Genomic DNA, 70,027 nt, shown 5'->3' on the forward strand with positions numbered 1-70,027 from the left:
CCTCTGGGACCCCAAAAACGACCCCAAAACCCCAAAATGAGGCTGGGACACCCCAAAAATCCCCCTGAACCCCAAAAACGACCCTCCCCGAACCCCAAAATCCCTGAAAGACCCCAAACCTCGTAGGATCACGCCTTAGAAACCCCAAAATCCGCTCAGGACCCCCCAAAATCCGCTCAGGACCCCCCAAAATCCCCCCGGGACCCCAAAATCCCCCCGGGACCCCAAAACCCCCGGTGGGCCCCACCGTGACTCAGCTCGCGGCGTTGCCCTTTTAAGGCTCCGCCCACTCGGGGCGGGCTCGCGGTGACGTCACCGCAGCAAGCCCCGCCCACGCCCCGCGAGCGCCGCAGCGGAGCCCAGGTGGGGGCGGGGGGAGGGGGCGGAATTTTGGGGTGAAAAAGGGAGAATTTGGGGCCGGGCGGGAGCTGTGAGGGAAAAGGGGCTGAGTTTGGGGTGGGAAAGGCGGAATTTGGGGAAAAAAGGCGGAATTTGGGGGGAAAAGGCGAATTTTGGGGCGCTGAGGGGGACGTTTTTGAGCGGTTGGAGGAAGTCGTGAGGGGGAAAGTGCGGGTTTTGAGGGGAAAAAGTGGATTTTGGGGTGAAAAAGGCAGATTTTGGGGATTGGGGGAAAATCGTGAAGGGAAAATGTTCAGGTTTTGAGGTGAAAAGTGCAAATTTTGAGGTGAAAAGTGCAGATTTTGGGATCCGGGCAGATTTTGGGGTGAATGAGGAAATCATGAGGTAAAAAGTGGAGATTTTGAGGTAAAAAATCATATTTTGGGGTGAAAAAGTGAATTTTGGGGATTGGGAGAAAATCCTGAAGGGAAAAAAGTTCAGGTTTTGAGGTGAAAAGTGCAGATTTTAAGGTGAAAAGTGCAGATTTTGGGATCCGGGGCAGGTTTTGTGGTGTGGGATGAAATCGTGAGGCAAAAAGTGAAGATTTTGAAGTAAAAAACCAGATTTTGGGGTGAAAAAGTGAATTTTGGGGAGTGGGAGAAAATCCTGAGGGGAAAAAAAATTTCAGGTTTTGAGGTGAAAAGTGCAAATTTTGAGGTGAAAAGTGCAGATTTTGGGATCCGGGGCAGATTTTGGAGTGAATGAGGAAATTGTGAGGTAAAAAGTGGAGATTTTGAGGTAAAAAAGCAAAATTTAAGGTGAAAAAGTGCATATTTTGGGGTGGAAAAGGCAGATTTGAGAGATTGGGAGAAAATCCTGAAGGAAAAAGTTCAGTTTTTGAGGTGAAAATTGCAGATTTTGGGGTAAAAATGCAGATTTTGGGTTCTGAGGCAGTCTTTGGGCTCTGGGGCAGATTTTGTGGTGATTGAGGAAATCGTGAGGTAAAAAGTGGAAATTTTGCAGTTAAAAAAGTAGATTTTGGGGTTAAAATGGCAAATTTTGGGGATTGGGAGGAAATCCTGAAGTAAAAAGTGGAGATTTTGAGGTAAAAATGCAGATTTGGGGGTTAAAAAATGCAAATTTTTGGTGTTGGGAGGAACTCCTGAGGTAGAAGGAGCAGATTTTGAGGTAAAAAATGCAGATTTTGGGGGTAAAAATGCAGAGTTGTGGGTGAAAAGGCAAATATTGGGATACGGAGAGAAAATTGTGAGGTAAAAAAATCAGATTTTGGTGTCTGGCTGCAGATTTTGGGGTGAAAATGAAGATTTTGGTGCCTGAGAGGCAAATTTGGGACAAAAAAAGCTGATTTTGGGGCTTGGGGGGAGATTTTGAGGCAGAAATGGGGAAATTTGAGGCTGAAAGTGTCAAATTTGGGGTGGAAAAAGGAAATTGGGGATGAAATGGGGCTGGTTTGGGGTGAAAATGGCAAATTTGGGGGTGGAGGGGACAGATTTTGGGGTGAAAAAAGTGGATTTGGGGTGAAAAAGCCAAATTTAGGGGTCCAAAAGGGTGATTTTGGGGTGAAAAATTGAATTTTGGGGTGCAAAATGTGGATATGGGGGTGAAAAAGTCAGATTTTGGGGTACAAAAGGTGAATTTGGGGTGAAAAAAATCAAATTGTGAGTGAAAAATTCAAATTTGGGGGTGAAAAGTTGAATTTTGGGGTGCAACAGCCAAATGTTGGGGTGGAAAAGTTGAATTTGGGGGTGCAAAAGGCAGAATTTGGGGTAAAAATGCGGATTTGGGGGTGAAAAAAATCGAATTTTAGGGTGAAAAAGGCAAATTTGGGGTGAAAAAGCTGAATTTGGGAGTGCTAAAGCAGATTTTGGGGTGAAAAAGTCGAATTTTGGGGTACAGAAGGTGGATTTGGGGGTGATGAAGTTGAATTTGGGGTGAAAAGATTTAATTTTGGGGTGCAAAAGTAAAATTTTGGGGGGAAAAAATCAAATTTTGGGGTGAAAAAGTCAGATTTGGGGTGCAAAAATCAAATTTGGGGGTTCCAAAGGCATATTTTGGGGTGAAAAAATCAAATTTTGCTGTGAAAACTTGAATTTGAGGGCTCCAAAGGCAGGTTTGGGGTGCAAAGTGCAGATAATGAGGTAAAAAAGTTGATTTTATGGGGTGCAAAGTGCAGATATTGAGGCAAAAAACTCAATTTATGGGTTCCAAAGGCGGATTTTGGGTACAAAGTGCAGATATTGAGGTAAAAAAATCAAATTTATGGGTTCCAAAGGCAGATTTGGGGTGCAAAGTGCAGATATTGAGGTAAAAAAATCAAATTTATGAGGTACAAAGGCAGATTTTGGGTACAAAGTGCAGATTTGAGGTAAAAAAAAATCAAATTTATGGGGTACAAAGGCGGATTTGGGGTGCAAAGTGCAGATATTGAGGTAAAAAACTCAAATTTATGAGTTCCAAAGGCGGGTTTGGGGTGCAAAGTGCCGATTTTTGGGTTCCACAGGCGGAATTGGGGTGCAAAGTGCGGATTTTAGGGGTACAAAGTGCCGATTTTAGGGTTCCACAGGCGGATTTGGGGCGCAAAGTGCAGATTTTAGGGCTCCACAGGCGGATTTGGGGTGTAAAATGCGGATTTTAGGGCTCCTAAAGGCAGATTTTTAGGGCTCCCAAGGTGGATTTGGGGTGCAAAGTGCGGATTTTAGGGCTCCTAACTGCAGATTTTAGGGTCCCACATGCGGATTTGGGGTGATATGTGCAGATTTTAGGGGTGCAAAGTGCCGATTTTAGGGCTCCAAAGCGCGGATTTTAGGGCTCCACAGGCAGATTTGGGGTGCAAAGTGCCGATTTTAGGGCTCCTAAAGGCAGATTTTAGGGCTCCCAAGGTGGATTTGGGGTGCAAAGTGCCAATTTTAGGGCTCCACAAGCGAATTTGGGGTGCAAAATGGGGATATTAAGGCTCCTAACTGCGGATTTTAGGGTTCCACAGGCGGATTTGGGGTGCAAAGTGCGGATTTTAGGGCTCCCAACTGCAGATTTTAGGGTTCCACAGGCGGATTTTAGGGTCCCACAGGTGGATTTAGGGTGCAAAGTGCCGATTTTAGGGGTGCAAAGTGCCGATTTTAGGGGTGCAAAGTGCCGATTTTAGGGCTCCACAGGCGGATTTGGGGTGCAAAGTGCCGATTTTAGGGCTCTCAAGGTGGATTTGGGGTGCAAAGTGCCGATTTTAGGGCTCCTAAAGGCAGATTTTAGGGCTCTCAAGGTGGATTTGGGGTGCAAAGTGCCGATTTTAGGGCTCCTAAAGGCAGATTTTAGGGTTCCACAGGTGGATTTGGGGTGCAAAGTGCCGATTTTAGGGGTGATAAATGCGGATTTTAGGGCTCCACAGGCGGATTTGGGGTGCAAAGTGCCAATTTTAGGGTTCCACAGGCGGATTTGGGGTGCAAAGTGCGGATTTTAGGGGTGATAAATGCGGATTTTAGGGCTCCACAGGCGGATTTGGGGTGCAAAGTGCAGATTTTGGGGCTCCACAGGTGGATTTGGGGTGATAAGTGCAGATTTTAGGGGTGCAAAGTGCCGATTTTAGGGTTCCAAAGGCGGATTTAGGGTGCAAAGTGTGGATTTTTTAGGGTTCCACAGGCAGATTAGGGGTGCAAAGTGCCGATTTTAGGGCTCTGAAGGCAGATTTGGGGTGCAAAATGCGGATTTTAGGGGTGATAAATGCAGATTTTAGGCTTCCAAAGGCGGATTTGGGGTGCAAAGTGCAGATTTTAGGGCTCCTAACTGCAGATTTTAGGGTTCCACAGGCGGATTTGGGGTGCAAAATTCGGATTTTAGGGCTCCACAGGCGGCTTTGGGGTGCAAAGTGCCGATTTTAGGGCTCCACAGGCGGCTTTGGGGTGCAAAGTGCGGGGGGGGAGGGGAGCGGCCCCTGCCCGGTGCTTTCCCGTTCTCCTTCCTCCTCCTCCTCCTCCTCCTCCTCCTCCTCCTCCTCCCCTTGAAACGCCCCTTGGCGGGCGGGGCGGGCCCGGGGCTCTTGCCGGGCTCGGGGCTCCCCCGGCCATTCCCGGCTCGGCTCGCGCAGCTCCCGGACCCTCCGGACACTCCGGACCCCGCTGGTCACTCCCGGACACTCCGGACCCCGCTGGTCACTCCCGGACACTCCGGACCCCGCTGGTCACTCCCGGACACTCCGGACACTCCGGACCCCGCTGGTCACTCCCGGACACTCCGGACACTCCGGACCCCTCTGGTCACTCCCGGACACTCCGGACACTCGGTCAGTGCCCCCCCGGGACGGCCCGCGGTTCTTCCTGCGCTTCGGGCTGTGCCCGGCGCTCCCCGTCCCACGGATCCTGGGGTGCCCTGGGACGTTTTGGGGGTTCAGATCAAAATCCTGGGGTTTTTCCCTTAAAATCCTGGGGGTTCTCTTGAAGATTTTGGGGGCTTCTCCTCAAAATCCTGGGGTTTTACCCTTAAAATCCTGGGGTTCCCTTGCAGATTTTGGGGGTTTTACCCTTAAAATCCTGGGGTTTTTCCCTTGCAGATTTTGGGGTTTTCACCTCAGAATTTTGGGGTTTTACCCTTAAAATCTTGGGGTTCCCTTGCACATTTTGGGGTTTCAGCTCAAAATCCTGGGGTTGCCTTGCAGATTTTGGGGGTTTCAGATCAAAAACCTGGGGTTCCCTTGCAGATTTTGGGGTTTTCCCCTCAGAATTTGGGGTTTTTCCCTTTCAAATCTTGGGGTTCCCTTGCAGTTTTGGGGGGTTCAGATCAAAATCCTGGGGTTTTACCCTTAAAATCCTGGGGTTTTCCCTTGAAGATTTTGGGGGCTTCTCCTCAAAATCCTGGGGTTTTACCCCTAAAATCCTGGGGTTTTCCCTTGCAGATTTTGGGGGGTTTCAGATCAAAATCTTGGGGTTTTTTTACCCTTCAAATCCTGGGGTTCCCTTGAAGATTTTGGGGGTTTCAGCTCAAAATCCTGGGGTTCCCTTGAAGATTTTGGGGGTTTCAGCTCAAAATCTTGGGGTTCCCTTGAAGATTTTGGGGGTTTCAGCTCAAAATCTTGGGGTTCCCTTGGACATTTGGGGGTTCAGATCAAAATCCTGGGGTTCCACCCTTAAAATCCTGGGGTTCCCTTGGGCAGTTTGAAGGTTTCCCCTCAAAATTTTGGGGTTTTACCCTTAAAATCCTGGGGGTTCTCTTGCAGATTTTGGGGGTTTCAGCTCAAAATCCTGGGGTTCCCTTGGAGATTTTGGGGTTTCAGATCAAAATCCTGGGGTTCCCTTGGAGATTTTGGGGTTTCAGATCAAAATCCTGGGGTTCCCTTGGAGATTTTGGGGGTTTCAGCTCAAAATCCTGGGGTTCCCTTGGAGATTTTGGGGTTTCAGATCAAAATCCTGGGGTTCCCTTGGAGATTTTGGGGTTTCAGATCAAAATCCTGGGGGTTCCCTTGCAGATTTTGGGGTTTTCCCCTCAGAATTTTCTGGGTTTTCCCCTCAGAATTTTGGGGTTTTTCCCTTTCAAATCTTGGGGTTCCCTTGCAGTTTTGGGGGGTTCAGATCAAAATCCTGGGGTTTTACCCTTAAAATCCTGGGGTTTTCCCTTGCAGATTTTGGGGGTTTCAGATCAAAATCTTGGGGTTTTTTTACCCTTCAAATCCTGGGGTTCCCTTGAAGATTTTGGGATTTCAGCTCAAAATCCTGGGGTTCCCTTGAAGATTTTGGGGGTTTCAGCTCAAAATCCTGGGGTTCCCTTGAAGATTTTGGGGGTTTCAGATCAAAAACCTGGGGTTCCCTTGCAGATTTTGGGGTTTTCCCCTCAGAATTTGGGGTTTTTCCCTTTCAAATCTTGGGGTTCCCTTGCAGTTTTGGGGGGTTCAGATCAAAATCCTGGGGTTTTACCCTTAAAATCCTGGGGTTTTCCCTTGCAGATTTTGGGGTTTCAGATCAAAATCCTGGGGTTTTACCCTTCAAATCCTGGGGTTCCCTTGAAGATTTTGGGGGTTTCAGCTCAAAATCCTGGGGTTCCCTTGGAGATTTTGGGGGTTTCAGATCAAAATCCTGGGGTTCCCTTGAAGATTTTGGGGGTTTCAGCTCAAAATCCTGGGGTTCCCTTGGAGATTTTGGGGTTTTCCCCTCAGACTTTTGGGGTTTTTCCCTTTCAAATCTTGGGGTTCCCTTGCAGTTTTGGGGTTTCAGATCAAAATCCTGGGGTTCCCTTGGACATTTGGGGGTTCAGATCAAAATCCTGGGGTTCCACCCTTAAAATCCTGGGGTTCCCTTGGGCATTTTGAAGGTTTCCCCTCAAAATTTTGGGGTTTTACCCTTAAAATCCTGGGGGTTCTCTTGCAGATTTTGGGGGTTTCAGATCAAAATCCTGGGGTTCCCTTGGAGATTTTGGGGTTTCAGATCAAAATCCTGGGGTTCCCTTGAAGATTTTGGGGTTTCAGATCAAAATCCTGGGGTTCCCTTGGAGATTTTGGGGTTTCAGATCAAAATCCTGGGGGGTTCCCTTGCAGATTTTGGGGTTTTCCCCTCAGAATTTTCTGGGTTTTCCCTCAGAATTTTGGGGTTTTTCCCTTTCAAATCTTGGGGTTCCCTTGCAGTTTTGGGGGGTTCAGATCAAAATCCTGGGGTTCTCTTGGACATTTTGGGGGGTTCCGATCAAAATCCTGGGGTTTTACCCTTAAAATCCTGGGGTTTTCCCTTGCAGATTTTGGGGGTTTTACCCTTAAAATCCTGGGGTTCCACCCTTAAAATCCTGGGGTTCCCTTGCAGATTTTGGGGTTTCAGATCAAAATCCTGGGGTTTTACCCTTAAAATCCTGGGGTTCCCTTGGGCATTTTGAAGGTTTCCCCTCAAAAATTTGGGGTTTTACCCTTAAAATCCTGGGGGTTCCCTTGCAGATTTTGGGGGTTTCAGCTCAAAATCCTGGGGTTCTCTTGAAGATTTTGGGGGGGGTTCAGATTAAAATCCTGGGGTGCCCTTGGACGTTTCGGGGATTTCCCCTCAAAATTTTGGGGTTTTACCCTTAAAATCCTGGGAGTTCCCTTGCAGATTTTGGGGATTTCCTCTCAGAATTTTGGGGTTTTTCACTCAAAATCCTGGGGGTTCCCTTGCAGATTTTGGGGGTTTAATCTCAAAACCCTGGGGTGCCCTTGCAGATTTTGGGGTTTTCCCCTCAGAATTTTGGGGTTTTCCCCTCAAAATCCTGGGGTTTTTCCCTTGCAGATTTTGGGGTTTTCCCCTCAGGATTTTGAGGTTTTTCCCTTTCAGATCTTGGGGGTTTCCACTCAAAATCCTGGGGCTTTACCCTTAAAATCCTGGGGGTTTTTCCTTTAAAATTTTGGGGTTTTCCCCTCCAAATTCAGGGTTTTTTTCCTTTCAAATCCTGGGGTTTTCCTCTCAAAATCCTGGGGGTTCCCTTGCAGATTTTGGGGGTTTCACCTCAAAATCTTAGGGTTTTACCCTCAAAATCTTGGAGGTTTCCCCTCAAAATCCTGGGGTTGTACCCTTAAAATCCTGGGGGTTTCCTTGCAGATTTTGGGGTTTTCTCCTAAAAATCTTGGAGGTGTCCCCTTAAAATCCTGTGGGGGTTTCCCCTAAATTTTTGGGGTTTTCCCTAAAAATTCTGGAGTTTTCCCCTCAAAATCTTGGAGATTTCCCTTCAAAATCTTGGGATTTTCTCCTAAAATTTTGAAGTTTCCCCTAAAAATCTTGGAGGTTTCCTCTAAAAATCTTGGGGGTTTTTCCTTTAAAATTTTGGGGTTTTCCCCTCCAAAATCTTGGGAGTTTCCCTTTCAGATCTTGGGGGTTTTCCCTCAGAATTTTGGGGTGTTCCTCTCAAAATCTTGGGGTTTTAATCTCAAAATCCTGGGTTTTTTTCCCTCAAAATCCTGGGGTTTTTCCCTAAAAATGTTGGGGTTTTGCCCTCAAAATTCTGGGGATTTCCCCTCAAAATCTTGGGATTTTCCCCTCAAAAGCTGCAGGTTTCCCCCCCAAAAATTTGGGGGTTTCCCGTCAAAATCCTGGGGGTTTTCCCTCAAAATCCTGGGGTTTCCCTCTCAAATTTTTGGGGTTTTTGCCCTCACAATCCTGGGGGTTTTCCCTCAAAATCCTGGGGTTTTTCCCTCAAAAATTTTGGGCTTTTCCCTCAAAATTTTGGGGTTTTCACCTCAAAATCTTGGGGTTTTTCCCTCAAAATCCTGGGATTTCCCTTTCAAATCCCGGGGTTTCCCTCTGAAATTTTTGGGGGTTTTCCCTCAAAAATCCTGGGGTTTTCCCTCAAAATTTTTGGGGTTTTCTCTCAAAATTTTTGGGTTTTTCCCCTCAAATCCTGGGGCTTTCACCCTAAAAATTCCTGAGTTTCCCCCCCCTCAAATCCTGGGGTTCCTCCTCCCCAAATCCCGGGGTTCTTCCCCCAAAATCTTGGGGTTCTTCCCCGCCAGTGCCCCCAGTTCAGTCCCAGTGCTCCCAGTCCATTCCCAGTTCACTCCCAGTGCTCCCAGTCCATTCCCAGTCCCTCCCAGTTCACTCCCAGTGCCCCCAGTCCACTTCCCAGTCCCTCCCAGTCCACTCCCAGTGCCCCCAGTCCACTTCCCAGTCCCTCCCAGTTCACTCCCGTTATCCCCAGTCTCTTGCCAGTCCACTCCCAGTGTCCCCAGTCCCCTCCCAGTCCTTTCCAGTGCTCCAGTGCCCTCCCAGTCCACTCCCAGTTCCCTCCCAGTGTCCCGAGTCTCCTCCCAGTCCCTCCCAGTTCACTCCCAGTGCCCCCAGTCCACTTCCCAGTCCCTCCCAGTTCACTCCCAGTGCCCCCAGTCCACTTCCCAGTCCCTCCCAGTCCACTCCCAGTGCCCCCAGTCCACTTCCCAGTCCCTCCCAGTTCACTCCCGTTCTCCCCAGTCTCTTGCCATCCACTCCCAGTGTCCCCAGTCCCCTCCCAGTGCCTCCAGACCACTCCCAGTCCACTCCCAGTTCCCTCCCAGTGCTCCCAGTCTCCTCCCAGTCCCCTCCCAGTTCACTCCCAGTGTCTCCAGTCACCTCCCAGTGCCCTCGGTCCCCTCCCAGTTCACTCCCAGTGTCCCCAGTCCCCTCCCAGTCCCCTCCCAGTGCCTCCAGACCACTCCCAGTCCCCTCCCAGTTCCCTCCCAGTGTCCCGAGTCTCCTCCCAGTGCCCTCGGTCCCCTCCCAGTCTCCTCCCAGTGTCCCCAGTGCCCTCCCAGTTCACTCCCAGTGTCCCCAGTGCCCTCCCAGTCCACTCCCAGTGTCCCCAGTGCCCTCTCGTTCACTCCCGGTGCTCTCTGACCTTTTCCAGTCTCTCCCAGTCACTCCCAAGCTACTCCCAGTCTCTCCCAGTTCACCCCCAGTGCCCCCAGTCCCTCCCAGTTCACTCCCAGTCCCTTCCCAGTGCTCTGTGACCTTTTCCAGTCTCTCCCAGTCACTCCCAGTGCTCCCAGTCACCTCCCTGTCCCCTCCCAGTCTCCTCCCAGTGCTTCCAGTCACCTCCCTGTCACCTCCCAGTCACTCCCAGTGCCCCCAGTCACTCCCAGTTCATTCCCAGTCCCTTCCCAGTGTCCCAAGTCCATTCCCAGTGTCCCCAGTGCCCCCAGTCCACTCCCAGTTCACTCCCAGTCCACTCCCAGTGCCCCCAGTCCATTTCCCAGTCCCGCCCAGTTCACTCCCAGTCCCCTCCCAGTGCTTCCAGACCACTCCCAGTTCCCTCCCAGTGTCCCCAGTGCCCTCCCAGTCTCCTCCCAGTGCTCTCGGTCCTCTCCCAGTTCCCTCCCAGTTCACCCCCAGTGCTCCCAGTCACCTTCCTGTCACCTCCCAGTTCACTCCCAGTTCACTCCCAGTCCCTTCCCAGTGCTCTGTGACCTTTTCCAGTCTCTCCCAGTCACTCCCAGTGCTCCCAGTCACCTCCCTGTCCCCTCCCAGTGCCCCCAGTCACTCCCAGTTCATTCCCAGTCCCTTCCCAGTGCTCTCTGACCTTTTCCAGTCTCTCCCAGTCACTCTCAATCTACTCCCAGTCACTCCCAGTTCACCCCCAATGCTCCCAGTCACCTTCCTGTCACCTCCCAGTTCATTCCCAGTGCCCCCAGTCCCTGCCCGTTCACTCCCAGTGTCCCCAGTGCCCTCCCAGTTCACTCCCAGTTCACTCCCAGTCCCTTCCCAGTGCTCTGTGACCTTTTCCAGTCTCTCCCAGTCACTCCCAGTGCTCCCAGTCCCTCCCAGTCCACTCCCAGTGTCCCCAGTTCACTCCCAGTTCACTCCCAGTTCACTCCCAGTCCCTTCCCAGTGCTCTGTGACCTTTTCCAGTCTCTCCCAGTCACTCTCAATCTACTCCCTGTTCACCCCCAGTGCTCCCAGTCACGTTCCTGTCCCCTCCCAGTTCACTCCCAGTGTCCCTAGTTCCTCCCAGTTCACTCCCAGTCCCTTCCCAGTGCTCTGTGACCTTTTCCAGTCTCTCCCAGTCACTCCCAATCACTCCCAGTTCATTCCCAGTGCTCCCAGTCCCTCCCAGTCACTCCCAGTGCTCCCAGTCACCTCCCTGTCACCTCCCAGTTCATTCCCAGTGCTCCCAGTCCCTCCCAGTTCCCCTCCAGTCCCTCCCAGTCCCTCCCAGTTCATTCCCAGTGCCCCCAGTCACTTCCCAGTTCCCCTCCAGTCCCTCCCAGTCCCTCCCAGTTCATTCCCAGTGCCCCCAGTCACTTCCCAGTCACCTCCCAGTCCCCCCCCAGTTCCCCTCCAGTCCCTCCCAGTCCACTCCCAGTGCTCCCAGTCTCTCCCAGTCACTCCCAGTGCTCCCAGTCACCTCCCTGTCACCTCCCAGTTCATTCCCAGTGTCCCCAGTCACTTCCCAGTTCCCCTCCAGTCCCTCCCAGTTCATTCCCAGTGCTCCCAGTCCCTCCCAATTCACTCCCAGTCCCTTCCCAGTGCTCTGTGACCTTTTCCAGTCTCTCCCAGTCACTCCCAGTCCCTCCCAGTTCACTCCCAGTGCTCCCAGTCACCTCCCTGTCACCTCCCAGTTCATTCCCAGTGCCCCCAGTCACTTCCCAGTACCCCTCCAGTCCCTCCCAGTTCATTCCCAGTCCCTCCCAGTCCCTCCCAGTTCATTCCCAGTGCCCCCAGTCACTTCCCAGTCACCTCCCAGTCCCTCCCAGTTCATTCCCAGTGCCCCCAGTCACTTCCCAGTTCCCCTCCAGTCCCTCCCAGTCCCTCCCAGTTCATTCCCAGTGCCCCCAGTCACTTCCCAGTCACCTCCCAGTCCCCCCCCAGTTCCCCTCCAGTTCCTCCCAGTCCACTCCCAGTGCTCCCAGTCTCTCCCAGTCACTCCCAGTGCTCCCAGTCACCTCCCTGTCACCTCCCAGTTCATTCCCAGTGCCCCCAGTCACTTCCCAGTTCCCCTCCAGTCCCTCCCAGTCCCTCCCAGTTCATTCCCAGTGCTCCCAGTGACCTCCCTGTCATCTCCCAGTCCCCCCCCAGTTCCCCTCCAGTTCCTCCCAGTCACTCCCAGTGCTCCCAGTCACCTCCCTGTCACCTCCCAGTCACTCCCAGTGCTCCCAGTCCCTCCCAGTCACTCCCAGTGCTCCCAGTCACCTCCCTGTCACCTCCCAGTCACTCCCAGTGCTCCCAGTCACTTCCCTGTCACCTCCCAGTTCATTCCCAGTGCTCCCAGTCACTTCCCAGTACCCCTCCAGTCCCTCCCAGTTCATTCCCAGTCCCTCCCAGTTCATTCCCAGTGCCCCAGTCCCTCCCAGTCCCCCCCCAGTTCCCCTCCAGTCCCCCCAGTCTCCCCCAGTCCCTCCCAGTGCCCCCCACTCCCTTGCTGGGTCCCCCCCCGGGGTGCGGCCATGTCCCTGCCCCTCCCCGAGCCCAGCTGTGAGCGGTGACATCACCGTCGCCCTGTGACGTCACTGCCGCCATGTGACGTCACTGCTGACGTCACTGCTGACGTCACGGGTGTCCCGCAGTGCCGCCGGCAGGATGTCGCCCCCCGTGCCCGCGCTGAGCCCTGAGCAGAAGCAGGAGCTGGCGTCCATCGCCCAGCGCATCGTGGCGCCCGGCAAGGGCATCCTGGCCGCCGACGAGTCCACTGGTACGGACTGGTTATACTGGTTTGGACTGGGATGGACTGGGACACACTGGGACAGGCTGGGTTATACTGGGTTATACTGGGTTATACTGGGACAGGCTGGCGTCCATCGCCCAGCGCATCGTGGCGCCCGGCAAGGGCATCCTGGCCGCCGACGAGTCCACTGGTACGGACTGGTTATACTGGTTTGGACTGGGATGGACTGGGACACACTGGGACAGGCTGGGTTATACTGGGTTATACTGGGTTATACTGGGACAGGCCGGCGTCCATCGCCCAGCGCATCGTGGCGCCCGGCAAGGGCATCCTGGCCGCCGACGAGTCCACTGGTACGGACTGGTTATACTGGTTTGGACTGGGATGGACTGGGACACACTGGGACAGGCTGGGTTATACTGGGTTATACTGGGTTATACTGGGACAGGCTGGCGTCCATCGCCCAGCGCATCGTGGCGCCCGGCAAGGGCATCCTGGCTGCCGACGAGTCCACTGGTACGGACTGGTTTGTACTGGTTTGGACTGGGATGGACTGGGTTATACTGGTTTGTACTGGGAATGGACTGGGTTATACTGGGTTATACTGGGACAGGCTGGCGTCCATCGCCCAGCGCATCGTGGCGCCCGGCAAGGGCATCCTGGCCGCCGACGAGTCCACTGGTACGGACTGGTTATACTGGTTTGGACTGGGATGGACTGGGTTATACTGGTTTGTACTGGGAATGGACTGGGTTATACTGGGTTATACTGGGACAGGCTGGCGTCCATCGCCCAGCGCATCGTGGCGCCCGGCAAGGGCATCCTGGCTGCCGACGAGTCCACTGGTACGGACTGGTTTGTACTGGTTTGGACTGGGATGGACTGGGTTATACTGGTTTGTACTGGGAATGGACTGGGTTATACTGGGTTATACTGGGACAGGCCGGCGTCCATCGCCCAGCGCATCGTGGCGCCCGGCAAGGGCATCCTGGCCGCCGACGAGTCCACTGGTACGGACTGGTTTGTACTGGTTTGGACTGGGATGGACTGGGACACACTGGGACAGGCTGGGTTATACTGGGTTATACTGGGTTATACTGGGACAGGCCGGCGTCCATCGCCCAGCGCATCGTGGCGCCCGGCAAGGGCATCCTGGCCGCCGACGAGTCCACTGGTACGGACTGGTTATACTGGTTTGGACTGGGACACACTGGGACAGGCTGGGTTATACTGGGTTATACTGGGTTATACTGGGACAGGCCGGCGTCCATCGCCCAGCGCATCGTGGCGCCCGGCAAGGGCATCCTGGCCGCCGACGAGTCCACTGGTACGGACTGGTTTGTACTGGTTTGGACTGGGATGGACTGGGAATGGACTGGGACAGGCTGGGAGTGACTGGGAACGGACTGGGACGGACTGGGAGTGAACTGGGATGGACTGGGAATGGACTGGGAGTGACTGGGAATGGACTGGGAATGGACTGGGACAGACTGGGAATGGACTGGGATGGACTGGGAGTGACTGGGAATGGACTGGGAGTGACTGGGAATGGACTGGGATGGACTGGGAGTGACTGGGAGTGAACTGGGATGGACTGGGAATGGACTGGGATGGACTGGGACAGACTGGGAATGACTGGGATGGAATGTGAGTGACTGGGAATGACTGGGATGGACTGGGAGTGACTGGGATGGACTGGGAGTGACTGGGAGTGACTGGGATGGACTGGGAATGGACTGGGAGTGACTGGGATGGACTGAGAGTGACTGGGATGGACTGGGAGTGACTGGGATGGACTGGGAATGGACTGGGAGTGAACTGGGAATGGACTGGGAGTGACTGGGAATGGACTGGGATGGACTGGAATGGACTGGGAGTGACTGGGAGTGACTGGGAATGGACTGGGAGTGACTGGGAGTGAACTGGGAATGGACTGGGAGTGACTGGGAGTGACTGGGATGGACTGGGAGTGACTGGGATGGACTGGGAGTGACTGGGAGTGACTGGGAGTGACTGGGAATGGACTGGGAGTGACTGGGAGTGAACTGGGAATGGACTGGGAGTGACTGGGATGGACTGGGAGTGACTGGGATGGACTGGGATGGACTGGAATGGACTGGGATGGACTGGGAGTGACTGGGATGGACTGGGATGGACTGGGAGGGACTGGGAGTGACTGGGATGGACTGGGAGTGACTGGGAATGGACTGGGACGGACTGGGAATGGACTGGGAATGGACTGGGACGGACTGGGACGGACTGGGAATGGACTGGGACGGACTGGGACAGACTGGGAGTGAACTGGGGTAAACTGGGAGGGACTGGGGAGAGATAAGGAAGCGCTGGGAGCACTGGGGGTTACTGGTTTGCACTGGTTTATACTGGGAAGCCCCAAGGCACTGCCAGGGGCTGGCTGGGGTTCCTGGTTTGTACTGGTTTATACTGGTTTGTACTGGTTCGTACTGGTTTATACTGGGATGGTGACTGGGAGCTACCGGGAAGACCCCAAGTGCACCCACAGCACACGCTCCATACTGGTTTATACTGGTTTATACTGGTTCATATTGGTTTCTATTGGAAACCAACTGGTTTAGTTCTAATAGCTCTGTACTGGTCTGTACTGGTTTATACTGGTCTGTACTGGTCTGTACTGGTTGTGTCAGCTCTGCACCAGTCCATACTGGTTTGTACTGGTCTGTACTGGTTGTGTCAGCTCTGCACCAGTCCATACAGGTCTGTACTGGTCTGTACTGGTTGTGTCAGCTCTGCACCAGTCCATACTGGTTTGTACTGGTCTGTACTGGTTGTGTCAGCTCTGCACCAGTCCATACTGGTTTGTACTGGTCTGTACTGGTTGTGTCAGCTCTGCACCAGTCCATACTGGTTTGTACTGGTCTGTACTGGTTGTGTCAGCTCTGCACCAGTCCATACTGGTTTGTACTGGTCTGTACTGGTTCTCATGGCTCTGCACCAGTCCATACTGGTTTGTACTGGTCTGTACTGGTTGTGTCAGCTCTGCACCAGTCCATACTGGTTTGTACTGGTCTGTACTGGTTCTCATGGCTCTGCACCAGTCCATACTGGTTTGTACTGGTCTGTACTGGTTGTGTCAGCTCTGCACCAGTCCATACTGGTTTGTACTGGTCTGTACTGGTTGTGTCAGCTCTGCACCAGTCCATACTGGTTTGTACTGGTCTGTACTGGTTGTGTCAGCTCTGCACCAGTCCATACTGGTTTGTACTGGTCTGTACTGGTTGTGTCAGCTCTGCACCAGTCCATACTGGTCTGTACTGGTCTGTACTGGTTGTGTCAGCTCTGCACCAGTCCATACTGGTCTGTACTGGTCTGTACTGGTTCTCATGGCTCTGCACCAGTCCATACTGGTTTGTACTGGTCTGTACTGGTTGTGTCAGCTCTGCACCAGTCCATACTGGTTTGTACTGGTCTGTACTGGTTGTGTCAGCTCTGCACCAGTCCATACTGGTTTGTACTGGTCTGTACTGGTTCTGTCAGCTCTGCACCAGTCCATACTGGTTTGTACTGGTCTGTACTGGTTGTGTCAGCTCTGCACCAGTCCATACTGGTTTGTACTGGTCTGTACTGGTTCTCATGGCTCTGCACCAGTCCATACTGGTTTGTACTGGTCTGTACTGGTTGTGTCAGCTCTGCACCAGTCCATACTGGTTTGTACTGGTCTGTACTGGTTGTGTCAGCTCTGCACCAGTCCATACTGGTTTGTACTGGTCCATAGTAGTTCATATGGTTCCATACTGGTTTATACTGGTTCTAACTGGTCCATACTGGTCCGTACTGGTTTATACTGGTTTATACTGGTTCATACTGGTTTGTACTGGTCCGTGCCCCCACAGGCAGTATCCCAAATGGCTGAACCAGACTGGTTTATACTGGTCCATAGTGGTTTATACTGGTTCATAGGGTCCATAGTGGTTCATACTGGTTCTAACTGGTTTATACTGGTTCATACTGGTTCTGACTGGTTTATACTGGTTCTAACTGGGCCTAACTGGTCTGTACTGGTTCTAACTGGTTTATACTGGTTCTAACTGGTCTGTACTGGTCCATACTGGTCCATACTGGTCCGTACTGGTTCTGACCGTCCCGTGCCCCCGCAGGCAGCATCGCCAAGTGGCTGAGCCACACTGGTTCATACTGGTCCATAGTGGTTCATACTGGTTTTAGCCGGTTTATACTGGTTCATAGGGGTCCATAGTGGTTCATACTGGTTCTAACTGGTTTATACTGGTTCTAACTGGTCGGTGCCCCCGCAGGCAGCATCGCCAAGCGGCTGAGCTCGGTGGGCGCCGAGAACACGGAGGAGAACCGGCGCTGGTACCGGCAGCTGCTGTTCACGGCCGACAAGCGCGTGGAGCCGTGCATCGGCGGCGTCATCCTCTTCCACGAGACCATGTACCAGAAGGCCGACGACGGGCGCCCCTTCCCGCAGGTCATCCGCGACAAGGGCGCCCTCGTGGGCATCAAGGTGTGGCACCGGGGACACCGGGGACACTGAGGGGACATCGGGGACATTGGTGGCACTGAGGGGACATCGGGAACACCTTGAGGACAGTGGGGATGTTGAGGGGTGTTGGGTGGTCATTGACTTGGGTTGGCCATGGAGAGGGGGGAAAATGTCTGAGGTGGGTTCAGAGGGTGAGGTGGGGACGCTTTGGGGTCTTGGGGACACCTTGGGGACATCTCGGGGACATTGGTGGCACTGGGGACATTGAGGGACGTTGGGTGTTCCTTGAGTTGGGTCAACCATGGAGAGGTGGGAGCAGGGGAACCACATCTGAGGTGGGATCAGAGGGTGACGTGGGGACACTTAGGGGTCTTGGGGACCTTGGGGACACCATGGAGATATTGGGGACACCTCGGGGACACCTCGGGGACATTGGGGGTTCTTGGGGACGTTGGAGGGGACTTGGGGATACGAGGGACGTTGGGTGTTCCTTGAGTTGGGTCGGCCATGGAGAGGTGGGAGCAGGGGAACCACATCTGAGGTGGGATCAGAGGGTGACGTGGGGACACTTTGGGGACACTTTGGGGTCTTGGGGACCTTGGGGACACTTTGGGGACGTTGAAGGGACTTGGGGACTTTGAGGGCTGTTGGGTGTTCCTTGAGTTGGGTCGGCCATGGCTGTGGTGGGTCCAAGCCCAGCACATCTGAGGTGGCTTCAGAGTGAGGTGGGGACATCTGGGAGCTTCAGGACCTTGGGGACACCGAGGGGACACCTTGGGGACACTGAGGGGACCTGGGTTGGCTCAGCCATGGCCATGGTGGGACCAGGCCAGCGCATCTGAGGTGGCTTTAGGGAGCGAGGTGGGGACACCTTGGGGACATCAGGGGACCTTGGGGACATCAGGGGATGCTTGGGGACTTCAGGGGACCTTGGGGACCTCGGGGGACGCTCGGTGTCCTGCTGGTGTCCCCTGCTGTCCCCATGACCGTGTCCCTGTCCCCCAGGTGGACAAGGGCGTGGTGCCCCTGGCTGGCACCAACGGCGAGACCACGACCCAGGGTGAGTGACAGCCCTGTCCCCAAGGCCACCAGCGTGTCCCTGTCCTTGTCACCAGCGTGTCCCCAAGGCCACCACTGTCCCTGTCCTTGTCACCGCCGTGTCCCCAAGGCCACCAGCGTGTCCCTGTCCTTGTCACCGCCGTGTCCCCAAGGCCACCAGCGTGTCCCTGTCACAGCTCTGTCCCCAAGGCCATTGTGGTGTCCTTGTCCCTGTAACCTCTGTGTCCCCAAGGCCACCACTTTGTCCTCAATGCCACCACTGTGTCCCCATCCCTGTCACAGCCACGTCCCTAAGGCCACCACCGTGTCCCCAATGCCACCACCGTGTCCCCAATGCCACCACCGTGTCCCCAAGGGCACTGCCATGTTCCTGTCACCACTGCGTCCCTGATGTCACCCCAGTGTCCCCATCCCTGTGTCACCACCGTGTCCCCAGTGCCACCGCTGTGTCCCCATCCCTGTGTCACCACCGTGTCCCCAATGCCACCCCAGTGTCCCCATCCCTGTGTCACCACCGTGTCCCCAGTGCCACCGCTGTGTCCCCATCCCTGTGTCACCACCATGTCCCCAATGCCACCCCAGTGTCCCCATCCCTGTGTCACCACCGTGTCCCCAGTGCCACCGCTGTGTCCCCATCCCTGTGTCACCACCGTGTCCCCAGTGCCACCCCAGTGTCCCCAGCCCTGTGTCACCACCGTGTCCCTGATGTCCCCAGTGTCCCCAACATCCCCGATGTCCCCAGTGTCCCCAATGCCACCCCAGTGTCCCCATCCCTGTGTCACCACCGTGTCCCCAGTGCCACCCCAGTGTCCCCAGCCCTGTGTCACCACCGTGTCCCTGATGTCCCCAGTGTCCCCAACATCCCCGATGTCCCCAGTGTCCCCAATGCCACCCCAGTGTCCCCATCCCTGTGTCACCACCATGTCCCCAATGCCACCCCAGTGTCCCCAGCCCTGTGTCACCACCATGTCCCTGATGCCACCCCAGTGTCCCCATCCCTGTGTCACCACCATGTCCCTGATGCCTCCCCAGTGTCCCCATCCCTGTGTCACCACCATGTCCCTGATGCCACCCCAGTGTCCCCATCCCTGTGCCACCACCGTGTCCCCAATGCCACCCCAGTGTCCCTGTTCCTGTGTCACCACCGTGTCCCTGATGTCCCCAGTGTCCCCAACATCCCCGATGTCCCCAGTGTCCCCAATGTCCCCAATGTCCCCAGGGCAGGACAGGCTCATGGAGCCCCCTCAGTGCCCTGTGTCCCCTCTCCCACCAATGTCCCCAGTGTCCCCAACGTCTCCAATGTCCCCAACGTCTCCAATGTCCCCAATGTCCTCAACACTCCCCAGGTCCTCCATGACCACAACGTCCCCAATGTCCCCAATGCCCCCGATGTCCCCAATGTCCCTGATATCTCCAGTGTCCCCAGTGTCCCCAATGTCCCTGATATCTCCAGTGTCCCCAGTGTCCCCAATCCCCCAATGTTCTCAGTGTTCCCAATGTCCCCAACACTCTCCAGGTCCTCCATGACCACGATGTCCTCAATGTCCCCAATGTCTCCAATGCCCCAGTGTCCCCAGTGTCCCCAGGGCAGGACAGGCTCTTGGAGCTCCCTCAGTGCCCTGTGTCCCCTGTCCCACCAGTGTCCCCAATGTCCCCAACGTCCCAGTGTGTCCAACATCCCCAACGTCCCCAATGTCCCCCAGTGTCTCCAGTGTCCCCAGTGTCCCCAGGGCAGGACAGGCTCTTGGAGCTCCCTCAGTGCCCTGTGTCCCCTGTCCCACCAATGTCCCCAGTGTCCCCAACGTCCCCAATATCCCCAACGTCTCCAATGTCCCCAATGTCCCCAGTGTCCCCAATGTCCCCAATGTCCCCCAGTGTCCCCAATGCCCCTGATGTCCTCAACACTCCCCAGGTCCTCCATGACCACAACGTCCCCAATGTCCCCATTGCCCCAAATGTCCCCGATGTCCCCGCTGTCCCCAATGTCCCCAATGTCCCCATTGCCCCAAATGTCCCCAACGCCCCCGATGTCCCCGATGTCCCCAATGTCCCCGATGTCCCCAGGGCTGGACGGGCTCATGGAGCGCTGTGCCCAGTACAAGAAGGATGGCGCTGACTTTGCCAAGTGGCGCCGTGTCCCCAATGTCCCCAAACATCCCCAATGTCCCTGATGTCCCCAACGCCCCCAATGTCCCCATTGCCCCAAACATCCCCGATGTCCCCAGTGTCCCCAGTGTCCCCATTGCCCCAAACATCCCAGATGCCCCCAGTGTCCCCAATCCCCCAATGTCCCCAGTGTCCCCAATCCCCCAATGTCCCCAGTGTCCCCAGGGCAGGACAGGCTCTTGGAGCTCCCTCAGTGCCCTGTGTCCCCTGTCCCACCAATGTCCCCAATGTCCCCAATGTCCCTGTGTGCCCAACATCCCCAACGTCCCCAATGTCCCCCAGTGTCCCCAATGTCCCCAGGGCAGGACAGGCTCATGGAGCCCCCTCAGTGCCCTGTGTCCCCTGTCCCACCAGTGTCCCCAGTGTCCCCAACGTCCCCAATATCCCCAACGTCTCCAATGTCCCCAGTGTCCCCAATGTCCCTGATGTCCTCAACATTCCCCAGGTTCTCCATGACCACAACATCCCCAATGTCCCCAATGCCCCCGATGTCCCCGGTGTCCCCAATGTCCCTGATATCTCCAGTGTCCCCAATGTCCCCAATCCCCCAGTGTCCCCAGTGTCCCCAACGTCTCCAATGTCCCCAATGTCCCCAGTGTCCCCAATGTCCCCAGTGTCCCCAGGGCAGGACAGGCTCTTGGAGCTCCCTCAGTGCCCTGTGTCCCCTGTCCCACCAATGTCCCCAATGTCCCCAACGTCCCCAATATCCCCAACGTCTCCAATGTCCCCAGTGTCCCCAATGTCCCTGATGTCCTCAACACTCTCCAGGTCCTCCATGACCACAACGTCCCCAATGTCCCCAACGCCCCCAATGTCCCCAACGCCCCCGATGTCCCCCGCTGTCCCCAGGGCTCGATGGCCTCATGGAGCGCTGTGCCCAGTACAAGAAGGACGGCGCTGACTTTGCCAAGTGGCGCTGCGTGCTGAAGATCACGGCGCACACGCCCACGCGCCTCGCCGTCATGGAGAACGCCAACGTCCTGGCGCGCTACGCCAGCATCTGCCAGCAGGTCACCCGTGTCCCCTGCTGGCCCCAGATGTCCCCAGGCTGGCCCCAAGCTGGGCACGGGACCGGGGGATCGAAGGGTGGGGGCTGGTCGGGGGTGGTGGCACCTGGAGGGGGTTTGGTGGCACTTAGAGGGGGTTTGGTGGCACTTAGAGGGGGTTTGGTGGCACTTAGGGATGGTTGGGTGGCACTTAGAGAGGGTTTGGTGGCATCTAGACCATGTTTGGTGGCATCTAGAGAGGGTTTGGTGGCATCTAGACCACGTTTGGTAGCACTTAAGGATGGTTTGGTGGCATCTAGACCATGTTTGGTGGCCTCTGGAGAGGGTTTGGTGGCACTTAGGGATGGTCGGGTGGCACTTAGAGAGGGTTTGGGGGCATCTAGGGAGGATTTGGTGGCACTTAGACTGGGTTTGGTGACATCTAGAGAGGGTTTGGTGGCACCTAGACCAGGTTTGGTGGCATCTGGAGAGGGTTTGGTGGCATCTAGATCGGGTTTGGTGGCATCTGAAGAGTGTTTAATGGATCTAGAGAGGGTTTGGTGGCACTTAGAGAGGGTTTGGTGGCATCTAGAGAGGGTTTGGCGGCACCTGGAGGGGGTTGGTGGCACCTGGACCGGGTTTGGTGGCACTTGGAGGGGGTTAGGTGGCACTTAGAGGGGGTTTGGTGACACCTAGACCAGGTTTGGTGTCACCTCAGTGCCCTTGTGTCCCCTCCTGCTGTCCCCACCTGTCCCGCTGTCCCTTGGGGCTGGCCCCTGTCCCTTCCCTGTGTCCCCCCTGTCTGACATGTCCCCATGTCCCCTGTGTCCCCAGAACGGCATTGTCCCCATCGTGGAGCCCGAGATCCTGCCGGACGGTGACCACGACCTCAAGACGTGCCAGTACGTCACCGAGAAGGTCGGTGCCACCCCGCGTGTCCCCAAGTGTCCCCACATGTCCCCTGGGGTCCTGAGTCCTCGCTTCGGGGGGGTGACACCGGCGGGTGGCACCTGGGGAGGTTTAGTGACACCTGAGGGGGGGTTGGTGGCACCTGGTGTGTCCCCAGTGCTGTCACCAATGTCGCTGGCCTGTCCCCAAGTGCTGTGTACGAGGACACCACGATGTCCCCAAGGATGTCCCCAATGGTGTCCCCATGCTGTCCCCAGGTGCCGGCGGCCGTGTACAAGGCCCTCAGTGTCTCCAATGTCCCCATGATGTCCCCAGTGTCCCCACAATGTCCCCAACACTGTCCCCTGCTGTCCCCAGGTGCTGGCAGCCGTGTACAAAGCCCTCAGTGTCCCCAATGTCCCCAATGTCCCCATGATGTCCCCAATGTCCCCATGATGTCCCCATGATGTCCCCAATGTCCCCATGATGTCCCCAATGTCCCCATGATGTCCCCATGATGTCCCCAATGTCCCCATGATGTCCCCAATGTCCCCAATGTCCCAATGATGTCCCCAGGTGCTGGCGGCCGTGTACAAGGCGCTCAGTGACCACCACGTGTACCTGGAGGGGACACCACGATGTCCCCAATGTCCCCAATGTACAAAGCCCTCAGTGTCCCCATGTCCCCAATATCCCCAATGTCCCCACAATGTCCCCATGATGTCCCCAATGTCCCCATGATGTCCCCAATGTCCCCATGATGTCCCCATGATGTCCCCAGGTGCTGGCAGCCGTGTACAAGGCCCTCAGTGACACAATGATGTCCCCAATGTCCCCACTGTCCCCTGCTGTCCCCAGGTGCTGGCGGCCGTGTACAAGGCGCTCAGTGACCACCACGTGTACCTGGAGGGGACACCACGATGTCCCCAATGTCCCCAGTGGTGTACAAGGCCCTCAGTGTCCCCAATGTCCCCAATGTCCCCATGATGTCCCCAATGTCCCCATGATGTCCCCAATGTCCCCAATGTCCCCAATGGTGTACAAAGCCCTCAGTGTCCCCATGTCCCCAATGTCCCCAATGTCCCCAATGTCCCCACTGTCCCCAGGTGCTGGCGGCCGTGTACAAGGCGCTCAGTGACCACCACGTGTACCTGGAGGGGACACCACGATGTCCCCAATGTCCCCAATGTCCCCAGTGATGTCCCCTGCTGTCCCCAGGTGCTGGCGGCCGTGTACAAGGCGCTCAGTGACCACCACGTGTACCTGGAGGGGACACCACGATGTCCCCAATGTCCCCAATGTCCCCAATGGTGTACAAAGCCCTCAGTGACACAATGTCCCCAATGTCCCCACGATGTCCCCAATGTCCCCACTGTCCCCAGGTGCTGGCGGCCGTGTACAAGGCGCTCAGTGACCACCACGTGTACCTGGAGGGGACGCTGCTGAAGCCCAACATGGTGACAGCGGGACACGCCTGTGCCACCAAGTACAGCCCCGAGGAGATCGCCATGGCAACGGTCACCGCGCTGCGCCGCACCGTGCCGCCCGCCGTGCCAGGTCAGTGTCATTGTCACCTGTGTGTCACTGTGTGTCACTGTCACTGTGTGCCATGGCAACGGTCACCGCGCTGCGCCGCACCGTGCCGCCCGCCGTGCCAGGTCAGTGTCATTGTCACCTGTGTGTCACTGTGTGTCACTGTCACTGTGTGCCATGGCAACGGTCACCGCGCTGCGCCGCACCGTGCCACCCGCCGTGCCAGGTCAGTGTCATTGTCACCTGTGTGTCACTGTCACCTGTGTGTCACTGTCACTGTGCCATGGCAACGGTCACGACGAACCTGCCACCCGCCGTGCCAGGTCATTGTCACCTCATTGTCATTGTCACTGTCACTGTGTGCCATGGCCACCGTGACTATCCCGCTGTCCCCTGTCTGTCCCAGTGTTCCCAGGCTGTGTCACAGTGTCACCTCGGTGTCCCCTGCAGGGATCACGTTCCTGTCAGGGGCAGAGCGAGGAGGAGCCTCCCTGAGCCTGAACGCCATCAGCGCTGTCCCTCTGTCCCTGTGTCCCTGTGCCATCCCCGTGTCCCTGTGCCATCCCCGTGTCCCTGAGCCATCTCAGTGTCCCCAGGGTGGTATCACACTGATGTCCCCGTGTCCCCTGCAGGGATCACGTTCCTGTCGGGCGGGCAGAGCGAGGAGGAGGCCTCCCTGAACCTGAACGCCATCAACCGCTGCCCGCTGCCGCGGCCCTGGGCGCTGACCTTCTCGTACGGGCGCGCGCTGCAGGCCTCGGCCCTCAAGGCCTGGGGCGGCAAGAAGGACAACACCAAGGCGGCCCAGGAGGAGTACGTCAAGAGAGCCCTGGTAGGTGACACCGGGGACACCGGGGACACCGCGGGGACACCGCGGGGACATGGGGACATTGGGGGGGCTTGGGGACGTTGGGTGTTCCTTGAGTTGGGTTGGTCATGGAGAGGTGGGAACACGTCTGAGGGGGGTTCAGAGGGTGAGGTGGGGATGGTTTGGGGATATATGGGGTCTTGGGGACATTGGGGACATTGGTGGCACTGGGGACATTGGGGACGTTGAGGGCTGTTGGGTGTTCCTTGAGTTGGGTGGGAGCAGAGGAGCCACATCTGAGGTGGGTTCAGAGGGTGAGGTGGGGATGTTTGGGGACATTTTGGGGTCTTGGGGACATTGGGGACACCTTGGGGACATTGGTGGCACTGGGGACATTGGGGACACCTCGGGGACATCGGGGACATTGAGGGGTGTTGGGTGTTCCTTGAGTTGGGTCAGCCATGGAGAGGTGGGAGCAGAGGAACCACATCTGAGGTGGGATCAGAGGGTGACGTGGGGACAGTTCGGGGATGTTTGGGGTCTTGGGGACACCTCGGGGACCTTGGGGACATTGAGGGGTCTTGGGGACACTGGGGACGTTGAGGGGTGTTGGGTGTTCCTTGAGTTGGGTCGGCCATGGAGTGGTGGGAACACGTCTGAGGTGGGTTCAGAGGGTGAGGTGGGGACACTTTGGGGTCTTGGGGACACCTCGGGGACACCTTGGGGACATTGGGGTGGGCAGTGGGGTTGTCAGGAGGAAGTTTGGGGGTGACACGTGGGGGACACGGGGACAGGGTGGCCCAGGAGGTCACCGGGGACCTTGGGGACAGCGGCAACCCCGGTGTCCCCAAGAGCCCTGGGGTGCCCAATGTCCCCAAGGTCCTGAATGTCCCCAATGCCCCCAAGTGTCCCAAATATCCCCAAATGTCCCCAATGCTCCCAATGTCCTGAATGTCTCCAATGTCCCCAATGTCCCCTCTGTCCCCAATGTCCCCAATGTCCCCTCTGTCCCCAATGCCCCCAAATGTTTCCAATGTCCCCAGGCCCCCAATGTCCCCACTGTCCCCAATGCCCCCAGTGTCCCCAATGCCCCCAATGTCCCCAATGTCCCCTAACTGTCCCTGATGTCCCCAATGTCCCCAACACCCCCAGTGTCCCCAATCCCCACAATGCCCTGGGGTCCCCGATGTCCCCAATGTCCTGAGTGTCCCCAACACCCCTGGGGTCCCCAAATGTCCCAAATATCCCCAGACCCCCAATGTCCCCTGAGTGTCCCCAATGTCCCCAGTGTCCCCAATACTCCTAATGTCCCCAAATCTCCCTAATGCCCCTGACACCCCTGATGCCCCCAATGTCCCCAATGCCCCCAATGTCCCCTGAGTGTCCCTGATGTCCCCACTGTCCCCAATGTCCCCTGAGTGTCCCTGATGTCCCCAATGTCCCCAACACCCTGGGATGTCCCCAGTGTCCCCACTGTCCCAAGGCCCTCAGTGTCCCCACTGTCCCCAATTCCCTGAGTGTCCCCAATGTCCCCAATGTCCCCACTGCCCCCAATGTCCCCACTGCCCCCAATGCCCCCAATGCCCCCAATGTCCCCAGACCCCCAATGTCCCCACTGCCCCCAATGCCCCCAGTGTCCCCAATGTCCCCAGTGTCCCCAATGTCCCCTCTGTCCCCAATGTCCCCTCTGTCCCCAATGTCCCCAATGCCCCCAATGCCCCCTCTGTCCCCAATGTCCCCAATGCCCCCTCTGTCCCCAATGTCCCCTGATGTCCCCTCTGTCCCCAGGCCAACTCCCTGGCGTGCCAGGGCAAGTACACCCCGAGTGGCACCGCGGGGGCGGCGGCCAGCGAGTCGCTGTTCGTGTCCAACCACGCCTACTGACCGCTGACCGCTGACCGCTGGTCACTGACCACCACTGGTCACTGCTGGGCATCCACGGACCACCCACGGACATCCACTGACCACTGCTGACCATCTCCTGTTTGTGTCCAACCACGCCTACTGACCGCTGACCGCTGACCGCTGGTCACTGACCACCACTGGTCACTGCTGGGCATCCACTGACCACCCACGGACATCCTGCTGACCACTGCTGACCATCCGCTGACTGCTGACCACCTGCTGACCATGCGTGGGTCGCTGGCCACCCGTGGATGCTGACCATCTTCTGGCCACCCTCTGGCCACCCGCTGACCACCTGCTGGCCACCTGATGACCACTGACCACCTGCTGACCATCCATGGACTGCTGACCACCCGCTGACCACCCCCTGACCACCCACTGACCCCTGCCCACCCTCTGGCCACTGACCACCCATGGACCTCCTGCTGACCACCCCCTGACCCTTGACCACCCCCTGACCAGCCCCTGACCGCTGCCCACCCTGTGCCCACCCTGTGCCCACCCTGTGCCCACCCTGTGCCCACCCTGTGTCCACCCTGTGTCCACCCTGTGTCCACCCTCCGGCCGCGCTCCGGCCGCGCTGTCGCTGCCCCTGCAATAAAAGGTCCTGGATGAGCCCCAAACGCTGCCGCAGATTTTTGGCCGAAATTTGGGGGTTTGACCCCAAATTTGGGGGGGTTTGGGATTGACTGATCCCAAATTTGGGGGATTTGGGGTGATTTGACCCCAAATTTTGGGGTCCTGGGGAGGTTTTGGGGAGGTTTCACCCCAAAATTTGGGTTTCTGGGGGGGTTTGGGTCACTTTAACCCCAAATTTGGGGTTCCTGGGGACGTTTTTGGGGGTTCACCCCAAAATTTGAGAGTTTGGGGACGGTTTGGGGATGGTTGGACCCCAAATTTGGGGTTTTGGGGGTCATTTTAGCCCAAATTTGGGGGGTCTGGGGAGGTTTGGGGTGGTTTGATCCCAAATTTGGGGTCTGGGGTGGTTTGACCCCAAATTTGGGTGGTCTGGAATGATTTGGGGTGGTGTCATCCCAAAATTTGGGAGATTTGGGGTGGTTTGGGATTGATTGATCCCAGATTTGGGGGGTTTTGGGGTGGTTTGGTCCCAGATTTGGGGAGGTTCTGGGGGGGTTGGACCCCAAACTTTGGGAGTGTTCTGAGTTCCTGGAGTTGGGGACCGTGGAGAGGTGGGGCCACATCTGGGGTGGGTTCAGAGGGGGAGGGGGGGACATTTGGGGACATTTGGGGACACTTGGGGGTCTTGGGGACATTGGGGACACCTCGGGGACACCTCGGGGACATTGGGGTGGGCAGTGGCGTTGTCAGGAGGAAGTTTGGGGGTGACACGTGGGGGACACGGGGACAGGGTGGCCCAGGAGGTCACCGGGGACCTTGGGGACAGCGGCAACCCCGGTGTCCCCAAGAGCCCTGGGGTGCCCAATGTCCCCAAGGTCCTGAATGTCCCCAATGCCCCCAAATGTCCCCAATGTCCCCAGGCCCCTAATGTCCCCAAATGTCCCCAAAGTCCTGAGTGTCCCCAAATGTCCCTAATGCCCCCAATGTCCCCAAATGTCCCAAATATCCCCAAATGTCCCCAATGCTCCCAATGTCCTGAATGTCTCCAATGTCCCCAATGTCCCCTGAGTGTCCCTGATGTCCCCAATGTCCCCAACACCCCCAGTGTCCCCAATCCCCACAATGCCCTGGGGTCCCCAATGTCCCCAATGTCCTGAGTGTCCCCAACACCCCTGGGGTCCCCAAATGTCCCAAATATCCCCAGACCCCCAATGTCCCCTGAGTGTCCCCAATGTCCCCAATGCCCCCAATGTCCCCAGTGTCCCCAATACTCCTAATGTCCCCAAAACTCCCTAATGCCCCTGACACCCCCGATGTCCCCAACACCCCGTGATGTCCCCAATGTCCCCAATGTCCCCAATGCCCCCAATGTCCCCTGAGTGTCCCTGATGTCCCCAATGTCCCCAACACCCTGGGATGTCCCCAGTGTCCCCACTGTCCCAAGGCCCTCAGTGTCCCCAGTGTCCCCAAATCCCTGAGTGTCCCCAGCCCCCCTGATGTCCCCCCAATGTCCCCTCTGTCCCCAATGTCCCCAATGTCCCCTCTGTCCCCAATGTCCCCAATGTCCCCACTGTCCCCAATGTCCCCAATGTCCCCTCTGTCCCCAATGTCCCCACTGTCCCCAATGTCCCCACTGTCCCCAATGCCCCCAATGCCCCCAATGTCCCCGTGTCCCCTCTGTCCCCAATGTCCCCAATGTCCCCACTGTCCCCAATGTCCCCAATGTCCCCACTGTCCCCAATGTCCCCTCTGTCCCCAATGTCCCCAATGCCCTGGGATGTCCCCAATGCCCCCAATGCCCCCAATGTCCCCAATGTCCCCAATGTCCCCACTGTCCCCAATGTCCCCAATGCCCCCAATGTCCCCAATGTCCCCTCTGTCCCCAATGTCCCCGTGTCCCCTCTGTCCCCAATGTCCCCAATGCCCCCAATGTCCCCAATGTCCCCTCTGTCCCCAATGTCCCCGTGTCCCCTCTGTCCCCAGGCCAACTCCCTGGCGTGCCAGGGCAAGTACACCCCGAGTGGCACCGCGGGGGCGGCGGCCAGCGAGTCGCTGTTCGTGTCCAACCACGCCTACTGACCGCTGACCGCTGACCGCTGGTCACTGACCACCACTGGTCACTGCTGGGCATCCACTGACCACTGCTGGGCATCTGCTGACCACCCACGGACATCCACTGACCACCCACGGACATCCACTGACCACTGCTGACCATCTCCTGTTCGTGTCCAACCACGCCTACTGACCGCTGACCGCTGACCGCTGACTGCTGACCGCTGGTCACTGACCACCACTGGTCACTGCTGGGCATCCACTGACCACTGCTGGGCATCTGCTGACCACTGCTGGACATCCACTGACCACTGCTGACCATCTCCTGTTCGTGTCCAACCACGCCTACTGACCGCTGACCGCTGACCGCTGACCACCACTGGTCACTTCTGGGCATCCACTGACCACCCACGGACATCCTGCTGACCACTGCTGACCATCCGCTGACTGCTGACCACCTGCTGACCATGCGTGGGTCGCTGGCCACCCGTGGATGCTGACCATCTTCTGGCCACCCTCTGGCCACCCGCTGACCACCTGCTGGCCACCTGATGACCACTTCCTGCTGACCATCCATGGACTGCTGACCACCCGCTGACCACTGACCATCTGCTGACCATCCACTGACCGCTGACCACCCTCTGGCCACTGACCACCCATGGACCTCCTGCTGACCACCCGCTGACCACCCCCTGACCCTTGACCACCCCCTGACCAGCCCCTGACCGCTGCCCACCCTGTGTCCACCCTGTGTCCACCCTGTGTCCACCCTCCGGCCGCGCTCCGGCCGCGCTGTCGCTGCCCCTGCAATAAAAGGTCCTGGATGAGCCCCAAACGCTGCCGCAGATTTTTGGCCGAAATTTGGGGGTTTGGGGCGGTTTGACCCCAAATTTGGGGGGGTTTGGGATCGACTGATCCCAAATTTGGGGGATTTGGGGTGATTTGACCCCAAATTTTGGGGGTCCTGGGGAGGTTTTGGGGAGGTTTCACCCCAAAATTTGGGTTTCTGGGGGGGTTTGGGTCACTTTAACCCCAAATTTGGGGTTCCTGGGGATGTTTTGGGGGTTCACCCCAAAATTTGAGAGTTTGGGGCCGGTTTGGGGGGGGTTGGACCCCAAATTTGGGGTTTTGGGGGTCATTTTAGCCCAAATTTGGGGGGTCTGGGGAGGTTTGGGGAGGTTTGATCCCAAATTTGGGGTCTGGGGTGGTTTGACCCCAAATTTGGGTGGTCTGGAATGATTTGGGGTGGTGTCATCCCAAAATTTGGGAGATTTGGGGTGGTTTGGGATTGATTGATCCCAGATTTGGGGGGTTTTGGGGTGGTTTGGTCCCAAATTTGGGGGGTTTTGGGGTGGTTTGGTCCCAAATTTGGGGAGGTTCTGGGGGGGTTGGACCCCAAACTTTGGGAGTGTTCTGAGTTCCTGGAGTTGGGGACCATGGAGAGGTGGGGCCACATCTGAGGGGGGTTCAGAGGGGGAGGGGGGGACATTTGGGGACATTTGGGGACACTTGGGGGTGTTGGGGACATTGGGGACACCTCGGGGACACCTCGGGGACATTGGGGTGGGCAGTGGCGTTGTCAGGAGGAAGTTTGGGGGTGACACGTGGGGGACACGGGGACAGGGTGGCCCAGGAGGTCACCGGGGACCTTGGGGACAGCGGCAACCCCGGTGTCCCCAAGAGCCCTGGGGTGCCCAATGTCCCCAAGGTCCTGAATGTCCCCAATGCCCCCAAGTGTCCCAAATATCCCCAAATGTCCCCAATGCTCCCAATGTCCTGAATGTCTCCAATGTCCCCAATGTCCCCAATGTCCCCTCTGTCCCCAATGCCCCCAAATGTTTCCAATGTCCCCAGGCCCCCAATGTCCCCACTGTCCCCAATGCCCCCAGTGTCCCCAATGCCCCCAATGTCCCCGTGTCCCCTCTGTCCCCAGGCCAACTCCCTGGCGTGCCAGGGCAAGTACACCCCGAGTGGCACCGCGGGGGCGGCGGCCAGCGAGTCGCTGTTCGTGTCCAACCACGCCTACTGACCACTGACCGCTGACCGCTGACCGCTGGTCACTGACCACCACTGGTCACTGCTGGGCATCCACGGCCACTGCTGGGCATCTGCTGACCACCCATGGACATCCTGCTGACCACCCATGGACATCCACTGACCACCCATGGACATCCTGCTGACCACCCATGGACATCCTGCTGACCACTGCTGGGCATCCACTGACCACCCATGGACATCCTGCTGACCACCCATGGACATCCTGCTGACCACCCACTGACCCCTGACCACCCATGGACCGCTGACCACCTGCTGACCACTGCTGACCACCCATGGACATCCTGCTGACCACCTGCTGGCCACCTGATGACCACCGCCTGCTGACCACCCGTGGGCTGCTGACCATCCACTGACCACTGACCACTCTGTGGCCACTCTCTGGCCACCCACTGACCACCCACTGACCACTGACCACTCTCTGGCCACTCTCTGGCCACCCACTGACCAGTGACCACCTGCTGACCCTCACTGACTGCTGCCCACCCGGTGGCCACTCTCTGGCCACCCACTGACCACTGACCACCTGCTGACCCTCACTGACCCCTGCCCACCCTGTGCCCACCCTGTGTCCACCCTGTGTCCACCCTCCGGCCGCGCTCCGGCCGCGCTGTCGCTGCCCCTGCAATAAAAGGTCCTGGATGAGCCCCAAACGCTGCCGCAGATTTTTGGCCGAAATTTGGGGGTTTGGGGCGGCGTCACCCCAAATTTGGGGGGGTTTGGGATCGACTGATCCCAAATTTGGGGGATTTGGGGTGATTTGGCCCCAAATTTGGGGGTCCTGGGGAGGTTTTGGGGAGGTTTCACCCCAAAATTTGGGGTTTCTGGGAGGGTTTGGGTCACTTTAACCCCAAATTTGGGGTTCCTGGGGATGTTTTTGGGGGTTCACCCCAAAATTTGAGAGTAGGGGGCGGTTTGGGGGTTGTTGGACCCCAAATTTGGGGTTTTTGAGGACATTTTAGCCCAAATTTGGGGGGATCTGGGGTGGTTAGACCCCAAATTTGGGTGGCCTGGAATGATGGGGGGCGGTGTCATCCCAAAATTTGGGGGTTTTGGGGGAGTTTGAGATCGATTGATCCCAAATTTGGGGGATTTGGGGTGATTGGGGGTGGTGTGACCCCAAATTTGGGCTGGTTTGGGATTGATGGATCCCAAATTTGGGGGGTTCAGGGGTGGTGTCACCCCAAAAATTTGGGGGTTTTGAGGGGGTTTGGGATCGGTTGATCCCAAATTTGGGGGTTTTGGGGTGGTTTGATCCCAAATTTGGGGGTTCTGGAATGATTTTGGTGTGGTTTGACCCCAAATTTGGAGGATTTGGGGGGCTTGATCCCAATTTTGGGGGGTTTGGGGGAGTTTGGCCCCAAATTTGGGGGATTTGACCCAAAATTTACGGGGTTTGGGGTGGTTTGGCACCAAATTTGGGTGGTCTGGCATGATTGGGGGTGGTGTCATCCCAAAATTTGGGGGTTTGGGGTGGTTTGATCCCAAATTTGGGGGTTTGGGGTGGTTTGATCCCAAATTTGGCGTTTCTGGATGGTTTTGTGGGGGTATGACCCCAAAATTTGGGGGTTTTGGGGTGGTTTGGGATCAATTGATTCCGGATTTGGGGGTTCGGGGGGGGTTTGACCCCAAATTTTGGGGGCTTGGTGTTATTTTGGGGTGCTTTGATCCCAATTTGGGGGTTCTGGAGGGATTTGACCCCAAAATTTGGGAGATTCTGGGAGGGTTTGGGACATGTTAACCCCAAATTTGGGACTCCTGCGGTGGTTTGGGGTGGTTTGACCCCAAATTTGGGGTTTTGGGGTGATTTGAGGCAGAATTTCAGCCTCAATTTGGGGGGTTTGGGGTGAATTTGGGGTGGTCTGACCCCAAATCTGGGGAGTTTGGGGTGGTTTGACCCCAAGTTTTGGGGGTTCTGGGGAGTTCCACCCCAAAATTTGGGGTTTCTGGGAGGGTTTGGGTCACTTTACCCCCAAATTTGGGGTTCCTGGGGATGTTTTTGGGGGTTCACCCCAAAATTTGAGAGTTTGGGGGCGGTTTGGGGGTGGTTGGACCCCAAATTTTGGGGGATTTGGGGTGGTTTGACCCCAAAATTTGGGAGTTTTGGGGTGATTTGGGGCAGGATTTCAGCCTCAGTTCGGGAGTTTGGGGTGATCGTGGGGGGCTTCGACCCCAGATTTGGGGGGTCTGGGCTGCCTTGGGGTGGTTTGACCTAAAATTTGGAGGGTTTGGGGTGGTTTGGGGTGATTTGACCCCAAATTTGGATGTTTGGAGTGGTGTGACCCCAAAACTTGGGAGTTTTGTGGGAATTTGACCCCAAATTTGGGGGATTTGGGGTAATTTGGGGGGGTTTCACCCCAATATTTGGGGATTCTGGGAGGGTTTGGGACATTTTGATGCCGAATTTGGGACACCTGGGGTGTTTTGGGGGGGTTGACCCCAAATTCGGGGGTTCTGGGCTGGTTTGACCCTATAATTTGGGGGGGCAAGGGTGGTTTGGGGCAGGATTTCAGTCTCAATTTGGGGGGTTTGGGGTGATTTTGGGGTGGTTTGACCCCAAATTTTGGGGGTTTTGGGATCGATTGATCCCAAATTTGGGGGTTCTGGAGTGATTGGGGGTGGTTTGACTCCAAAATTTTGGGGTTTTGTGGCGGTTTGACCCAATAATTTGGGGCTTCTGGGGTGATTTGGGATCGACTGATCCCAAATTTGGGGCTTCTGGGGTGGTTTGACCCCAAATTTTGGGGGTTCTGGGGAGGTTCTGGGGAGTTTCACCCCAAAATCTGGGGAGGTTCTGGGAGGATTTGGGACATTTTGATCCCAAATTTGGGGGATTTGAGGTGATTTTGGGGAGCTTTGACTCTAAATTTGGGGTTTTGGGGTGATTTGACCCCAAATTTTTGGGATTTTGGAGCAATTTTTGGGGATTCAGCCCAAATTCCGGGGCTTGGGGTGCTTTGATCCCAAATTTTGGGATTCTGGGGAGGTTGTGGGGAGTTTCACCCCAAAATTTGGGGTTTCTGGGAGGGTTTGGGACATGTTAACCCCAAATTTGGGGTTTTGGGGTGATTTGAGCCCAGAATTTGGGGGCTTTGGGAGAGTTTGGGGTGAATCAGCCCAAATTTGGGGGTTCTGGGTTTGGGGTGGGCTCAAATTTGGGGGTTCTGGGATGATTTGGGGGGCTTTGAGTCCAAATTTGGGGTTTTGGGATGGTTTTGGGACATTGTCACCCCAAATTTGGGGGTTTTGGGATGGTTTTGGGACATTTTCACCCCAAATTTGGGGGTTCTGGGGTTTATTTTGGGGACATTTTCTCTCCAAATTTGGAGCTTTTGGGGTTTCCAGCCCAAATTTGGAGTTTTGGGGTGATTTGGGGCGGGATTTCAGCCTCAGTTTGGGGGGTTTGGGAGATTTTGGGGTGGTTTGACCCCAAATTTGGGGGTTCTGGGAGGATTTGGGACATTTTGATCCCAAATTTGGGACTCCTGGGGTGGTGTGACCCCAAATTTGGGGGTTTGGGGTGATTTTGGGGAGCTTTGACTCTAAATTTGGATATTTTGGGGTGATTTGACCCCAAATTTTTGGGATTTTGGAGCCATTTTTGGGGATTCAGTCCAAATTCAGGGAGTTTGGGGTGATTTGACCCCAAATTTGGGGGTTCTGGGGAGGTTTTGGGGGGCTTGACTCAAATTTTGGGGTTCTGGGGAGTTTCACGGGTCCAAAATTTGGGGATCTTGGGGTTTTTTTGGGATTTTTGACCCCCAAAATTGGGGTTTGTGGGGGGATTTGGGGGTGATTTGACCCCAAATTTGGATGTTTGGAGTGGTTTGACCCCAAAACTTGGGAGTTTTGTGGGAATTTGACCCCAAATTTGGGGGATTTGGGGTAATTTGGGGGGGTTTCACCCCAATATTTGGGGATTCTGGGAGGGTTTGGGACATTTTGATGCCGAATTTGGGACACCTGGGGCGTTTTGGGGGGGTTGACCCCAAATTCGGGGGTTCTGGGCTGGTTTGACCCTATAATTTGGGGGGGCAAGGGTGGTTTGGGGCAGGATTTCAGTCTCAATTTGGGGGGTTTGGGGTGATTTTGGGGTGGTTTGACCCCAAATTTTGGGGGTTTTGGGATCGATTGATCCCAAATTTGGGGGTTCTGGAGTGATTGGGGGTGGTTTGACTCCAAAATTTTGGGGTTTTGTGGCGGTTTGACCCAATAAATTGGGGGTTCTGGGGTGATTTGGGATCGACTGATCCCAAATTTGGGGCTTCTGGGGTGGTTTGACCCCAAATTTTGGGGGTTCTGGGGAGGTTCTGGGGTGTTTCACCCCAAAATCTGGGGGGGTTCTGGGAGGATTTGGGACAATTTGATCCCAAATTTGGGGGATTTGAGGTGATTTTGGGCAGCTTTGACTCTAAATTTGGAGTTTTGGGGTGATTTGACCCCAAATTTTTGGGATTTTGGAGCAATTTTTGGGGATTCAGCCCAAATTCCGGGGCTTGGGGTGATTTGATCCCAAATTTTGGGATTCTGGGGAGGTTGTGGGGAGTTTCACCCCAAAATTTGGGGTTTCTGGGAGGGTTTGGGACATGTTAACCCCAAATTTGGCGGTTTTGGGGTGATTTGAGCCCAGAGTTTGGGGGGTCTGGGAGAGTTTGGGGTGAATCAGCCCAAATTTGGGGTTCTGGGTTTGGGGTGGGCTCAAATTTGGGGGTTCTGGGATGATTTTGGGGGCTTTGAGTCCAAATTTGGGGGTTCTGGGGTGGTTTTGGGACATTTTCACCCCAAATTTGGGGGTTCTGGGGTTTATTTTGGGATGTTTTCACTCCAAATTTGGAGCTTTTGGGGTTTCCAGCCCAAATTTGGGGTTTTGGGGTGATTTGGGGCGGGATTTCAGCCTCAGTTTGGGGGGTTTGGGAGATTTTGGGGTGATGTCACCCAAAATTTGGGGGTTCTGGGGAGTTTCACCCCAAAATTTGGAAGTTCTGGGAGGATTTGGGACATTTTGACCCCAAATTTGGGACTCCAGGGGTGGTTTGACCCCAAATTTGGGGGTTTGGGGTGATTTTGGGGAGCTTTGACTCTAAATTTGGAGTTTTGGGGTGATTTGACCCCAAATTTTTGGGATTTTGGAGCAATTTTTGGGGATTCATCCCAAATTCCGGGGCTTGGGGTGATTTGACCCCAAATTTGGGATTTTTGGGGACATTTTACCCCAAATTTTGAGGTTCTGGAGTTATTTGGGGTGGTTTGATCCCAAATTTGGGGGGTTCTGGGGAGTTTCACCCCAAAATTTGGGGTTTCTGGGAACGTTTGGGTCACTTTAACCCCAAATTTGGGGTTCCTGGGGATGTTTTGGGGGGTTCACCCCAAAATTTGAGAGTTTGGGGGCGGTTTGGGGGTAGTTGGACCCCAAATTTTGGGGGATTTGGGGTGGTTTGACCCCAAAATTTGGGGTTTTGGGGTGATTTGGGGCAGGATTTCAGCCTCAGTTTGGGAGTTTGGGGTGATTTTGGGGTGGTTTGACCCCAAATTTTGGGGGTTTTGGGATCGATTGATCCCAAATTTGGGGGTTCTGGGATGATTGGGGGTGGTTTGACTCCAAAATTTTGGGGTTTTGTGGTGGTTTGACCCAATAATTTGGGGGTTTTGTGGTGGTTTGACCCCAAATTTTGGGGGTTCTGGGGAGGTTCTGGGGAGTTTCACCCCAAAATCTGGGGGGTTCTGGGAGGATTTGGGACATTTTGATCCCAAATTTGGGGGTTTGGGGTGATTTTGGGGAACTTTGACTCTAAATTTGGGGTTTTGGGGTGATTTGACCCCAATTTTTTGGGATTTTGGAGGAATTTTTGGGGATTCAGCCCAAATTCAGGGGGTTTGGGGTAATTTGATCCCAAATTTGGGGGTTCTGGGGAGGTTTTGGGGGGCTTGACTCAAATTTTGGGGTTCTGGGGAGGTTTCACCCCAAAATTTGGGACTCCTGGGGTGGTTTTGGGGGGTTTGGCTCAAATTTGGGATTCCCGGGGGTTTGAGGGGTCCAAAATTTGGGGATCTTGGGGTTTTTTTGGGATGTTTGACCCCCAAAATTGGGGTTTGTGGAGGGATTTGGGGGGATTTTACCCCAAATTTGGGATTTTGGGGGGATTTTATCCCAAATTTTGGTGTTCACGAAGATTTTGGGGAGCTTGACTCCAAATTTTGAGGTTTTTTGGATGTTTTATCCCCTAATTTTGGGGTTCTGGGGTGGTTTTGGGGAGTTCGATCCCAAATTTGGGGCTCCCCGGAGGTTTTTGGGTCCCTTTTGCCCCCAATTTTGGGATTTTGGGGAATTTTGGGTCCCTTTTCCTCTCAAAATTTTGGGTGGTTTTTTTCATTTTTGGCTCCTTTTCTCCTCGATTTTGGGATTTTGGTGAATTTTGGGTCCCTTTTACCCTCAAATTTTAGGATTTTGGGTGGTTTGGGGTCCATTTTCACCACAAATTTCAGGATTTTGGGGAATTTTGGGTCCCTTTTCCATCAAATTTGGGGTTTTCGACAATTTTGGGTCACTTTTTCCGTCAAAATTTTGGGATTTTTGTCATTTTTGGCTCCTTTTCCCCCCAATTTTGGGATTTTGGGGAATTTTGGGTCCCTTTTACCCTCAAATTTTAGGATTTTGGGTGGTTTTGGGTCCATTTTCAGCCCAAATTTCAGGATTTTGGATAATTTTGGGTCCCTTTTCCATCCGATTTGGGGTATTTTTGGGTCATTTTCCCCACAAATTTCGGGATTTTGGGTATTTCTGGTTCACTTTTCCCCTCAGATTTTGGGATTTCGGGTGGTTTTGGCCCCATTTCCACACAAATTCTGCAATTTTGGGTGTCTTTTCCTCACAAATTTTGGGATTTCAGGGAATTTCGGGTCCCTCTTCCCCACAAATTTGGGATTTTGGTTCCATTTTCCCCAGAAATTTTGGGATTATGAGTCACTTTTCCGCTCAGAATTTGGGATTTCCGGTGCTTTTGGCTCCTACTTCCTCACAAATTTTGGGATTTCGGGTCCATTTCCCCCCAAATTTTGGGATTTTCAGCATTTTGGGTCCCTTTTCCCCTCAGAATTTGGGATTTTGGGCGTTTTTGGCTCCTTTTCCACACAAATTTTTGGGATTTTGGGTCCCTTTTCCCCTCAGAATTTGGGATTTTGGGCATTTTTGGCTCCTTTTCTGCACAAATTTTTGGGATTTTGGGTCCCTTTCCCCTCAGAATTTGGGATTTTGGGTGGTTTTGGCTCCTTTTCCTCACAAATTTCAGGATTTTGGGGATTTTTGGGTCCCTTTTCCTCCAATTTTGGGATTTCAGGGAATTTTTGGTCCCTTTTCACCACAAATTTGGGGATTTTGGATGATTTTGGGTCCCTTTTCCCCAGAAATTTTGGGACTGTGAATAATTTTGGGTCCCTTTTCCCTCAGAATTTGGAATTTTGGGCGTTTTTGGCTCATTCCCCCCCCCACATTTCAGGATTTTGGGGGTTTTTGGGTCCCTTTTCCTTCACTTTTGGGATTTCTGGGAATTTTGGGTCCCTTTTCCCCACAAATTTCAAGTTTTTTGGACTTTTTTCCTCTCAGTTTCAGAATTTTGGGTGTTTTTGGCTCATTTCCCCCACAAATTTCGGGTCATTTTGGGTCCCTTTTCCCCACAAATTTCGGGTAATTTTGGGTCCATTTCCCTCCAAATTTCAATTTTTTTGGTCGTTTTCCCTCAATTTTGGCATTTTGGGTCATTTTGGGTCCCTTTTCCCACAAATTTTGGGATTTTGGGTCCCTTTTCCCCTCAGAATTTGGGATTTTGGGTGGTTTTGGCTCCTTTTCCTCACAAGTTTCAGGATTCTGGGCATTTTTGGGTCCCTTTTCCTTCAATTTCAGGATTTGGAGAATTTTTGGGTCCCTTTTTCTTTAACTTTGGCATTTCGGGTCATTTTGGGTTCCTTTTCCCCACAATTTTCAAGTTTTTTGGGTTTTTTTTCCGCTCAATTTTGGAATTTCAGGTGATTTTGGCTCATTTCCCCACAAATTTTGCGACTTTGGGTCCCTTTCCCCTCCAAATTTTGCCATTTTCGGTCATTTTGAGTCCATTTTCCCCACAAATCTCGGGTAATTTTGGGTCCTTTCCCTCCAAATTTCGAGATTTTTGGTCGTTTCCCCTCAATTTTGGCATTTCGGGTCATTTTGGGTCAATTTTCGCCTCAAATTTTGGCATTTTGGGTCATTTTGGGTCCCTTTTCCCCACAAATTTCAAGTTTTTTGGGTTCATTTTCTCTCAATTTCAGAATTTCGGGTGTTTTTGGCTCATTTCCCCACAAATTTCGGGACTTTGGGTCCCTTTTCCCTCAAATTTTGGCATTTTGGGTCATTTTGGGTCCCTTTCCCCCACAAATTTCAAGTTTTTTTCGTTTTTTTTTTCCACTCAAGTTTGGAATTTTGGCTGTTTTTGGCTCATTTCCCCACAAATTTCAGGATTTTGGGCATTTTTGGGTCGCTTTTCCTTCACTTTTGGGATTTCACGGAATTTTTGATCCATTTCCCCCACAAATTTTGGGATTTCAGGGAATTTCGGGTCCCTCTTCCCCACAAATTTGGGATTTTGGGTCCATTTTCCCCAGAAATTTTGGGATTTTGAGTCACTTTTCCGCTCAGAATTTGGGATTTCCGGTGCTTTTGGCTCCTACTTCCTCACAAATTTTGGGATTTCGGGTCCATTTCCCCCCAAATTTTGGGATTTTCAGCATTTTGGGTTCCTTTCCCCTCAGAATTTGGGATTTTGGTTCCATTTTGCCCCCAAATTTTGGGATTTTGGGTCCCTTTTCCCTCAGAATTTGGGATTTTGGGTATTTTTCGCTCCTTTTCCCCACACATTTCAGGATTTTGGGTATTTTTGGGTGCCTTTTCCTTCAATTTTGGAATTTCAGGGAATTTTAAGTCCCTTTCTCCCCCAAAATCTGGGATTTTGGGCATTTTTGGCTCCTTTTCCACACAAATTTTTGGGATTTTGGGTCCCTTTCCCCTCAGAATTTGGGATTTTGGGTGGTTTTGGGTCCCTCTTCCCCATAAATTTGGGGATTTCGGGTCCATTTTGCCCCCAAATTTTGGGATTTTCAGTATTTTGGTGTCCCTTTCCCCTCAGAATTTGGGATTTTGGGTGTTTTTCGCTCATTTTCCCCCAAAATTTCAGGATTTTGGGGATTTTTGGGTCCCTTTTCCTCCAATTTTGGAATTTCAAGGAATTTTTGGTCCCTTTTCACCACAAATTTGGGGATTTTGGCTGATTTTGGGTCCCTTTTCCCAAGAAATTTTGGGACTGTGAAAAATTTTGGGTTCCTTTTCCCTCAAATTTTGGAATTTTGGGCGTTTTTGGCTCATTTACCCCCTCACATTTCGGGATTTTGGGGTTTTTTTTGGGTCCCTTTTCCTTCAGTTTTGGGATTTTGGGTTGACTTTACCCACAAATTTCAGGATTTTGGATATTTTTGGGTCCATTTTCCCTGCAAATTTTGGGGATTTCGTGTCATTTTCTATCCTTTTTCCCCTCAATTTCAGGATTTTGAGCAATTTGGGTCCCTTTTCCTTTAATTTTGGCATTTCGGATCATTTCGGGTCCATTTTCCCCACAAATGTCAAGTTTTTTGGGGTTTTTTTCCTCTCAATTTTGGAATTTTGGGTGTTTTTCGCTCCTTTCCCCCACAAATTTCATCATTTTGGGCACATTTGGGTCCCTTTTCCTTCAATTTCAGGATTTGGAGAATTTTTGGGTCCCTTTTCTTTTAACTTTGGGATTTTGGGTCATTTTGGGTCCCTTTCCCCATAAATTTCAAGGTTTTGGGGTTCATTTTCTCTCCATTTTGGAATTTCGGGTGTTTTCGGTTCATTTTCCCCACAAATTTTGGGACTTTGGGTCCCTTTTCCCCACAAATTTTGGGATTTTTGTCATTTTTGGGTCCCTTTTCCCCTCGATTTTGGGATTTTGGGGAATTTTGGGTCCCTTTTCCTCTCAAATTTTAGGATTTTGGGTGGTTTGGGGTCCATTTTCACCCCGAATTTCAGGATTTTGGATAATTTTGGGTCCCTTTTCCATCCGATTTGGGGTATTTTTGGGTCATTTTCCCCACAAATTTCAGGATTTTGGGTATTTCTGGTTCACTTTTCCCCTCAGATTTTGGGATTTCGGGAATTTTGGGTCCCTTTTCCCTCAGAATTTGGGATTTCGGGTGGTTTTGGCCCCATTTCCACACAAATTCTGCAATTGTGGGTCTCTTTTCCTCACAAATTTTGGGATTTTGAGTCACTTTTCCGCTCAAAATTTGGGATTTCCGGTGGTTTTGGCTCCCACTTCCTCACAAATTTTGGGATTTCGGGTCCATTTCCCTCCAAATTTTGGGATTTTCAGCATTTTGGGTTCCTTTCCCCTCAGAATTTGGGATTTTGGGTGGTTTTGGCTCCTTTTCCCCACAAATTTCAGGATTTTGGTATTTTTGGGTCCCTTTTCCTTCAATTTTGGGATTTCAGGGAATTTTAAGTCCCTTTCTCCCCCAAAATCTGGGATTTTGGGCATTTTTGGCTCCTTTTCCACACAAATTTTTGGGATTTTGGGTCCCTTTTCCCTCAGAATTTGGGATTTTGGGTGGTTTTGGCTCCTTTTCCCCACAAATTTCAGGATTTTGGTATTTTTGGGTCCCTTTTTCTTCAATTTTGGGATTTCAGGGAATTTTGGGCCCCTTTAACTTTGAGATTTTGGGTCATTTCGGGTCCCTTTTCCCCACAAATTTCAAGTTTTTTGGGTTTTTTTCCTCTCAATTTCAGAATTTCGGGTGTTTTTGGCTCATTTCCCCCAAAAATTCCGTGACTTTGGGTCCCTTTTCCCTCAAATTTTGCCATTTTGGGTCATTTTGGGTCCCTTTTCCCCACAAATTTCAGGTAATTTTGGTCCCTTTCAGTCCAAATTTTGAGATTTTTGGTCCTTTTTTCTCAATTTTGGCAATTTAGATCATTTCGGGTCCCTTTTCCCCACTAATTTCAAGTTTTTTTGTGTTTTTTTCCACTCAATTTTGGAATTTTGGTTGTTTTTGGCTCATTTCCCCACAAATTTCAGGATTTTGGGCATTTTTGGGTCACTTTTCCTTCACTTTTGGGATTTCACGGAATTCTGGATCCATTTCCCCCACAAATTTTGGGATTTCTGGGTGATTTTGGGTCCCTTTCCCCACAAATTTGGGGATTTTGGGTCCCTTTTCCCCTCAGAATTTGGGATTTTGGGTGGTTTTGGCCCCATTTCCACACAAATTCTGCAATTTTGGGTCTCTTTTCCTCACAAATTTTGGGATTTCAGGGAATTTCGGGTCCCTCTTCCCCACAAATTTGGGATTTTGGTTCCATTTTCCCCAGAAATTTTGGGATTTTGAGTCACTTTTCCGCTCAGAATTTGGGATTTCCGGTGCTTTTGGCTCCCACTTCCTCACAAATTTTGGGATTTCGGGTCCCTTTCCCCCCAAATTTTGGGATTTTCAGCATTTTGGGTTCCTTTCCCCTCAGAATTTGGGATTTTGGTTCCATTTTCACCCCAAATTTTGGGATTTTGGGTCCCTTTCCCCTCAGAATTTGGGATTTTGGGTGTTTTTGGCTCCTTTTCCTCACAAATTTCAGGATTTTGGGGATTTTTGGGTCGCTTTTCCTCCAATTTTGGGATTTCAGGGAATTTTTGGACCCTTTTCACCACAAATTTGGGGATTTTGGCTGATTTTGGGTCCCTTTTCCCCAGAAATTTTGGGACTGTGAATAATTTTGGGTCCCTTTTCCCTCAGAATTTGGAATTTTGGGCTTTTTTGGCTCATTTCCCCCCCACATTTCAGGATTTTGGGGTTTTTTTGGGTCCCTTTTCCTTCAATTTTGGGATTTCTGGGAATTTTGGGTCCCTTTTCCCCACAAATTTCAAGTTTTTTGGACTTTTTTTCCTCTCAATTTTAGAATTTTGGGTGGTTTTGGCTCATTTCCCACAAATTTCGGGATTTTTGGTCCCTTTCCCCTCAAATTTTGGGTCATTTTGGGTCCCTTTCCCCACAAATTTCAAGTTTTTTGGGTTCATTTCCTCTCAATTTCAGAATTTCGGGTGCTTTTGGCTCATTTTCCCCCAAAATTTTGGGACTTTGGGTCAATTTTCCCCTCAAATTTTGGCATTTCGGGTCATTTTGGGTCAATTTTCCCCTCAAATTTTGGCATTTTGGGTTATTTTGGGTCCCTTTTTCCCACAAATCTCGGCTAATTTTGGGTCCGTTTCCCTCCAAATTTTGATTTTTTTGGTCGTTTTCCCTCAATTTTGGCTCATTTTGGGTCATTTTGGGTCCCTTTCCCCCACAAATTTCAAGTTTTTTGGGTTTTTTTCCTCTCAAAATCAGAATTTCGGGTGTTTTTGGCTCATTTCCCCACAAATTTCGGGACTTTGGGTCCCTTTTCCCCTCAAATTTTGGCATTTTGGGTCATTTTGAGTCCATTTTCCCCACAAATCTCGGGTAATTTTGGCTCCCTTTCCCTCCAAATTTTGGTATTTTTGGTCCCTTTTCCCTCAATTTTGGCATTTTGGGTCATTTTGGGTCCCTTTTCCCCTCAAATTTTGGCATTTTGGGTCATTCTGGGTCATTTTGGGTCATTTTTCCCCACAAATTTCGGATTAAATTTGGGTCCCTTTCCCCCGCAAATTTTTGGCATTTTGGGTCATTTTGGGTCCCTTTTCCCCACAAATTTCAAGTTTTTTGGGTTCATTTCCTCTCAAAATCAGAATTTCGGGTGTTTTTGGCTCATTTCCCCACAAATTCCGTGACTTTGGGTCCCTTTTCCCCACAAAGTTTGGCATTTTGGGTAATTTTGGGTCCATTTCCCCTCAATTTTGGTAGTTTGGGTCATTTTGGGTCATTTTTCCCCACAAATTTTGGGTAATTTTGGGTCCCTTTCCCTCCAAATTTTGATTTTTTTGTCCATTTTCCCTCAATTTTGGCTCATTTTGGGTCATTTTGGGTCCCTTTTCCCCACTAATTTCAAAATTTTTTGGGTTTTATTTCTCTCAAAATCAGAATTTCGGGTGTTTTTGGCTCATTTCCCCACAAATTTCGGGACTTTGGGTCCCTTTTCCCCTCAAATTTTGGCATTTTGGGTCATTTTGAGTCCATTTTCCCCACAAATCTCGGGTAATTTTGGGTCCTTTCCCTCCAAATTTTGAGATTTTTGGTCGTTTTCCCTCAATTTTGGCATTCTGGGTCATTCTGGGTCATTTTGGGTCATTTTTCCCCACAAATTTCGGATTAAATTTGGGTCCCCTTCCCTCCAAATTTTGATATTTTTGGTCGTTTTCCTTCAATTTTGGCACTTTGGGTCCCTTTCCCCCGCAAATTTTGGCATTTTGGGTCATTTTGGGTCCCTTTCCCCATAAATTTCAAGGTTTTGGGGTTCATTTTCTCTCCATTTTGGAATTTCGGGTGTTTTCGGTTCATTTTCCCCACAAATTTCGTGACTTTGGGTCCCTTTTCCCCACAAATTTTGGCATTTTGGGCCTTTTTGGGTCCCTTTTCCCCACAAGTTTCGGGTAATTTTGGCTCCCTTTCCCTCCAAATTTCGCGATTTTTGGTCGTTTTCCCTCAATTTTGGCACTTTGGGTCCCTTTCCCCCTCAAATTTCACCGATTTTGGGCAATTTTGGGTCATTTCCCTTTAAACTCCGCGACTTTTTTCGCGCTCCATTTTTTCGGCACTTTTTTGGCGCCTGGCGGGCGCCATTTTAGCTCCTCCTTCCCCTTCACTTCCGGCGTGGCGCTTCCGGGTTGGGCGTGGCCGGAAGTGACGCCATCGGCGGCGGCGGTGGGTCCGGGCCGGGATTTTTGGGGCGATTTCGGGGAATTTTGGGATTTTTGGAGAATTTTGGGGGTTTTTTGGAGCTTCTGGAAAGTTCGGCGGGGGCTCCGAGGGCTCCGAGCGCCTTCGGGCGATGCCGGGCGCGCCCGGGGGGTCCCGGGCGGGATTGTGGGGCCTTTTGGGGCAAATTCGGGGGAATTTGGGATTTTGGGGGAATTTGGGGGATTTTGGGAAAATTCTGAGGGGATTTGGGGCATTTTAGGGGATTTGGGGGGAATTTGGGGCTTTTGGGGGGATTTTGGGGAATTTTTGAGGAATTTTGGGGTGAATTTTTGGGGGATTTTGGGGCTTTTTAGGGGAATTTTTTTGGGGGATTTGGGGGAATTTTGAGAAGATTTTTTTTGGAATTTGGGGGCAATTTTGGGGCATTTTTGGGGGGATTTTTGGGGCCATTTTGGGGCTTTTTGGGGCCATTTTGGGGAATTTTTAAGGAAATTTTGGGGCATTTTTGGACCAATTTGGGAGAATTTTTGGGGCATTTTGGGGGAATTTTGGGGGAATTTTGGGGCATTTTAGGGCAAAGTTTGGGGAAATTTTGGGAAATTTCTGGGGAGATTTTGGGGAATTTTTTGAGGAATTTGGGGGGAATTTTTGGAGGATTTTGGGACCATTTTGTGGGAATTTTTGGGGGAATTTTGGGGATTTTTGGGGCATTTTAGGGCAAATTTTGGGGAATTTTTGGGAAATTTCTGGGGAGATTTTGGGGGAATTTTTGGGGGATTTTTCTTTGAATTTTGGGGAGATTTGGGGGAATTTTGGGGCCTTTTTGGGGGAATTTTTGGAGGATTTGGGGCAATTTTGAGGCTTTTTGGGGCCAATTTTGGGGAATTTTGGGGGAATTTTGGGAAATTTTGGGAAATTTTGGGGCCAATTTGGGGGAATTTTGGCGGGAAATTTTGGGGGATTTTTTGAGGAATTTTGGGGGAAATTTGGAGGATTTTGGGGGAATTTTGGGGGGGAATTTGGGGAATTTTGGGGCCTTTTTGGGGAAATTTTGGGGGGGGTTGGGGGAAATTTTTTGGGACATTTTGGGCCAAATTTGGGGGGATTTGGGGCATTTTTGGCAGAATTTTTGGGGCAAATTTGGGGCAAATTTGGGGGATTTTGTGGGGACATTTTGGGGCTTTTTTGGGACCATTTTAGGGGAATTTTGGGGAGATTTGGGGGAATTTTGGGGGAAGATTTGAGGAAATTTTGGGGCATTTTGGGGGAATTTTTAGGGGAATTTCGGGGCCAATTTTGGGGAATTTTTGTGGAATTTTGGGGCAGATTTGGGGGAATTTTGAGGGATTTTTTGGAGGAAGTTTGGGGGAAATTTGGAGCATTTTGGGGGGAATTTTGGGGGATTTTGGGGCTTTTTAGGGGAATTTTTTGGGGGGATTTGGGGGAATTTTGGGGAGATTTTTTTTTAATTTGGGCGGAATTTTGGGGCATTTTTGGGGCAATTTTGGGGAATTTTTGGGGGAATTTTTAGGGAAATTTGGGGCATTTTTAGGACCATTTTAGGGCAAATTTGGGGGAATTTTGGGGGAATTTTTTGAGGGGGATTTGGGGCAATTTTGGGGCTTTTTGGGGCCAATTTTGGGGGATTTTTTGGGGGGATCTGGGGGAATTTTTGGGGAAATTTTGGAGCATTTTGGGGGGAATTTTGGGGCAAATTCAGAGGAATTTGGGGAGAATTTTGGGGGGATTTGGGGCATTTTTGGCAGAATTTTTGGGGCAATTTTGGGGCCAATTTGGGGGAGTTTTGGGAGAATTTTTGGGGGCGATTTGGAGGAATTTTTGGGAAATTTTGGGGCCAATTTGGGAGGAATTTTGGGGGAAATTTTGGAACAATTTTGGGGGGATTTGGGGCTTTGGGGGGGAATTTTTGGGGCGAATTTTTTTTTTTTTTTTGGGGAAATTTTGGGGGAATTTTGGGGGGGGGGTGGGGGAATTTTTGGGGCCATTTTGGGGGATTTTTGGGGAATTTTTTTGGGAATTTTTGCAGCCAATTTTGGGGGGAATTTTGGGGAAGTTTTTTGGGATTTCCAGGAAATTCGGGGCCATTTTGGGGGAATTTTTGGGGTCTCAAGAATTTTCAGGGGGATTTTGGGGCCTTTTTTGGATTTTTGGTTTCTTTTGGGGTGTTTTGGTTGGATTTTGGGGCATTTTCGGTGGATTTGGGGGTTTTGGGGCATTTTTAGGCGATTTTTGTTTCATTTTTGGGTTTTTTCTCTCGGGGTTTTGGGGGGATTTTGTTTGGATTTGGGGAATTTTTTTGGATTTTGGGATTTTGGGAGCATTTTGGGGGAATTTTGGGGCAAATTTGGGGGAATTTTTGGGGAATGTTTCGGAATTTCAAAAATTTCTTTGGGATTTTTAGGGAAATTTGGGGAATTTTTGAGTGGTGTTGGGGATTTTTTGGGGAATTTTTGGGAATTTTCAAAAATTTTGGGGATCTTTTAGGGAAACTTTGGTGGTTTTTTTGTTTTTAGGGCAATTTTGGGGGTTTTTTGGGGGATTTTTGGGATTTTAGAAAAAAATCGGATTTTTTTGGGAAAATTTGAGGGAAATTTTGGGGTTTTTTTGGAATTTTTGGGGGATTTTGGGGGAAATTTTGGGAATTTTTGGGAAAAATTTGGGAAATTTTGGGGGATTTTGAGATTTTTTTGTTCGTTTGGGAATTTTGGGGATTTTTGGGGAATTTTTTTTCCTGAATTTCTTTTGAAATTTGGGGAAATTTTGGGAATTTTTTTTGGGAATTGTTGGGGGGATTTTTTAGGAATTTTGGGGGGATTTTTTTGGGGAATTTTCCTCAACTTTTGGGGATTTTTTTTTGTTTTTTTTTTTTTTTATTTTTTTTTTTTTTTTGGAATTTTTGGGAAAATTTTTGGGAATTTTGGGGAAAAATTTTGGGAAATTTGGGGAAAATTTTGGGGAAATTTTGGGATTTTTTTTGTTTTTTGGGATTTTTTTTTTTTAATTTTTGGGAAAATTTTTGGGAATTTTTGGGAAAATTTTTGGGAATTTTGGGGAAAATTTTGGGGAATTTTGGGGAAAATTTGGGAATTTTTTTGTTTTTTGGGATTTTTTTTGGAATTTTTGGGAAAATTTTTGGGAATTTTGGGGAAATTTTGGGATTTTTTTTTGTTTTTTGGGATTTTTTTTGGAATTTTTGGGAAAATTTTTGGGAATTTTGGGGAAAATTTTTGGGAATTTTGGGGAAAAATTTGGGGAATTTTGGGGAATTTTTGGGTTTTTTTTTGTTTTTTGGGATTTTTTTTGGAATTTTTGGGGAATTTTTGGGAAAATTTTGGGAATTTTGGGGAAAATTTTGGGAATTTTGGGGAAATTTTGGGATTTTTTTTGTTTTTTGGGATTTTTTTTAATTTTTGGGAAAATTTTGGGGAATTTTGGGGAAAATTTTGGGATTTTTTGGGGGAATTTTTGGGGAATTTTTGGGAATTTTTGGGGAATTTTTGGGGAATTTTTGGGGAATTGTTGGGATTTTTTTGGGGATTTTTTGGGGCTTTTTTGGGGAATTTTTGGGATTTTTTGGGGAATTTTTGAGATTTTTTGGGATTTTTTGGGGCTTTTTTGGGGAATTTTTGGGATTTTTGGGGAATTTTTGGGGAATTTTTGGGGATCTTTTGGGGAATTTTGGGGATTTTTTGGGGAATTGTTGGGGATTTTTTGGGGAATTTTTGGGATTTTTTGGGGAATTTTTGGGATTTTTTGGGGAATTTTTGGGATTTTTTTTGGGATTTTTTGGGGAATTTTTGGGATTTTTTGGGGAATTTTTGGGATTTTTTGGGGAATTTTTGGGGAATTTTTGGGATTTTTTGGGAATTTTTGGGATTTTTTTTGGGGCTTTTTGGCCCCCCCGGGTGGGGGAGGGGCAGCCGGGGCTCATTAACGCCTCATTCATTAATTAATCGTGAATTCATTCCCCCCGGGCTCACTAATTAGCGCGGCGGGGCCGATTGGCCCCCGCAGCCAATGAAGGCGTTCATTAATTAATTAATTAGGGGTTCGTTAGCCATGGGCGAGCTGAGCGACCTGGACCGGCAGATCGAGCAGCTGCGGCGCTGCGAGCTCATCCGCGAGAGCGAGGTCAAGGCCCTCTGCGCCAAGGCCCGGTAATTAGCGCTCATTAACGCTAATTAACATTGATTGAATGGGTATTGGTGGGTTTGGGCCTTAATTAGTGCTAATTAGTGCTCTTTAGGGGTCATTTATGGTCATTAATGATCATCAGAGCTCATCCGCGAGAGCGAGGTCAAGGCCCTCTGCGCCAAGGCCCGGTAATTAACACTAATTAGCGCTAATTAATGGGTTTGGAGTGGGTATTGGTGGGTATTGAGGCATTTAAACCCCAATTAGTGCTAATTGGGGGTCGTTAATGGTCGTTAATGGGCATTGGAGCTCATCCAGGAGAGCGAGGTCAAGGCCCTCTGCGCCAAGGCCCGGTAATTAGCGCTAATTAACACTAATTCGTGCTCATTGAGTGGTTATTGAGGGGTATTGGTGGGTTTGGGCCTTAATTAGTGCTAATTAATGGTCATTAGTGGCTGTCAGTGCTCGTTAATGGGCATTGGAGCTCATCCGCGAGAGCGAGGTCAAGGCTCTGTGTGCCAAGGCCCGGTAATTAACCCTCATTAACGCTAATTAGTGCTTGTGTAACGGGTATTGGTGGGTTTGAGCCTTAATTAGTGCTAATTAATGGTCATTAGTGGCTGTCAGTGCTCGTTAATGGGCATTGGAGCTCATCCGCGAGAGCGAGGTCAAGGCCCTCTGCGCCAAGGCCCGGTAATTAACCCTAATTAACGCTAATTAACATTGACTGAATGGGTTTGGAATGGGTATTGGTGGGTTTGGGCCTTAATTAGTGCTAATTGGGGGTCATTAATGGCTGTCAGTGCTCGTTAATGGTCACTAGAGCTCATCAGGGAGAGCGAGGTCAAGGCCCTGTGCACCAAGGCCCGGTAATTAGCGCTAATTAACGCTAATTAGTGCTCATTGAGTGGTTATTGAGGGTTATTGGTGCCTTTAAACCTTCATTAGTGCTAATTAGGGCTCATTAGGGCTCATTAACGCTCATCAAGGAGGTAAAGGTCCAGTAATTAGTGCTAATTAATGCTAATTAACGCTAATTAACGCTAATTAGTGCTCATTCTGTGGGGTTCGATGCCTTTCAGCCCTGATTACTGCTGCTCATTAAGGGTTTGTTAATTGTTCATTAAGGGTTCATTAATTGCTCATTAAGGGTTCGTTAATTGCTCATTAAGGGTTCGTTAATTGCTCATTAAGGGCTCAGTGGGGTTAATTAGCGGCCGTTAATTGGTTAATTGCCGCAGGGAGATCCTGGGGCTGATTGGGGTTAATTAGTGCTAATTACCGCTAATTACTGATGATTGTTATTAATTCCTGTTCTTTAGGGTTCATTAAGGGTTCTGTTTGGTTAATTAGTGTTAATTAACGGCTGTTAATTAATGAATTTCTGCAGGGAGAGCGACGTGCAGCGCTCGTGGGGATTCACTGGGGTTAATTAGTGCTAATTGCCGCTAATTACTGATTGCTGTTAGTAATTCCTGTCCATTAAGGGTTCATTAAGGGTTCAGTGGGGTTAATTGGTGTTAATTAACTGCTGTTAATTGATTAATTGATTAATTACCACGGGGAGAGCAACGTGCAGCCCTTGTGGGGATTCCTTGGGGTTAATTAGTGCTAATTACCCTTAATTACTGGTTATTATTGTTAACTACTGTTCATTAAGGGCTCATTAGGGGCTCATCGGTGTTAATTAGCGGCTGTTAATTGGTTAATTGCCGCAGGGAGATCCTGGTGGAGGAGAGCAACGTGCAGCGCTTGGGGAGTTAATTTGAGTTAATTACTGCTAATTACAGCTAATTACTGACTGTTATTATTAATGCCTGTTCATTAGGGTTCATTAAGGGTTCAGTTTGGTTAATTAGTGTTAATTAACGGCTGTTAATTAATGAATTTCTGCAGGGAGAGCGCCGTGCAGCACTCGTGGGGGTTCATTGGTTAATTAGTGCTAATTACCGCTAATTACTGACTGTCATTATTAACGCCTGTTCATTAAGGGTTCATTAGGGGCTCATTGGTGTTAATTAGCGGCTGTTAATTGGTTCATTACCGCAGGGAGATCCTGGTGGAGGAGAGCAACGTGCAGCGCGTCGACTCGCCCGTCACCGTGAGACAGCGGGGGGAATCGGGAATTTGGGAAAATTCTGGGATTTTGGGGAAATTTGGGGGAAAAAAGAGGAATTTTGGGAAAATTTGGGAAATTCTGGGGAAAAAAGGAGGAAATTTGGGGGGATTTTGGGGAAAAAAGGGGGAATTTTGGGGAAATTTGGGGGAAAATTCTGGGATTTTGGGGGATTTTGGGGAATTTTGGGAAAATTTGGGGAATTCTGCGGAAAAAAGGAGGAATTTGGGGGAAAATTCTGGGATTTTGGGGAAAATTTTTGGGAAACTTTGGGGGAAAAAAGGAGGAATTTTGGGAAAACTGGGGGGGAAAGTCAAGAATTTTGCGGAAATTTGGGTTAGAATTCCAGAAATTTGGGGGAAAAGGCAGGAATTTTGGGAAAATTTGGGGGAAATTTTGCAAAATGTTGGGGAAATTTGGGGAAAATTTTGGTAGATTCTGGAGGAATTTTGGGGAAAATTTGGGGGGAAAATTCCAGAATTTTGGGGGGATTTTGGGGAAAAATGAGGAATTTGGGGAAATTTTTTGGGGGAAAAAGGAGGAAATTTGGGGGAAATCTGGGGGAAAATTTGGGACATTTTGGGAAAATTTGGGGGGGAAAAGGAGGAATTTTAGGAAGATTTGGGTGACAAATTCTGGGATTTTGGGGAAATTTGGGGGAAAATTCTGGAATTTTGCGGAAATTTTGGGGGAAAATTAGGGAAAAAAGGAGGAATTTTGGGGGAATTTGATGAATTCTGGGGAAATTTTGGGGAAATTTGAGGAAATTTTGGGGGAAAAAGGAGGAATTTGGGGAAAATTTGGGGGAAATTTGAGAAATTTGGGGAAATTTAGGGGAGAAGGAGGAAATTTCGGGGAAAATTCTGGAATTTTGGGAAAATTTGGGGGGAATTTGGGGAATTTTGGGGAAAATTGGGGAAAACAGGAGGAATTTTGGGGAAATTTGGGGAGAAATTCCAGAAATTTGGGGAATTTTGGGGGAAATTTGGGGAAATTTGGAGGAAAAAGGAGGAAATTTTGGGAAAATTTGGAGGAATTTTGGGGGAAAATGGAGGCATTTTAGGGAAATTTGGGGGGGAAAAAGGGGGAATTTTGGGAAAATTTGGGAAATTCTGGGGAAAAAAGGAGGAAATTTGGGGAAGAAATGAGGAATTTTGGGAAAATTTGGGGGGAAAAAGGAGGAATTTTAGGAAAATTTGGGGGAAATTTGGGGAAAATTTTGGTGGATTCTGGAGAAATTTTGGGGAATTTGGGGAAATTTGGGGGAAAATTCCAGAATTTTGGGGAAATTGGGGGGAATTTGGGGGAAAAGGAGAAATTTGGGGGGGAAAAGAAGGAATTTTGGGAAAATTTTGGGGGAAAAAGGGAAATTTGGGGGAAAATTTGGAGGAATTTGGGGAAAAATAGGAGGAGTTTTAGGAAAATTTGGGGGAAATTCTGGGATTTTGGGGAAATTTGGGGAAACTTTGGGAAATTCTGGGGAAAAAAGGAGGAATTTTGGGAAAATTGGGGGGAAATTTGGAGGAATTTGGGGGAAAAAGGAGGAATTTTAGGAAAATTTGGGGGAAAATTCTGGGATTTTGGGGAAATTTGGGGAAAATTGGGGGAAAAAAAGAGGAATTTTGGGGAAAATTTGGGGGGAAATTCCGGAAATTTGGGGAATTTTGGGGGAAAATTTGGGGAATTCTGGGGAAAAAAGGAGGAATTTTGGGAAAATTGGGGGGAAAATTCCAGAATTTTGGGGGGATTTTGGGCAAAAATGAGGAATTTGGGGAAATTTTTGGGGGGAAAAAGGGAAATTTGGGGGAAATCTGGGGGAAAATTTGGGACATTTTGGGAAAATTTGGGGGGGAAAAGGAGGAATTTTAGGAAGATTTGGGTGACAAATTCTGGGATTTTGGGGAAATTTGGGGGAAAATTCTGGAATTTTGCGGAAATTTTGGGGGAAAATTAGGGAAAAAAGGAGGAATTTTGGGGAAATTTGACGAATTTTGGGGGGAAATTCTGGGGAAATTTGAGGAAATTTTGGGGAAATTTTGGGGGAAAAAGGAGGAATTTGGGGAAAATTTGGGGGAAATTTGAGAAATTTGGGGAAATTTAGGGGAGAAGGAGGAAATTTCGGGGAAAATTCTGGAATTTTGGGAAAATTTGGGGGAAATTTGGGGAATTTTAGGGGAAAATTTGGGGAATTTTGGGAAAAAAGGAGAAATTTTGGGGAAATTTTGGGAAACTTTGGAGGAATTTGGGGAAAAAAAAGGAGGAATTTTGGGAAAATTTGGTGGAAAACCGGAATTTTGGGGAAATTTGGGAAATTCTGGGGAAAAAGGGGGGAAATTTGGGGAAAAAAGGAAGTTTGTGGGAATTTGGTGAAAATTTGGGGGGAAAAGGAATTTTGGGGAAATTTGGGGGGAAAAAGGAGGAATTTTGGGGAAATTTTGCAAAATGTTGGGGAAATTTGGGGAAAATTTTGGTGGATTCTGGAGGAATTTTGGGGAAAATTTTGGGGAAATTTGGGGAAAAATTGAGGAATTTTAGGGAAATTAGGGGAGGAAAGGAGGAATTTTGGGGGGAAAAAGGAGGAATTTAGGAGAAATTTTGGGGAAATTTGGGAGAAAATTCTGGAATTTCGGGGAAAAAAGGAGGAATTTTTTTAAATTTTGGGGGAAATTTTGCAAAATTTTGGGGAAATTTGGGGAAATCTAGGGAAAATTTTGGAGGAATTTTGGGGAATTTGGGGAAATTTGGGGGAAAACTCTGGGATTTTGGGGAAATTTGGGGAATTTTGGGAAACTTTGGGAAATTCTGGGGAAAAAGGAGGAATTTGGGGAAATTTGGGGAAGAAATGAGGAAATTTGGGAAAATTTGGGGGGAAAAAGGAGGAATTTTGGGGGAAATTTTGCAAAATTTTGGGGAAATTTGGGGAAATCTAGGGAAAATTTTGGAGGAATTTTGGGGAATTTGGGGAAATTTGGGGAAAAATTGAGGAATTTTAGGGAAATTTGGGGGGAAACTCTGGGATTTTGGGGAATTTTGGGAAACTTTGGGAAATTCTGGGGAAAAAGGAGGAATTTGGGGAAATTTGGGGGAAATTTGGAGGAATTTGGGGGAAAAAAGGAGGAATTTTGGGAAAACTGGGGGGAAAAGTCAAGAATTTTGCGGAAATTTGGGTTAAAATTCCAGAAATTTGGGGGAAAAGGGAGGAATTTGGGGGAAATTTGGGAAAAAAGGAGGAAATTCGGGAAATTTTGGGGGAAAAAGAAGGAATTTGGGGAAAATTTGAGGGAATTTTGGGGGGAAATTGAGGAATTTTAGGGAAATTCAGGGAAAAAGGAGGAATTTTGAGGAAATTTGGGGAAATTTGGAGGAATTTGGGGAAAAAACCGAGGAATTTTAGGAAAATTTGGGAGAAATTTGGGGAAATTTAGGGGAGAAGGAGGAATTTGGGGGAAAAGGAGGAAATTTGGGGGAAAATTTGGGGGGAATTGGAGGAATTTTGGGGGAAAATTTGGGGAAATTTGGAGGAAAAAGGAGGAAATTTTGGGAAAATTTGGGGAAATTTTGGGGGAAAATGGAGGAATTTTAGGGAAATTTGGGGAAAAAAGGAGGAATTTTGGGAAGATTTGGGGGAAAGTTCTGGAATTTTGAGGAAATTTGGGGAAAAAAATGAGGAATTTTAGGAAAATTTGGGGGAAATTTGAGAAATTTGGGGAAATTTAGGGGAGAAGGAGAAATTTGGGGGAAAAGGAGGAAATTTGGGGGAAAATTCTGGAATTTTGGGAAAATTTGGGGGAAATTTGGAGAATTTTGGGGAAAAATTGGGGAAAAAAGGAGGAATTTTGGGGAAAAAGGGAGGAAATTTGGTAAATTTTGGGGGGAAAAGGAGGAATTTGGGGGAATTTTGGGGGGAAATTGAGGAATTTTAGGGAAATTCAGGAAAAAAGGAGGAATTTTGAGGAAATTTGGGGAATTTTGGGGGAAATTTGCGGAATTTTGAGGAAATTTGGGAGAAAATTCTGGAATTTTGGGGAAATTTGGGAAATTCTGGGAATTTCACTTTGGGTGATTTTTCAGTGATTTTGTGATTTTGGGTGATTTGGGGTAATTTTTGTGTGATTTTGGGATATTTTGGGTGATTTTGGATGGATTTGGGTGATTTTTGGGGTATTTTGGGTCATTTTGGGGTGATTTTGGGTGGTTTTAGGTGAATTTGGATGACATTTTGGTGATTTTGGGTGATTTCGGTTGATTTTTGTGTGATTGTGGGTGAATTTGGGGGATTTGGGGTAATTTTGGTTGATATTTGGGCAATTTTGGGCGATTCTGTGTGAATTTGGCTGATTCTGGGAGAATTTTTGGTGATTTTGGATGATTTTTGGGTGATTTGGGGGGATTTTTGTTCGTTTTTGGATGATTTTTGTCCATTTTTGGGTGATTTGGGGTGATTTTTTTGGTGATTTCTGGATGATTTTAGGTGATTTTGGATGATTTTGGGTGATTTTTGGGTCATTTTGGGGTGAATTTGGGATGATTTTGGATTATTTTGGATGATTTCTTTGTGATTTTGGGTGCCTTTGGGTGATTCTGGGTGATTTTTGGTCTTTTTAGGTGATTTTGGGTGATTTTTGATGATTTTGGGATTTTTGGGTTGATTTTGGCTGTTTTTGGCTGATTTTTCTTCATTTTTTGATTATTTTGGGTGATTTTGAGTATTTTTGGGTGATTTTTTGGTGATATTTGGTCATTTTTGGGTGATTTTGGGTGAATTTTGGATGATTTTGGGTGATTCTGGGTAATTTTGGGTGATTCTGGGTGATTTTGGATGATTTTGGATGAATTTTGGATGATTTTGAGTAATTTTTGTTGATATTTGGGCAATTTTGGGTGATTCTGTGCGAATTTGGATGATTTTGGGTTATTTGAAAGATTTTGTGGGATTTTTGTGTGATTTTGGATAATTTTGGGTGATTTTGGGTGATTTTTGGATGATTTTGGGTCATTTTGTGTGATTTTTGGTGATTTTTGTGATTTTGGGGTGATTTTGGATAATTTTTGGTAATTTTGGGTGATTTTTAGTGATTTTTATGTGATTTTGGGTGAATTTGGTTGATTTTGGGTGATTTTTGGGTGATTTTGGATAATTTTTGGTGATTTTTGGTCATTTTGGGTGAATTTGGGATGATTTCAGATTATTTTGGGTGATTTTTGGTTGATTTTGGGTCATTTTTGGACGGTTTTGGATGATTTTGGCTGAATTTGGGATGATTTCAGATTATTTTGGGTGATTTCGGGGGATTTTGAACGATTTTGGAGGTTTTGGGGTGATTTTGGTTCATTTTTTGGGTTAGTTTGGGTGATTTTTGGATGATTTTGGGTCATTGTGGGTCATTTTAGGGATATTTTGGGTGATTTTGGGTGATTTTGGGGTGCATTTGGATGATTTTTGTGTGATTTTGGGTGATTTTGGGTGGTTTTGGACAACTTTTGGATGATTTTTGTTCATTTTTGATGATTCTGGGGTGATTTTTGTTCATTTTTGGATGGTTTTGGGTGATTTCTGTTCATTTCTGGGATATTTGGGGTGAATTTGGGTGGTTCTGGGTGGTTCTGGGTGATTTTGGGTGATTTTTGGGTGATTTCATGTGATTTTGGGTGATTTTTGGGGTGGTTTTGGATGATTTTTGGGTAATTTTTCTTCATTTCTGGGATATTTGGGGTGAATTTGGGTGATTTTGGGTGAGTTTTGGGATATTTTGGGTGATTCCGGTTGATTTTGGGTGATTTTTGGGCATTTTTGGGTGATTTTGGGTGATTTCAGGTGTTTTTCGTGTGATTTTGGGTGAATTTGGGTGATTTAGGGGTATTTTGGATGATTGTTGGGTAATTTTTGTTCATTTCTGGGATATTTGGGGTGAATTTGGGTGATTTTGGGATGTTTTGGGATGTTTTGGGTGATTTTGGGTGATTTTGGTGCCGCCCCCCCCCAGGTGTGCGGGGACATCCACGGGCAGTTCTACGACCTCAAGGAGCTCTTCAGGGTGAGTGACCACGGAGTGACCAGTGAGTGACCACTGACCAACTGACCACTGAGTGACCCCTGAGTGACCTCTGACCCCTGAGTGACCACTGAGTGACCCCTGAGTGACCACTGAGTGACCCTGAGTGACCCTGAGTGACCCCTGAGTGACCCTGAGTGACCCCTGACCCCTGAGTGACCCTGAGTGACCACTGAGTGACCCTGAGTGACCCTGAGTGACCCCTGAGTGACCCTGAGTGACCTCTGACCCCTGAGTGACCACTGAGTGACCCTGAGTGACCCTGAGTGACCACTGAGTGACCCCTGAGTGACCAACTGACAAGCTGACCAACTGACCAACTGACCCCTGAGTGACCCCCAAGTGACCAACTGACCACTGACCACTGAGTGACCACTGAGTGACCACTGAGTGACCCTGAGTGACCACTGAGTGACCACTGACCACTGAGTGACCCTGAGTGACCACTGACCACTGAGTGACCCTGAGTGACCACTGACCACTGAGTGACCCCTGAGTGACCCTGAGTGACCACTGAGTGACCACTGAGTGACCACTGAGTGACCCTGAGTGACCACTGACCACTGAGTGACCCCTGAGTGACCCCTGAGTGACCCTGAGTGACCCTGAGTGACCCTGAGTGACCATAACCCCAAAATTGCCAAAAAATCCCCTAAAAATGACCCCAAAATGACCAAAAAGTGACCCCGAGTGACCCTGAGTGACCTCACCTGTCTCTCACCTGTCTCTCACCTGTCTGATCTCACCTGTCTGATCTCACCTGTGTGATCTCACCTGTCTGATCTCACCTGTCTGGTCTCACCTGTGTGATCTCACCTGTCTGATCTCACCTGTCTGGTCTCACCTGTGTGATCTCACCTGTCCGGTCTCACCTGTGCAGGTGGGCGGGGATGTCCCAGAGACCAATTACCTGTTCATGGGCGACTTCGTCGACCGCGGCTTCTACAGCGTGGAGACCTTCCTGCTGCTGCTGGCGCTCAAGGTGAGACAGGTGTGCTCACCTGAGACAGGTGTGGTGGGTGTGAGACCTTCCTGCTGCTGCTGGCGCTCAAGGTGAGACAGGTGTGCTCACCTGAGACAGGTACAGACAGGTGTGGTGGGTGTGAGACCTTCCTGCTGCTGCTGGCGCTCAAGGTGAGACAGGTGTGCTCACCTGAGACAGGTACAGACAGGTGTGGTGGGTGTGAGACCTTCCTGCTGCTGCTGGCGCTCAAGGTGAGACAGGTGTGCTCACCTGAGACAGGTACAGACAGGTGTGACAGGTGTGAGACCTTCCTGCTGCTGCTGACGCTCAAGGTGAGACAGGTGTGACAGGTGTGACACACCTGAGACAGGTGTGGTGGGTGTGAGACCTTCCTGCTGCTGCTGGCGCTCAAGGTGAGACAGGTGTGACAGGTGTGCTCACCTGGACAGGTGTGATATACTTGAGACAGGTACAGACAGGTGAGACAGGTGTGCTCACCTGGACAGGTGAGACAGGTGTGATGGGTGTGATACACCTGAGACAGGTGAGACAGGTACAGACAGGTGCGACACACCTGAGACAGGTACAGACAGGTGAGACAGGTGTGACACACCTGGACAGGTGTCACAGGTGTCATTCACGTGCTCAGGTGTGCTCAGGTGTGATACACCTCGACAGGTGTGACGGGTGTGAGACACCTGGACAGGTGTGACCGGTGCCACAGGTGTGACACACCTGGACAGGTGTGACCGGTGCCACAGGTGTGATACCTGCGCCCAGGTGTGATCCCAGTGTGTCACCTGTGCCCAGGTGAGGCACCTGGCAGATCCCGCGGGTGTGGCACACCTGCACAGGTGATGCCGTGGATGGGTTATACATGACCCAGGTGTGCTGTACCTGACCCAGGTGTGTCTCACCTGTCCAGGTGCGGTACCCAGACCGGATCACGCTGATCCGGGGTAACCACGAGTCGCGGCAGATCCCACGGGTGTGGCACACCTGCACAGGTGATGCCGTACATGGGTTATACCTGTCTCAGGTGTGCTGTACCTGTGCCCAGGTGTGACCCAGGTGTGTCTCACCTGTCCCAGGTGCGGTACCTGGACCGGATCACGCTGATCAGGGGTAACCACGAGTCGCGGCAGATCCCGCGGGTGTGGCACACCTGCACAGGTGATGCCATGGATGGGTTACACACGGCTCAGGTGTGCTGTACCTGACCCAGGTGTGTTACCTGTGCCCAGGTGCGGTACCCAGACCGGATCACGCTGATCAGGGGTAACCACGAGTCCTGTCAGATCCCACAGGTGTGGCACACCTGCACAGGGGATGCCGTACATGGGTTACACACAGCTCAGGTGTGCTGTACCTGGCTCAGGTGTGACCCAGGTGTGTCTCACCTGTCCAGGTGCGGTACCCGGACCGGATCACGCTGATCAGAGGCAATCACGAGTCGCGGCAGATCACGCAGGTGTACGGCTTCTACGACGAGTGCCTGCGCAAGTACGGCTCGGTCACCGTGTGGCGCTACTGCACCGAGATCTTCGACTACCTGAGCCTGTCGGCCATCATCGACGGCAAGGTGAGCACACCTGGGCACACCTGGGGATACACCTGGGGACAGGTAACACACCTGGGACAGGTAACACACCTGGGGCAGGTAACACACCTGGGACAGGTAACACACCTGGGGCAGGTAACACACCTGGGACAGGTAACACACCTGGGGCACACCTGGGACAGGTAACACACCTGGGACAGGTAACACACCTGGGCACACCTGGGACAGGTAACACACCTGGGACAGGTAACACACCTGGGGACAGCTGGGGCAGGTAACACACCTGGGACAGGTAACACACCTGGGGACAGGTAACACACCTGGGGACAGGTAACACACCTGGGCACACCTGGGGACAGGTAACACACCTGGGGACAGGTAACACACCTGGGCACACCTGGGGCAGGTAACACACCTGGGGCAGGTAACACACCTGGGGACACACCTGGGACAGGTAACACACCTGGGGACAGGTAACACACCTGGGGACAGGTAACACACCTGGGCACACCTGGGACAGGTAACACACCTGGGGACAGGTAACACACCTGGGCACACCTGGGACAGGTAACACACCTGGGGCAGGTAACACACCTGGGGACACACCTGGGACAGGTAACACACCTGGGACAGGTAACACACCTGGGGACAGGTAACACACCTGGGGCAGGTAACACACCTGGGGACAGGTAACACACCTGGGCACACCTGGGACAGGTAACACACCTGGGGACAGGTAACACACCTGGGGCAGGTAACACACCTGGGCACACCTGGGACAGGTAACACACCTGGGACAGGTAACACACCTGGGGCACACCTGGGGCACACCTGGGACAGGTAACACACCTGGGACAGGTAACACACCTGGGGATACACCTGGGACAGGTAACACACCTGGGACAGGTAACACACCTGGGGCACACCTGGGGCACACCTGGGACAGGTAACACACCTGGGACAGGTAGCACACCTGGGGATACACCTGGGACAGGTAACACACCTGGGACAGGTAACACACCTGGGACAGGTAACACACCTGGGCACACCTGGGACAGGTAACACACCTGGGCACACCTGGGGCAGCTGGAGGGGGTCGGGACACCGGTGTCCCCAAATGTCCCCAAATATCCCCAAATGACTCCATAACGTCCCAAAATACCCCAAATGTCCCCAAATATCCCCAAATGACTCCAAAACGTCCCAAAATACCCCAAATGGCCCCAAATATTCTGAACGTCCCAAATGTCCCAAATACCCCAAATGTCCCAAAATGTCCCAAAATGTCCCAAATACCCCAAGTACCCAAATACCCCCAAATGTCCCAAATACCCTAAATTGCCCCAAATATTCTTCTAAATGTCCCAAATATCCCAAATAGCCCAAATACCTCAAAATATCCCACATACCCAAAATGTCCCAAATATCCCAGATACTCCAAATGTCCTAAAATGTCCTAAATACCCCAAAATATCCCAAATATTTCCAATGTCCCCAAGTACCCCAGAAGTCCCAAATACCCCAAAATATCCCAAAATATTCTAAATGTCCCAAATGTCCCAAATACCCCAAAATACCCCAAATATTTTAAATGTCCCAAATGACCCCAAATTATCCTAAATTTCCCAAATGACCCAAATACCAAAAAATGTCCCAAATACCCCAAAATATTCCAAATACATTAGATATCCTAAATGCCCCAAATGTCCTAAAAGCCCCAAAAAGCCCCAAAATGACCCAAAATGTCCCAAAATCCCAGATTTTCTGCGTGCACGGGGGGCTGTCCCCGTCCATCCAGACCCTGGGCCAGATCCAGTGACCCCAAATGTCCCAAACACCCCAAAAGTCCCAAATACCCCAAAATATTTCAAATATCCCAAATGTCCCAAATGTCCTAAACATCCCAAATACCCCAGATATCCCAAAATGTCCCAAATACCCCAAAATGTCTCAAATACCCCAAATGCACCAAATGACCTCAAAATATCCTAAATGTCCCAAATGACCCAAATGTCTCAAAAGTCCCAAAAACCCCAAATACCCCAAATGTCCCAAATATCCCAAATAGCCAAAAATGTCCCCAAATGATCCAAATGTCCCAAATGTCCCCAAACGTCCTCAAATACCCAAATACCCAAAAATGTCCCAAAATGATCGAAATATCTAAAATGTCCTAAATATCCCAGAAACCCCAAATATCCCAAAATGTTCCAAATACCCCAAAATATCTCAAATATTCCAAATGCCCCAAATGTCCCAAATACCTCAAATGACCCCAAATGTCTTAAATGTCCCAAATGTCACAAATGACCCCAAATACCCCAAAGATCCCCAAATAGCCCAAATATTCTGAATGTCCCAAATACCCCAAATGACCCAGACATCCCAAACATCCCAAAAAGCCCCGAAATGACCCAAATTGTCCCGAATCCCCAGATTTTCTGCGTGCACGGGGGGCTGTCCCCGTCCATCCAGACCCTGGACCAGACCCCGTGACCCCAAATGTCCCAAATACCCCAAATGTCCCAAATACCCCAAATACCCCAAAATACCCCAAATACCCCAAAATGTCCCAAATACCCCAAAATATCTCAAATGCCCCAAATGTCCCAAATGACCCAAATACCCCAAAACATCCCAAATATTTCAGATGTCCCCAAATACCCCAAATATCCCAAATGACCCAAAATATCCTAAATGACCCAAACGTCACAAAAGACACCAAATACCCCAAAATATCCCAAATATCCCAAATGACCCCAAATACCCCAGATACCCCAAATATCCCAAAATGTCCTAAATACCCCTAAATATCCCAAATATTTCAAATGTCTCCAAATACCCCAAAAACCCCAAAATATCCCCAAATATCCCCAAATATCCCCAAGTACCTCAACAACCCCAATTACCTCAATGACCCCAAATGTCCTAAAAGCCCTAATTTACCCCAAAATGACACAAATTTTCCCAAAATCCCAGATTTTCTGCGTGCACGGGGGGCTGTCCCCGTCCATCCAGACCCTGGGCCAGACCCCGTGACCCCAAATGTCCCAAACACCCCAAGTGTCCCAAACACCCCAAATACCCCAAATACCCCAAAATATCTCAAATACCCCATATGTCCCAAATGACCCAAATACCCCAAAATATCCCAAATATTTCAAATGTCCCCAAATACCCCAGAAGTCCCAAATACCCCAAATATCCCAAATACCCAAAAATGTCCCGAAATGACCCAAAATATCCCAAATATCCCAAATACCCCAAATGTCCCAAATACCCCAATTACCTCAATGACCCCAAATATCCTAAAAGCCCCAAAAAGCCCCAAAATGACCCAAAATGTCCCAAAATCCCAGATTTTCTGCGTGCACGGGGGGCTGTCCCCGTCCATCCAGACCCTGGACCAGATCCGCACCATCGACCGCAAGCAGGAGGTGCCGCACGACGGCCCCATGTGCGACCTGCTCTGGTCCGACCCCGAAGGTACCGGGACAGGGGACAGGGGGGGACACGGGGGGAAAAAACCCCAAAAAACCCCGAAAAAATCCGCAGAATTTTACCCCAAAAATGATCGAATTAGCCCCAAAAATCACTGAAAAATGCACTGAAATTGCCCCAAATTTCATCAAATTGGCCCCAAAAATCACTGAAAATGCACTGGAAAATTCGTTTATTTGTTGATAGTGATGGACAGGTGAGAAACACAAAAAACCCCGAAAAAATCCCCGAAATTTTACCCCAAAATTCATCAAAATGGCCCCAAAAATCCTTAAAATGCACTGAAATTACCCCAAAAATCACTGAAAAATGCACTGAAATTACCCCAAAAATCACTGAAAAATTCACTGAAATTGCCCCAAAAATCACTGAAAAATGCACTGAAATTACCCCAAAAATCATCAAATTACCCCAAAAATCACTGAAAAATTCACTGAAATTACCCCAAAAATCACTGAGAAATTCACTGAAATTACCCCAAAAATCATCAAATTACCCCAAAAATCACTGAAAAATTCACTGAAATTACCCCCAAAATCACTGAAAAATTCACTGAAATTACTCAAAAATCACTGAGAAATTCACTGAAATTACCCCAAAAATCATCAAATTACCCCCAAAATCACTGAAAAATTCACTGAAATTACCCCAGAAACCACTGAAAAATTCACTGAAATTACCCCAAAAATCACGGAAAAATTCACTGAAATTACCCCAAAAATCACGGAAAAATTCATTTGTTTGTTGATAGTGAGGGACAGGTGAGAAAAAAAAAACAGAAAAAACAAAAAAAACCCCGAAAAAATCCGCAAAATTTTACGCCAAAAATCGTCAAATTGGCCCCAAAAATCACTGAAAAATTCACTGAAAAATTCATTTATTTATGATGGGGACACGGGGGCACGGGGAGGAAAAAAATGAGGAAAACAAAAAAAACCCCAAAAAAATCCAAGAAATTTTACCCCAAAATTCATCAAAATGGCCCCAAAAATCCTTAAAATGCACTGAAATTACCCCAGAAACCACTGAAAAATTCACTGAAATTGCCCCAAAAATCACTGAAAAATGCACTGAAATTACCCCAAAAATCACGGAAAAATTCACTGAAATTGCCCCAAAAATCACTGAAAAATTCACTGAAATTACCCCAAAAATCATCAAATTACCCCAAAAATCACTGAAAAATTCACTGAAATTACCCCAAAATTCATCAAATTGGCCCAAAAATCACTGAAAAATTCACTGAAATTACCCCAAAAATCATTGAAAAATTCACTGAAAAATTCATTTATTTGTTGATAGTGAGGGACAGGTGAGGGACACAAAAAACCCTGAAAAAATCCTAAAAATCCCCAAAATTTTACCCCAAAATTCATCAAATTGGCCCCAAAAATCAATGAAAAATTCACTGAAAATTTCATTTATTTATGATGGGGACACAGGGGGACATGGGGGGGACAGGGAGGAAAAAAACAAAAAAAACCCCAAAAAAATCCCCGAAATTTTACCCAAAAATTCATCAAAATGGCCCCAAAAATCCTTAAAATGCACTGAAATTGCCCCAAAAATCACTGAAAAATTCACTGAAAAATTAATTTGTTGATAGTGAGGGACACGGGGGGACAGGGGAGGAAAAAAAAACGAGAAAAACAAAAAAAACCCCGAAAAAATCCGCAAAATTTTACCCCAAAATTCATCAAAATGGCCCCAAAAAATCCATAAAATCCACTGAAATTACCCCAAAAATCAGTGAAAAATTCACTGAAAAATTCATTTAATTGTTGGTAGTGAGGGACACAAAAAACCCCGAAAAAATCCTAAAAATCCCCAAAATTTTACCCCAAAAATCATCAAATTGGCTCCAAAAATTACTAAAAAATTCACTGAAATTGCCCCAAAAATCATCAAATTGGCCCAAAAGTCACTGAAAAATTCACTGGAATTACCCCAAAAATCATTGAAAAATTCACTGAAAATTTAATTTATTTGTTGATAGTGAGGGACAGGTGAGGGCCACAAAAAACGCTGAAAAAATCCTAAAAATCCCCAAAATTTTACCCCAAAATTCATCAAAATGGCCCAAAAATCACTGAAAAATTCATTTATTTGATGATAGTGAGGGACAGGTGAGAAATGCAAAAAACCCCAAAAAAATCCCAAAAATTTTACCCTGAAATTCATCAAATTGGCCCAAAAATCATTGAAAAATTCACTGAAAAATTCATTTATTTATGATGGGGACACGGGGGGACACGGGGGGAAAAAATGACGAAAACAAAAAAAACCCCGAAAAAATCCCAAAAATCCCCGAGTTTCTACCCCAGAATTCATCAAAATGGCCTCAAAAATCCTTAAAATGCACTGAAATTACCCCAGAAACCACTGAAATATTCACTGAAATTGCCCCAAAAATCACTGAAAAATTCACTGAAATTACCCCAAAAATCACTGAAAAATTCACTGAAATTACCCCAAAAATCATCAAATTACCCCAAAAATCACTGAAAAATTCACTGAAATTACCCCAAAATTCATCAAATTGGCCCAAAAATCACTGAAAAATTCACTGAAATTGCCCCAAAAATCACTGAAAAATTCACTGAAAAATTCATTTAATTGTTTATGATGGGGACAGGTGAGAAACACAAGAAAACCCCAAAAAATGCCCAAAATCCCCGAGGTTTTACCCCAAAAATCACCAAATTGGCCCCAAAAATCACTGAAAAATTCACTGAAAAATTCATTAATTTGTTTGTGATGGGGACAGGTGAGAAACACAAAAAACCCCGAAAAAATCCCCAAGATTTTACCCCAAAAATCATCAAATTGGCCCCAAAAATCACTGAGAAATTCACTGAAAAATTAATTAATTTATTCATAATGAGGGACAGGTGGGGACAGGTGAGAAATGCGAAAAACCCCGAAAAATCCCCAAAATTTTACCCCAAAATTCATCAAAATGGCCCCAAAAATCACTGAAAATGCACTGGAAAATTCGTTTATTTGTTGATAGTGATGGACAGGTTAGAAACACAAAAAACCCCGATAAAATCCCCGAAATTTTACCCCAAAATTCATCAAAATGGCCTCAAAAATCCTTAAAATGCACTGAAATTACCCCAGAAATCAATGAAAAATTCACTGAAGTTACCCCAAAAATCACTGAAAAATGCACTGAAATTACCCAAAAATCACTGAAAAATTCATTTGTTTGTTGATAGTGAGGGACAGGTGAGAAAAAAAAACCGGAAAAAACAAAAAAAACCCCCGAAAAATCCGCGAAATTTTACCCCAAAAATCGTCAAATTGGCCCCAAAAATCACTGAAAAATTCACTGAAAAATTCATTTATTTATGATGGGGACACGGGGGGACACGGGGAGAAAAAAACGAGGAAAACAAAAAAAAACCCCAAAAAATCCCCAAAATCCCCGAGTTTCTACCCCAAAATCATCAAATTGGCCCCAACAATCCTTAAAATGCACTGAAATTGCCCCAAAAATCACTGAGAAATTCACTGAAATTACCCCAAAAATCACTGAATAATTCACCGAAATTACCCCAAAAATCACTGAGAAATTCCCTGAAAAATTCATTTTAATTGTTTATGATGGGGACGGGGGGGACGGGGGGGAAAAAAACGAGGAAAACAAAAAAAACCCTGAAAAAATCCCCGAAATTTTAGCCCAAAATGCATCAAAATGGCCCCAAAAGTCAATGAAATGTGCTGGAATTACCCCAAAAATCACTGAAAAATTCATTGAAAAATTATTTAATTTATTGGTAGTGGGGGACGTGTAAGAAACGCAAAAAAACCCCAAAAAAAATCCCAAAAAAATCCCCGAAATTTTACCCCCAAAAATCATCAAATGGGCCCCAAAAATCACTGAAAAATTCCCTGAAAAATTCATTTATTTGATGACAGGGGAGGAAAAAATGAGGAAAACAAAAAAAACCCCGAAAAAATCCGCGAAATTTTGGCCCAAAATTCATCAAATTGGCCCCAAAAATCACTGAGAAATTCACTGAAATTAGCCCAAAATTCATCAAATTGGCCCCAAAAATCGCTGAAAAATTCATTTATTTGTTTATGATGGGGACACGTGAGGACAGGTGAGGGGACAGGTGAGAAACGCAAAAAATCCCAAAAGTCCCCGAGGTTTTACCCCAAAAATCATGAAATTTTACCCCAAAAATCACTGAAAAATTCATTTATTTGTTTGTGATGGGGACAGGTGAGAAATGCAAAAAAAACCCCAAAAAATCCCCAAAATTTTACCCCAAAATTCATCAAATTGGTCTCAAAAATCACTGAGAAATTCACTGAAAAATTCATTAATTTATTGATAATGAGGGACAGGTGGGGACAGGTGAGAAACACAAAAAACCCCAAAAAATCCCCAAAATCCTCAGGGTTTTACCCCAAAATTCATCAAATTGGCCCCAAAAATCACTGAAAAATTCATTTATTTGTTTATGATTGGGATAGGTGGGGACAGGTGAGAAATTAAAAAAACCCCGAAAAAATCCCCAAAATCCCCGAGGTTTGACCCCAAAATTCCTCAAACTGGCCCCAAAAATCACTGACATGCACTGAAATTACCCCAAAATTCATCAAATTTGCCCCAAAAATCACTGAAAAATGCACTGAAAAATTAATTAATTTGTTGATAGTGAGGGACAGGTGGGGACAGGTGAGAAAAAAAAAAACCCAAAAAACCAAAAAAAAACCCCGAAAAAATCCCCAGAATTTTACCCCAAAAATCATCAAATTGGCCCAAAAAATCACTGAAAAATTCACTGAATTGTTGATAGTGAGGGACAGGTGAGGGACACAAAAAAACCCCAAAAAATCCCCAAAATTTCACCTCAAAAATCATCAAATTGGCCCCAAAAATCACTGAAAAATTCATTAATTTCTTGATAATGATGGACAGGTCGGGACAGGTGAGAGACACAAAAAACCCCAAAAAAATCCCCAAAATCCCCGAAATTTTACCCCAAAATTCATCAAAGTGGCCCCAATATCACTGAAAAATTCACTGAAAAATCCATTTATTTATTTATGGTGGGGACAGCTGGGGGACACGGGGGGACAGGGGAGGAAAAAACCCCGAAAAACTCCGAAAAAATCCGCGAAATTTTACCCCAAAAATGATCGAATTAGCCCCAAAAATCACTGAAAAATTCACTGAAATTACCCCAAAATTCATCAAATTGGCCCCCAAAATCACTGAAAATGCACTGGAAAATTCGTTTATTTGTTGATAGTGATGGACAGGTGAGAAACACAAAACACCCCGAAAAAATCCCCGAAATTTTACCCCAAAATTCATCAAAATGGCCCCAAAAATCCTTAAAATGCACTGAAATTACCCCAGAAACCACTGAAAAATTCACTGAAATTACCCCAAAAATCACTGAAAAATTCACTGAAATTACCCCAAAAATCACGGAAAAATTCACTGAAATTACCCCAAAAATCATCAAATTACCCCAAAAATCACTGAAAAATTCACTGAAATTACCCCAAAATTCATCAAATTGGCCCAAAAGTCACTGAAAAATTCACTGAAATTACCCCAAAAATCACTGAAAAATTCCCTGAAAAATTCATTTATTTGTTGATAGTGAGGGACAGGTGAGGGACACAAAAAACCCTGAAAAAATCCTAAAAATCCCCGAAATTTTACCCCAAAATTCATCAAATTGGCCCCAAAAATCACTGAAAAATTCCCTGAAAAATTCCCTGAAAAATTCATTAATTTGTTGATAATGAGGGACAGGTGGGGACAGGTGAGAAATGCAAAAATCCCCGAAAAAATCCCCAAAATTTTACCCCAAAATTCACTGAAAAATTCATTTAATTGTTTATGATGGGGACAGGTGAGAAACGCAAAAAACCCAAAAAAACTCCAAAATTTTACCCCAAAATTCATCAAATTGGCCCCAAAATTCACAGAGAAATTCACTGAAAAATTCATTTAATTGTTGATAGTGAGGGACAGGTGAGGGACACAAAAAACGCTGAAAAAATCCTAAAAATCCCCAAAATTTTACCCCAAAATTCATCAAATTGGCCCCAAAAATCAATGAAAAATTCACTGAAATTGCCCCAAAAATCACTGAGAAATTCATTAATTTCTTGATAATGAGGGACAGGTGAGAGACACAAAAAACTCCAAAAAAATCCTAAAAATCCCCAAAATTTTACCCCAAAATTCATCAAACTGGCCCAAAAATCACCTGAATGTCTCTCACATGTTAACACGCGTGTTCTCATGTCAGACACCACGGGCTGGGGCGTGTCCCCCCGCAGGGCCGGGTACCCATTCCCACACGTGCTCACACGCGTGTCATTGCGTGTCAGACACCACGGGCTGGGGCGTGTCCCCCCGCGGGGCCGGGTACCTGTTCGGCTCGGACGTGGTGGCGCAGTTCAACGCGGCCAACGAGGTCTCCATGATCTGCCGCGCGCACCAGCTCGTCATGGAGGGCTACAAGTGGCACTTCGGCGAGACCGTGCTCACCGTCTGGTCCGCGCCCAACTACTGCTACCGGTATGCTAATGAGATGCTAATGAGGTGATAATGAGGTGTGAATTTTTTGGGATTTTTGGGGGGTTTATTGTGGAGCTGTACAGGGAGCAAAGGGCTCCAGGTGAGCGGCTCTGGGCAGGGATGGGAGGCTGGAAATGGGGCCCAATTAGTGGTACTGGTATGCTAATCACATGCTAATGAGATGCGAATGAGATGCTAATGAGATGTTAATTTGTGGGGGATTTTTTTGGGGATTGATTCTGGAGCTGTATAGGAATCAATGGGCTCCAGGTGAGCGGCTCTGGGCAGGGATTGGACGGTGGAAATGGGGTCTTATTA

The 70,027-nt window shown here is 49.5% G+C and overlaps 2 protein-coding genes across 15 annotated transcripts in view; both read left to right on the plus strand.

The window, feature by feature from the left end:
* Positions 1–328: 328 nt before the first annotated feature.
* Positions 329–31,587, plus strand: ALDOA (aldolase, fructose-bisphosphate A). Of its 12 annotated transcripts, none has more exons than XM_064401817.1 (11): positions 329–363; positions 4,439–4,594; positions 12,325–12,450; positions 16,713–16,924; positions 17,909–17,963; positions 20,978–21,138; positions 21,949–22,032; positions 23,385–23,559; positions 24,168–24,367; positions 26,132–26,285; positions 29,146–31,587. In XM_064401817.1, the coding sequence occupies exons 3-10, from the start codon at positions 12,339–12,341 to the stop codon at positions 26,225–26,227; spliced, it is 1,095 nt and encodes a 364-aa protein (XP_064257887.1). In that variant the 5' UTR covers positions 329–363; positions 4,439–4,594; positions 12,325–12,338; the 3' UTR covers positions 26,228–26,285; positions 29,146–31,587. The 12 variants fall into 12 exon arrangements, with proteins under 12 accessions (XP_064257887.1, XP_064257888.1, XP_064257886.1 ...); XM_064401818.1 differs by having other exon boundaries at positions 332–363; positions 4,439–4,556; XM_064401816.1 differs by having other exon boundaries at positions 335–363; positions 4,439–4,633; positions 12,326–12,450.
* A 13,177-nt stretch (positions 31,588–44,764) lies between these two features.
* Positions 44,765–70,027, plus strand: part of PPP4C (protein phosphatase 4 catalytic subunit) — a 28,136-nt gene continuing 2,873 nt past the window's right edge. Inside the window, exons 1-8 of one of the 3 annotated variants that reach the window (XM_064401956.1) lie at positions 44,765–44,803; positions 48,868–48,978; positions 51,005–51,056; positions 57,056–57,106; positions 58,005–58,106; positions 59,497–59,670; positions 63,009–63,135; positions 69,520–69,709. In XM_064401956.1, the coding sequence (XP_064258026.1) occupies positions 48,881–48,978; positions 51,005–51,056; positions 57,056–57,106; positions 58,005–58,106; positions 59,497–59,670; positions 63,009–63,135; positions 69,520–69,709 (794 nt within the window). In that variant the 5' untranslated portion in view covers positions 44,765–44,803; positions 48,868–48,880. Of the gene's footprint in view, positions 44,804–48,867; positions 48,979–49,449; positions 49,484–49,607; positions 49,649–51,004; positions 51,057–57,055; positions 57,107–58,004; positions 58,107–59,496; positions 59,671–63,008; positions 63,136–69,519; positions 69,710–70,027 lie in introns of those variants that run through there. The other 2 variants (XM_064401958.1, XM_064401957.1) reach the window with 2 other exon arrangements.

The sequence above is a fragment of the Passer domesticus genome, chromosome 33 (assembly GCF_036417665.1).
Source record: "Passer domesticus isolate bPasDom1 chromosome 33, bPasDom1.hap1, whole genome shotgun sequence".
In the NCBI taxonomy this organism is placed as follows: Eukaryota; Metazoa; Chordata; class Aves; order Passeriformes; family Passeridae; genus Passer; species Passer domesticus.

Excerpts from the sequence above, each read along its gene's own strand:
- ALDOA (XM_064401817.1), top strand. The coding sequence starts at position 12,339 with ATGTCGCCCCCCGTGCCCGCGCTGAGCCCTGAGCAGAAGCAGGAGCTG. Across the intron at positions 16,925-17,908 it reads GCGCCCTCGTGGGCATCAAG|GTGGACAAGGGCGTGGTGCC; the intron begins GTGTGGCACCGG and ends CCTGTCCCCCAG. Across the intron at positions 24,368-26,131 it reads AGTACGTCAAGAGAGCCCTG|GCCAACTCCCTGGCGTGCCA; the intron begins GTAGGTGACACC and ends CTCTGTCCCCAG.